This window comes from Coffea arabica, chromosome 3e (assembly GCF_036785885.1).
Source record: "Coffea arabica cultivar ET-39 chromosome 3e, Coffea Arabica ET-39 HiFi, whole genome shotgun sequence".
Classification (NCBI taxonomy): Eukaryota; Viridiplantae; Streptophyta; class Magnoliopsida; order Gentianales; family Rubiaceae; genus Coffea; species Coffea arabica.
Window position 1 is genome coordinate 34,177,178 of NC_092315.1, and position 72,089 is coordinate 34,249,266.

The 72,089-nt window shown below is 36.8% G+C and overlaps 4 protein-coding genes and 1 pseudogene across 19 annotated transcripts; all 5 read right to left on the minus strand.

Moving 5' to 3' along the window:
* Positions 1-7,565: 7,565 nt before the first annotated feature.
* Positions 7,566-10,513, minus strand: LOC113737838 (ABC transporter G family member STR-like). Its single transcript, XM_027264995.2, has 4 exons — positions 10,028-10,513; positions 9,757-9,936; positions 9,416-9,684; positions 7,566-9,314 (listed from the first exon to the last, which is right to left on the minus strand). The coding sequence occupies exons 1-4, from the start codon at positions 10,385-10,387 to the stop codon at positions 7,676-7,678; spliced, it is 2,448 nt and encodes an 815-aa protein (XP_027120796.2). The 5' UTR covers positions 10,388-10,513; the 3' UTR covers positions 7,566-7,675.
* Positions 10,514-14,068: 3,555 nt separating this feature from the next.
* On the minus strand, positions 14,069-14,812 carry LOC140038472 (cyclase-like protein 2). Its single transcript, XM_072083839.1, has 2 exons — positions 14,611-14,812; positions 14,069-14,412 (listed from the first exon to the last, which is right to left on the minus strand). The coding sequence occupies exons 1-2, from the start codon at positions 14,810-14,812 to the stop codon at positions 14,069-14,071; spliced, it is 546 nt and encodes a 181-aa protein (XP_071939940.1).
* A 1,782-nt stretch (positions 14,813-16,594) lies between these two features.
* LOC113737534 (probable bifunctional methylthioribulose-1-phosphate dehydratase/enolase-phosphatase E1) lies at positions 16,595-18,197 on the minus strand (annotated as a pseudogene).
* Positions 18,198-34,132: 15,935 nt separating this feature from the next.
* Positions 34,133-34,840, minus strand: LOC113737536 (E3 ubiquitin-protein ligase MPSR1-like). The gene has a single exon (XM_027264756.1). The coding sequence runs from the start codon at positions 34,838-34,840 to the stop codon at positions 34,133-34,135; it is 708 nt and encodes a 235-aa protein (XP_027120557.1).
* A 2,896-nt stretch (positions 34,841-37,736) lies between these two features.
* LOC113736723 (uncharacterized protein At1g03900) lies at positions 37,737-42,852 on the minus strand. Of its 16 annotated transcripts, XM_072083370.1 has the most exons (7): positions 42,396-42,852; positions 41,814-41,870; positions 41,563-41,613; positions 41,178-41,222; positions 41,021-41,085; positions 39,304-39,591; positions 37,737-38,252 (listed from the first exon to the last, which is right to left on the minus strand). In XM_072083370.1, the coding sequence occupies exons 5-7, from the start codon at positions 41,039-41,041 to the stop codon at positions 38,160-38,162; spliced, it is 402 nt and encodes a 133-aa protein (XP_071939471.1). In that variant the 5' UTR covers positions 41,042-41,085; positions 41,178-41,222; positions 41,563-41,613; positions 41,814-41,870; positions 42,396-42,852; the 3' UTR covers positions 37,737-38,159. The 16 variants fall into 16 exon arrangements, with proteins under 16 accessions (XP_071939471.1, XP_071939470.1, XP_071939472.1 ...); XM_072083369.1 differs by lacking the exon at positions 41,814-41,870; XM_072083371.1 differs by lacking the exon at positions 41,563-41,613.
* Between the last annotated feature and the right edge of the window lie 29,237 nt (positions 42,853-72,089).

Below are 72,089 nucleotides of genomic sequence, written 5' to 3' on the forward strand. Positions count from 1 at the left end.
CCACCAATTGGCTACTTGCCCGGTCCTGAAACAAGATGGAAAGGGAAGCCAACCACTGCCGAGAACCAATGCTGGACCAGCAAAAGGGAGATGGGTCCAAACCTAAAGTGCCAGCTAGGGTGTATTCCTTAGAGCCCCATCAGGTCCCAGAGTCTTCAGAGGTCGTAGAAGGTACGATCCCTATTTTCCACCGCTTTGCCAAAGTTTTAATTGATCCTGATGCCACTCATTCGTTTGTTAACCCTGATTTCATGTGTGGCATCGATATAAAACCTGCTAGTTTACCATATGACCTAGAAGTTAGTACACCTACGGGAAATCAACGTTTGGTGACTAGTATGGTTTATAGGGATTGTGATGTATGGGTAGGTGAAAAGAGATTTTTAGGAGACCTGATAAGCTTGTCCATTAAGGGGTATGACGTGATTCTGGGTATGGACTGGCTAGCCAAATATAACGCCCAACTGGATTGTAAAACGAAAGTGGTAGAATTTCGCATTCCTGGCGAGGCAACCTTAAGGTTGGATATAAGGGGTAGGTTAGCCTCATCTGCTTTAATTTCGGGCATTCGAGCTAGGAAACTGATAAGTAGAGGGGCGCAAGGATTTTTGGCCTTTTTGATTAACACCCCTACAGATAAGTTAAAAGTGGAAGACGTGGCCGTAGTGAGGGAATTTCCGGATGTATTCCCTGATGAGTTAGTAGCTTTACCTCCAGAACGGGAGATAGAATTCCAAATAGATTTGTTACCTGGAACCTCACCTATCTCAAAAACCCCTTACCGAATGGCGCCTGCAGAACTTAAGGAGCTTAAGTTGCAATTACAAGACCTTTTGGAGCGGGGATTCATTCAGGAGAGTGGGTCTCCTTGGGGAGCTCCTGTCCTATTTGTGAAGAAAAAGGACGGAACCTTGAGGATGTGTATTGACTACCGGGGCCTGAACAATGTTACGATCAAGAATAAATATCCACTGCCTTACATTGACGAGTTGTTCGACCAACTGCAAGGAGCAGTGGTCTTCTCAAAGTTGGACCTCCGACAAGGATATTATCAGTTGTTAATTAGGAAGGAGGATATTCCGAAAACTGCTTTCAACTCGAGATATGGGCATTACGAGTTCGCCGTTATGCCCTTTGGACTGACCAATGCTCCCGCCGCCTTTATGGACCTAATGCATAGGGTTTTCAAACCCTATCTAGACCGATTTGTCGTTGTGTTCATTGATGACATTTTGGTCTACTCTAAGACACGCGAGGAGCATGAGGAGCATTTGAGAGTGGTGTTACAGACGTTAAGAGAACATCAGTTGTACGCCAAGTTTAGTAAATGCGAGTTCTGGCTGGAGAAAGTAGCATTCCTAGGGCACGTAATTTCCCACGAAGGTATATCGGTGGACCCGGCAAAGGTAGAGGCCGTGACAAATTGGAAGAGACTAGAAAATCCCACGAAAATTCGTAGCTTTCTAGGGCTAGCTGGGTACTACCGCCGTTTCATTAAAGATTTCTCCAAACTAGCAGGACCTTTAACAGACCTGACGAAAAAGCATGGTCGATTTGTTTGGAACGGCCAATGTGAGACAAGTTTTCAGGAATTAAAGAGAAGATTGACCACGGCTCCGGTACTGGTCTTACCAAATGGAGTGGACGGGTTCGTGGTGTATGCAGATGCGTCGTGAGAAGGCCTGGGGTGCGTTTTGATGCAGAACCGTAATGTGATTTCTTTTGCCTCAAGAAAGTTGAAGATTCACGAGCAGAATTACCCGACCCACGATCTGGAACTAGCCGCAGTGGTTTTTGCACTGAAAAAGTGGAGGCATTACCTCTATGGGGTAACCTTCGAAGTGTACTCGGATCACAAAAGTCTTAGGTACCTCTTCTCCCAGAAGGAATTGAACATGAGGCAGTGACGGTGGATGGAATTTTTGGAAGACTACGACTGCACAATCAACTACCATCCGAGAAAGGCAAATGTGGTAGCCGATGCCTTGAGTCGTAAGGTGCAAGTAGCAGGGTTGATGATTAAAGAGTGGGATTTATTAGAATCCGTATGTGAGTGGAGACCCTGTCTTGGGAGCCATAAGGTGCTATTTAGCAATGTTAGAGTGACCTCCACTCTACTGGAACGCATTAAAGAGGCGCAAAACGAAGATTTGATGGTACGGAAGTGGGGAGAGAAAGTGGAGAAGGGAGAAACAACGGACTTCAATTTTAGTCCTGGGGGCATTTTGAAATATCGAAACCGAATAGTGGTACCGAAGGAGGAATCGTTGAAAACGGAAATTCTGGAGGAAGCCCATCGGTCCAAGTATACAATCCATCCGGGCAGCAGCAAGATGTATCAGGACCTGAAAGGAACCTATTGGTGGGACAATATGAAGAGGGAAATCGCTCAGTACGTGCAAAAATGTCTTGTTTGCCAACAGGTGAAAGCAGAGCATCAAAAACCATCGGGTCTGTTACAACCCTTGGAGATACCCGAGTGGAAGTGGGAAAATATCACAATGGATTTCGTTTCCGGTTTACCGAGGACGCAAAGAGGACACGATGCCGTTTGGGTGATCGTTGATCGCTTAACCAAGTCGGCCCATTTCTTGCCAATAAATATGAAGTATTCCATGGACAAGTTGGCCCGACTGTACATGGACGAAATCGTAAGGCTACACGGCGTACCTGCGAGCATCGTCTCCGATCGGGATCCACGATTCGTATCTCGATTTTGGCAGAAGTTTCAAGAAACCCTGGGGACTAAACTCAATTTGAGCACGACCTATCACCCTCAGACGGATGGACAGTCAGAGCGGACGATTCAAACTCTCGAGGACATGTTACGAACCTGCATTTTGGATTTTGGTGGCAGCTGGGGTCAACACATGACTTTAGTAGAGTTTGCATACAACAACAGCTTCCATTCGTCGATCCAAATGGCTCCGTACGAAGCCCTCTACGGACGCAAGTGCCGGTCGCCAATTTACTGGGACGAAGTTGGCGAAAAGAAAGCACTAGACCCCGCAACTATTCCATGGATGGAAGAGGCTCAAGAGAAGGTCAAGTTGATACGGCAACGACTTCAAACAGCTCAGAGTCGACAAAAGAGCTACGCGGATAACCGAAGAAAGGACTTGGAGTTTGAAATTGGAGACCATGTGTTCCTCAAGATCACACCCTTACGAAGTATCACAGCGGGCAAAGGAAAGAAGCTCCAACCGCGGTACGTCGGACCCTACAAGATCCTCCAGAGGGTAGGAGCGGTCGCGTATCGATTAGAACTGCCATCCAGTCTCTCTCGAATTCACGATGTGTTCCACGTCTCGATGCTAAAGAAGTATCATCCCGACCCATCCCATGTATTACAACCGGAGGAGATTGAAGTAGACGAATCGCTTGCTTACGAAGAGAAACCTGTCCAAGTGCTTGACCGGAAAGTCAAAGAGCTCAGAACCAAGCAGATTCCGTTAGTAAAAGTGCTCTGGAGAAACCATGGGATAGAGGAAGCTACATGGGAAGTGGAATAAGAAATACGAAAGAAATATCCAAACCTTTTGGGGAGTTAAGGTGAGAAATTTCGAGGACGAAATTCTTTTAAGGGGGAGAGAGTGTGAGAACCCGTATTTCCCCTAATATTTTTTCCTAGGGTTTTTCCCTTTAATGGCATGTTTTCTGCATTTTCTGGCTTAGGAAAATTTTCTTGGTGGATTTTATGAGGAATTATAGTTTTTAGATGATTTTTCTAGTATTGGATAGTTTTTGAAAAATTAAGAATATATAATGGACGTGGGACCCACTAGTGCGAAAAGTTCGGAAATATTCGGCCAATAAGGTTAAGTTTCGGATACTGGTTGAACTTTACCGGGTGTTAAGAGATAAGTAGAGGATGTGATGTGATTGATGTGAGAGGAAACAAAAGGATAGAAATGCTTTAAATGAAGTGACAAGTATCACTTGAAGAGTGGATGACAACTATTCACTTTTTTGACTTAATTGACCCATTGATTAAATATCTCAAAATTATCACAAAAATCACCATTTCTTCACCATTGTGGCCGGCCCTCTGTAGCAAGGAAGAAAGAAAAACTCTTCAAAGAAAAACTCTCCATCTAGTGCAAATCATCCAAATCAAGTGCTTAAATTTGTTTCTACTCCATAAAATCCCTCCATTTGGTGCTAGTAAGTGTTTTTGTGGAAGTGTCCAAGGAAGCTAAGGTGTCCTACAACTCTCCCTCTCTTGTGTTCTAGGTAAGTGGTGATTGAACTTCCTCCTACACCTAATGAAGCTTAAGTTGTGCTTAGTGGTAGCTAAAGTGCTGAAATTTGTGGTTTATTTCTTGGTTTGAGATGAATTGGTGAAGTTTTCAATTTATTGATGAATTTTCTGGTTTCATATGAATGTGATGTTGTGGCTATCCTTGATGATGGGAATTGATGTTTAATGACTCTAGTAGGTGTATATGATAGATAATTGTAACCAATTTTGGATTTGGAAGGAATTTGAGAAAGTTAGGGTTTTATATCCCCAATTCTGGCCGGTTCTATATCTCATGGTTAGAGGCCGAATTGGCCTTTGCTTAAAACATGAAAGTTGTAGGTATTGATGTATTTGAGGTGCCTGTAAAATTTCAAGTCATTTGGAGTAGTGTAGAGGGAGAAATGTCGAAATTACTATTGCTGTTCTGGGTTCATCATGATGGCCGAACTGCGCCTGTAATCGGCTGTTTTGACTGGAATTGCTTTGGATTTGGTTGTTGAGGTCTTCTGATGAAATGTATCTTGATGTTTTAGCTACCGCCTGCCTTTGGAATCAATGAATTTGGACTTGTACAGACTGAGTTGGACTAATTACAGCATAGTGTAATTTGTAAACCTGCAATTAAGGTTCTGGTTTGGTATTTTGCATATTTGACCTAGTTGTGCTAGGATTTGGACTGAGTGGCCTTCTACATTGTTGTAGCCCTGTTTTTTAGCTTCGAGATGGTGGGTCTTGTACCCTCATCCAATAAGCGTAGCGCAATTTGTGCCATTACCGCATAATGAGGACAAAACTGTTTTTGTTGTTAGGGCCAAGTTAGTTACATTTCCTGATTTTCTGGTTTGCTATAATGCTTATATATGCATATGAAACCCTATTGGGGTTGTGATTGGCATGGCTTTATGACTCGTTATCGAGTCTCATTGTATTTGTTGTATGTTTTAGGACGTGACGGGAGTTCACGACTTCCTTTTAACGACGGTGCATGAAACATCACCTACTTGAGTGGTGAGTATACTACTCACTTGGATGTTTATAATGTGGCTTTGCTATATGTGATTGTGATGGCTTGAAGGCTTGTTTGGCTATTGGAAATGATTAGGGTGAGGGTGTACTTGACCGCCCTCATTCCTTTTATTCTTGTGAATGACTGTTTACCGTTTCACTGTATTACGGTACTTGCTATATGAGTTATTGGATTCCATTCATGGGAAACTGTTTGGGTGTCGGTTGGACGAGTATCCAACGGCCCTACTGTACTACTGAGCTCGACCCCGTTGGTAGTCAATTGAATCGAGCCAGCGAGGGTTTGGTCGTGAAAATTGACTAGCCACGGGGACTGAAATGGGAATCTTGTGGTAATGAGACCCTTGGTTCCGGTGTACTCGAGTATCACCTAAAGCTACTGCTTGGAGTGCGGGCCCGGTTGGGGTATGTTGGGTGGAAGGAATGGAAGTAAAGTGAGGTCTACGGTCGGGTATTCTTAAACATTGACGGAGGGTCAATGAGGTTGGATCAAGAATGTAAGCGTGGAAATGGGCTCTTGAGAGCCGTCCGTATCCTTTTACTGATTTGTTTTATTCCTTAGTTGTGTACTTGAAATGAAAGGTTATGCTTAAGTGATCTTTGTTGCTTATGTGGTAGTATATCACTGGGCTTAAGCTCATTCCGTTCCATTTGTTTTCCTTACAGGGATATAATTACTTTTGGGATTGGATTGTCGATTGTCAAGTTGAGCTAGTGTAAATGTCTTTTGTTTAGCTCTTTGGATGAAAACCTAATGTGTATTGGGTTCAATGACTTTTGATTGGCAATCCGAACATGTATATCCATGATGAATAGTTTTTGACATGCCAATTTGGTTGTAAATGTTGAATTGCAATGTATTAATGTTTGGTGGGATTTCGGATTCTACTATTCCAGGCACTATTCATCGTTTTCGTTTTTTTATTTTGTTATTTTGGTTCTTGTGGCTTGTTCGAGCGCGCTTTTACTTTCCCGAAACGTTTTAGATCGCGTGTTACCGCTCGTTTGTCCTGGCGAGAGCTGGGCAGGCAGTCCGCTAACCCCTTTGGTTCGCCTTAGGGGAAGGTGGGGCTGTCACATCTTTGAACCTGGTGATTGGGTGTGGTTGCACTTTCACAAGGACAGGTTTCTAGCAAAACGACTAAACAAGTTGTCTTCTCATGGAGATGGTCCTTTTCAAGTGTTGGAAAGGATAAATGACAATGCCTATCGACTTGACCTACCTGGTGAGTACAATGTGAGTACAACTTTTAACGTCTCTGATTTGACTGCTTTCCTTGCAGACAATGATATCAATTTGAGGACAAATCCTTCTCAAGAGGAAGGAATGGTGAAGGATTGTAAGCTGTCCAAGAGATTCAAGTTTCTACATGCGTTGACCCTGTCAAAGTTTCAGTTGGTCCAGTCACTCGTTTGTGTGCTAAGAAGTTTAAACACTCTTTGATGGCTTTAGTTTGTGTCAGTCAAGATCACGTTGGACCCTATAAACACATAGAAGGAGTTGGAACTGAGAAATGGAGGGTAATTACATTGATTCGTGTGGAAGAAGAAGAGCCGTGATGGATCCATGCCTAGATCCGTTCGCGGATCGGGTGGCCAATCTGGTCCAATGTTTCGTTTCATCTTCGTTTTCCTTTTGTCAACATTCCACCACTAAACTACGGGAGAATCTGCCAAGGAAACTGGCCGTGATTTCTCATCGGATCAATTTTTAGTAGTTTTCTTGTTTTCGTTCAATTTACTAGGTTTTGGCTTAACTACTTAATTATTAGTTATTAGCAATAAATGGCAAGCTAATTAGCTAATTGTGCCATTAGAATAGTAGTTTAAGGGTATAAGTGTTGTATTCTATGTCCGATTCGGATTTGGGTTAGTTTAGGTCTTTTGGCTATAAGTAGCCTTACTTATACATTGTGAACAACGATTATTAGAGAGAGAATTCTCCCAACATTAGTTTCTTGAGTGAAACAATTCTTTTGGCTTGTGAAAACTATTTTTGAACATCTTAGAGCTATCCTAAGGTGAATATCGACTTATGAATTGAGTAACACATTTGATTATGGCATCGTTCTACCCTTCTTAATCTTTCTTGAGCGGTCTAAGATTGGTAAAGAACTTCTATCCCAAACATTGAACCTAAATCTAGATCCGAACTTGTGATTCTTGTTCTTGATTCTTCTTGGTGGGTCGAGATTCATATCACTTCCCTTGTATTGTATGTTTCTTATTTGTTTCCTTTCAACTAGGACATCTTAAGAAGATTCATCTCGGAAACAGGGGAACACACACTTGAGAATGTTTTGGAACTAAATAACGGTATCTTTTATTGAACCACTATTAGTCTACGTAAGGATGAATTTAGACATTTAATATGACTATAAAGGTAAATACAACAATCGAGAACTTTCATTTTCTCTCATTCTTGGAGTAAAATCTGAGAACCAAGTAGAAGAAGAAGCGGTAGAGTACTCCCCATGCCAGTAAAATTGCAATGTTGTACCAAATGTTCTCCAGGTCAATACCCATGGTGAACAAGATATCTTCGCCAATTAATGTGCAGTTTTGGGATGCCAACGATGTATTATGCAGCTTGCTGATCTTCACTTCCCCTAAAGGTCCCGGTGACAGCTCAGTAGGTTCCCCAGTATAACAATGTTCATTTCCTTTGAATTCATTTATCAGCAATGCTTCAAAAGGGTACTTGATTGCAGATATGTAATGCAGCCATATCCAGTACTTTGGTATTTGGGATGCCTTCAGGAAGAAACCGCAAGTTAAGAAGAATAAAGCTGTTGTAGCTATCACAATTGCGTATCCAGTGATATAGCTCGGAACTACTGCACTGACTAGCATCACATAAGCATTGGTAGTTATCAGTGAAGCATAAAGAATCAACCAGAAGTTTATGATATTGCTTCTGAGATGAAGCATATACTTAGTAATGACTGCAAAGGTGAAGCCTTGAACAGCAAAGAAGGGAAGATAAACAATGAGGGAGGAGATGACATAGGTAGAAGCACGATAAGCATTGTGGGAAGTCTCTCGGATGAAGATGAATCGCTCTTGGATGAAAGTGGGAACAGCATCATTGGAAGAAAAGAAGACTAATGACACTGCAAAGATGTAGAAATTAAGAAGCCGGTTAATGGTTGTGAAACGGAGATCATGAAGCTTCTTAAAGAGGGTAGATAGAACAAAAGCCATAACTGTCAAAACTATCTCCCTGGAAAGGAAGAGCTCTGGAGTGCGAACAACATTGAGTGCAGTACGCCATGAAAGGACTGCAACCTCACGCAGCCATGGATTCGCGAATTTGTTCCTATGCTCGGGCTCGTCAAGCATTTCCTCTGCAAATTCTTGGAAAGATGGAATATAAGAGTCTTGTGATGGACTCATGACAACAGGAGGCTTGGTTTGCATAGGCGTTTGCTGAGGTGTTGGAAATCGGCTTGAAACTTGGCTTCTTGTACCAGAAAGAGGTGTCTTTGGTGGAGTCCATCCAGGGGTTCGTGCAGGCGTCCATGATGGTGCACGACCGGGGGTCCCCGTGACGCCATGGTAGAGCCAAACTGAGAAATCTTTGTAGAACTGAGAAGCCAAACGTGGGTTATATATACCACTGTGCATATTCATTGGCGTGTGGTTAATCTTTCGTTCAAGGGAGCTACCAAAATCATCTTCGTAATCATCATCGTCATAAGATTGAAAGCTTGCAGGATCTCCTCGAGATGTCAAATTTCCGGAGGAAAACTGGTTGCTACGAAGGCTGATGTGCTTGGGGCCAGGAGTCTTCTTCCCATAGGGAGTAGTAGGTGTTTTCAGAGCTTTTGGTGTCTTTGGAATTGGGGTTCTAGCCACCACATCAGGCTTGATGCCATCCCTTTGATAGAGTACCAGAGGATCAAGACCAACGTTTGACTGATCATACTCTTTGATCACATCTAGGAGGTACTCCAAGCTGTTCTCGCTGTCTGGAACTTGTCTTCCAAATCCAGCAAGATGGGCACCTAAAGTGGTCGGGCTTCCTAAATATATCAGTCTTCCCCTGTTGTACAAACTCCATGGTCAGTTTCTGTTTTTAGCATATTCGAATTTCCATTTATTATGTGTTTTACTTTTGACCATTGATCAGTACTTGTTTATTACCTTCCCAGGACTGTGATGCAGTCCAGAAGCATTTGGATTCTAAAGGAAGGCTGGTGGATGGTCATGAGAACAATACTTCCACCTCGTGCAATGTCTTTGACCTTTTCTACAACACTGAAGGCACTAGTTGAATCCAAACCAGAAGTAGGTTCATCCAGAAACAGAAGTGATGGTTTATGAATTATGTCAATGCCGATGGACACCCTTCGTCGTTCTCCACCTGATACTCCTCTCCTTCCTTCGTCACCAATGTAAGTATGTGCAGTACTCTGCATTGCCCAAAACAGTGGTAAGAATTTCAGAATATTGAAGGTGGGAAGAAGAAGGGTGGTGGTTTATACCGTCAAGCCTAACTGATCAAGGAGGTCATAGACTCTTTTCTTCTTTTCAGACCGAGACATGGAAGGTGGAAGCCTGACTTCAGCTGCAAACATGAATGTCTCAAAGACTGTCAGCATTGGAAAGAGCTGGTCATCTTGCATCACATAAGAAGAAACCATCTTCATATAGCTAGTTGTTACCTGCAGATCAAGTATAATTAAGATCTAATTGCTGGTTTGTACACATGAAACAAATGGGACATACTAGGGTAAGTGAAGATTGCAGACTTACTGGCTTTCCATCAATCCTAACGGATCCTTCAAGACTCCCTTGAGCAATTCGACCAGCCAAAGCATCAAGAATAGTGGACTTTCCAGCACCACTAGGCCCCATAATGGCCATGATTTCACCCCTCATGGCCTGACCAGAGATATCATTAAGAAGATAGGCTTCTTTAGTTATCCAAACACCATCTTTCTTCTGCTTCTTCATGACACTGTACGAGAGGTTGTTGAATTCAAGGCCTTGTCCGGGTATCAACTTCCTTGTTGGTTGCTTGACCACATTCTTGTTGATCAGCTGGGCGCTTTTATCCATGTCCAGCAAGGTTTCTAGGCTTCTGTTCGGGTCCGTTCTTTTGAACTTCGCCATTCTGTCCAATCTGTTGCTCTCCTCTCTTGGCTAGCTTATCAAAGTTCTACCAAGTTTAGAGAGAGCTAAGGTGGAACAACAGTGCTGAGAGTATATATGGTGGGCAGGCAAGAAATGGGGGTGGGACAAAATGGGACAGTTGAAACCAAAGACCTGTTTTGGGTAGTAATGAAGGATTTGAGGAAAGCCATTACACAGATGGGACAGCAATGCGGATCGAAGATGATGCTTTGTTAACTGCTCCCTGTACTTTGGATTTGTCGTTGAAAGCTTTGATCATACCGAAAGCTTCTCGTACAATTCTTGTTTCGTGGTGTAAAGGCAGTTCTCCATAATTCCATCTACATTTGGTTGCTCTAATATATTTGGTAATCAAAATCTGATACAAAACTGTCTAACAATTCTAAGCATTTTGTACAAACAAGCCATAAGTACCATGGATAGAACCAAAGAAAACAAGAGACGTACTCTTTAAGAGAAAAAAGATTTTTGGTGAAAATTTTGTGAGTAAAAGATATTCCCATTGCAATATGAATATAAATGAAATCAATGCGCAAATTTAACTTTTGCAAATTGGGGAAGGAAAAGTAGTAGCAAAAGGGCATCTAGGGACCAAATTTTTATTTTTACTTTTTTATTTTATTTTTGTATTTAGGGAAATTTTAACCTTAAAAAAAGGAAGAGGAATGGAAGGCTTCAGAATCGAATCAAGACCAAATACTCATGAGTTGTCTGATGTCCATATTGTCTGGGTTTTTGGGACAACTATTTTTTTTTTGGTAGGGGTGGGGGAATAACGTTTTTAAAATGTAGACAAATATGTGAACTGTGAGTCTGTGAAGCGCTAATTGTCTTGCAAATTCAACTGCAAATTTAGGACCAGGTTACAACGTTTCTAGCAAGTTATCAAAAATTAATTAATACGATCGATTGGTTCCAAAGTATCAGGGCAGCAAATAATCTAATCCTTGAACAAGCAATTCCTTAGCTATTATAATTGCGCCAAGGGCATCAGCATTCCTTGCTTTTATAATTTAAAATTATCTTGAACAGACTGTGGTCAATCTATTCACCAGAAATACAGTTTCCACTTCCAACCTCCAAGCAACAGTTGACCGTGTATGTTCCCTTTTTTTGGTAACGAAGATAATTTCCTTTAGTTTAAATTACATTTTACCCTCGGGGATTAAAATTTTTGTACACAAGTTTCCTATGATTTCAAAAGTTATATATAATCATTTCAAGATTTGAATTAAGATGTCAACACGACGAAATTTTCTTTCCATAATGGAGCTGACTAAAATGTCAAAAATAATCCTAAATCAAGAGGTAAATTATTTATTAACCACAAGGGTGGTTATCTATAAATTTTAAACACCATAACTGGGTTATGTAAAAAAGTACTAACCATAAGGAGTTAAAGTATAATGCATATTAAATTTGTATATGTTGGCCACTTTAGTTATTTTAGTTTTTAGACAAGGGTAATCTTTACATAAATATTTGCAATTCCAAGGTCTGTGTGTATTTTCAAAAGGACTGATTTAATATATGCTAGTTCCAACCCAAGATGAAGTTTAAATCAAACTAGATAAATGTGAAAAATCCAAATCTGATAAAATAGTTATGAGAAACACAAATTTAACAAAAAAAAATCTCACAAAAAATCTAAGGAGAGAGGAAATTCTCATTAAGGGATCTTAGAGAAGCTAAATTTATCATATAACTAAATAGAAAAAAAAATATAAAGAGCTATGGGGAGAGACCGTATACTTTGTTGGGCATATATGTAATGATTAGATTAAGACTAAGACGTGGTTTCTAATGGGATAATTTGTCGTCATTTGAGACATTTCATTGACGTATTCTTGCTATATACAAGTAAATACTAGTAACTACATAACAATACATCGTGATTTCAGATAATTACAAAAGATCCCATGTTTTATTTGGCTATTAATATGAGAATAATATTGTACAATTTTCAAACTCTGAATTGAGCATATAACAAGTTCATCATGACGGATTTCGTTAGACATAATAATTTCAAAGTAACATCGGAAACAACGTCATCTTATTAGTTCTATGCCAAATGATTTCTGAATGAAATTAATGTTTTTTGATTTGTAAGGTAATGACAGATAGCATTTATGAATTATATTATGTTCAAATCATAATCAAGATAACAAAAACCTAAATGCTTTTGCTAATTGTCGTCTATACATTGCTTCTTTTGTCTTCCTAGAATGGCCGGCTTTGCCTAGAGAACCTCTCCAAAAATTGGCAACACTTTCTTGTAACATTCTTCACGTCTTATTGGCCAAGGATTCTTCCACCTCCACACTTTTTTTCTCACCATATGGACTAAAGCAAAAGCCTAAACCATCAACTTTGGCAAACATTTTAAGAGTTGCATCTTCCCATAAAGCTTCAATCCCTCTATCAACAGCTTCATCAGCTGAAACACAATGCTGTCCGAGATGTTGGCACGGTTCAATCACACTCTGCTTTTAAGTATTTCACTTGATTCAATGGTTTGATTGAGCCGTGCCAATATCGCGTCACTCCTCATTTTTTCTTTTGATTTAATCACAACTAAATTAAACTATTTATGAGGAAAATAGAGTTCCACTGTCGTGCACTTCCTTCAGCCTTAGCATGGGTTGCCTGCATGCCACTTCGTCATCTTAGTGGAATTTTTCAACTCACTTTGCTGTGAAGCAAATTATACTGGACGATTTCCTACTATCTCATTAAGAATTTTGGTTTGGTCAAGCAAATTTTGGTTCTTCAACTCACTTTGAAAAATAAAAAAGGGGCGGGCTTAACAGCACTTTGTCATCTCTTTTAATGAAATTTTTATAGTCTAATTTCTCTATTTTTTGGTGGTGTTTTATTTTATGCAGGCAAGCACAAAACCATTGGCAGTAATTTTCTTGGGTAGAATTGGTAAGAACCAAAAAAAAAAAAAAAAAACACATACGAGTAAATATAGTGAGGAGATTGGGAATGATGTGTTATATAAATCTCTTTTGCTGCTTCTCTACTGCACAAATGGACATACATATAAACTAGCTTGCAACTCCATCCTAAGCAGGAGACTTTTATATGTAAAGATTTTAATCTTCCTTGCGAGGTTATCATACCTTTATCCTATTCAAATTTAGCTATGTCAAAAACCAGGCTCTGTCTCATATATCATTTCTTAGAGCAGCTTTCAGAAAAAACGAAATTATTCCAATCAACAATACGTGATTATAAGAATGGGGAAAAATAAATAAGGGAAAAGAAAAGGTTTTTTAAAATGGATAAGCGCTCAAAATCTAAATAAAAAAAAATCTATACAAAAAACACAAAAGTAATTTATGATAATATCCATTTTTCAAGATTATGTTATATAACTAGCTTATAACCCTGATCATAGGGTAAGAACTTAATTTTAAAGTTCAAAACTATTTTAATTTTGATTTTGAGGAAGTAAACTTACCTGATCCTCCAAATAGACTATCACATTAAACATTAACTCATGTGCAACACTTTTCGCATCCATCAATCATCATTTCCCAACCAGAATAACAATAAAAACAAAAGTAAGACATAGAAAACAAAATGAAGACAAAAGAAACAATCAAAAGTAAAAGAATAAAAACCCGTAAAAGGTAAGGGGACAAAATCACAGTTTCATTGACATGCTGTATCCAAGAGAATGCACCTGACTGGTCCGGCCTCAGCAATTACCTTTAAAGGAAAACAAAGAACATTGTAGTTCCCTGGAACAATATCATCAAGCTTCAAATTTTCAACAGGGATAATCTTGTGGCTGCTCAACAAGGTTGTATGAACCGGGACAACTTCATCATATACTGCAACAGACATGTAATCAATCCCAACAAATGTGATATTAGTATTCTGTACCAACCATTGTGCCCCTGTTGCTGTAAATCTAGTATAACTAGGTACAAAGAAGCCTTTATCCATGAGGCGATTATCAGTGTTTGATGTCTTAAAAATCACTCTTTTTGTCCCTGGAGGAATTTGTGGAGACTACATAACTTCACAAGTTATGTTCTTGTCTTTAGGCGTCTCGACAACCAGGACCGAACCCATGAGGGTTTTGAGGTCGAGGGCATCAACTGTGAATCTTGGCTATCGTAACAAGTCCGGGAAAATGTGTGCAGGGGCATCAACATGAGTTCCAAGATGAGTGCCCACGGTGATGCTACCAGTAAGGATAACTTTCCCTTCATTTTCTATTATCACATCTCTAGCACCTACTGAGCCTCTATCAAAAGTAGGCATATTATTATTTATGGGATGAGTGATATCATATATTTTGCAGCCATCAGATTGTCCATTAGAGGTGGTGCCAAAGGAGGCAATGCAGGCCAGGGACAAAAGAACTAAGCAGGAGATTGATTTCTTCATGAATGTGCACGAAACCTTGGTGAAGGAGTTGGGAGTTTATTCTCCCCGGTATTTGGCAATGTAGACTACAATTCGGAGAGAAACTTGGAGGCAAGCAAGAAGAGATTGGAGGATGACAGGCAAGAAACATTTTGGGCCATTTTTATATTAATAATGGACTCAAAAAGTGGCCTAATTTTTGGTTTGTTTGGTTATAGAGGAAATGCTGCTTTCAAGCACACCAATGGTGCCATCTAGGCCTATTTGTTAGGAGCAAATTGAATATCCCATGCTAGCGGATTTATTTATTGTAGTGCTTCATTCTTCATTTTATATAGGGATGACAATGGGGTGGGTTTCGAGGATTCTGTATAGGGATGGCAACGGGGCGGGTTTGGGGGATCCCTCTCCTGTCCCTTGGCCCATTGCAAAAAAACTCCTCCGCCCCCGCCTCGTCCCTCCCCACTTCCCCCACGAGTGCTCGTGGGTGGTAATTTTATTTTTTTTTCTAGAAGTTTTTATTCAATATATCAAAGTTGAATTCAAAAAATAAAATAAAATACGGAGTTAAAAAAAATGAAACAAGAAATGTGTTGACATAAAACACCAAAAAAATTAAGAAACTCAATTGGATTGTATAGATAACATTTGGAAATACTCATAGAATGCGTAACATGCTTGTGCCAAATATCAACTAGGAATTTGGATAGAAATGAGATAAAAGTTATATTTAGTTATCAAATATTCTAAATTTATTATTATTAGATTATATAATATATTACATTTATTTATATTAATAAATTGAAACGGGGGACGGGGCGGGGGTATTGTCCCCCCGTCCCTGTCCCAGCTCCATTACTCCCCCGTGGGGCGGGCACCTGCGGACACCCGTCCCTATTGCCATCCCTAATTATGTATATTAGATATCAATTAAATTCAATTTCACCATATTTCTTGAAATTGTAAAATTATCTGCCGGAAACAATTAAGATAAAGAAAATTCATTGCTAGTGGTTGTGGATGTTAATCTATTTTAACCACTAGTATAGTGCTAATGTGTAAATTTGATTTACTATCTTGCTTATACAGGTCTATTTCAATCTGCTTAACTGGGAAAGTACGTTGATGGATGGTACACAATATTTGAAGAGTGACAACTCATGTATATAGCTCCTCAGGAACCATCCAAAGTTACCGGCTTTTGGTGGTTTCCTGTGGGTTTAAGTTTAGGATTTACAAAAGTCAAACTGTCGTAATTGACAAAAAAAGACATGACACTGTTGTCGGGGTGTGTGAGAGTTCTTATTTAAGGCTTAGTAGCCACTCTGTCAGGTGTGTAGTCCCACATCGAATATGGGAGGGGGATTTGGGTAGTTCTTAAGCTCCTCAGGAACCATCCAAAGTTACCGGCTTTTGGTGGTTTCCTGTGGGTTTAAGTTTAGGATTTACAAAAGTCAAACTGTCGTAATTGACAAAAAAAAGACAACTCATGTATATGGTCTTATATTGACCTATTACTCCAAATTCTTTTTTACCCTTCTGGTGGTAATGTTCCACCTCTCTAAAGCAGATTCATAAACCCAATTAGAGATTTAGATACCTGATGATCATGGACAAAAGGATGATGACAATTGCGATAGAGTTGGAGAATCAAATGCCCCGCACTCAATTACCTGTATGCCCACAAATTTTTGTACCAGAACACTACCTTCACCATGTCATAGCATACATCACTTCGAAGTCCAAAATACGATTATCAGAAAGGAATTAATGGTGGAAGAAATATGAGACGTGCATCTAAGGTCAATAGGGAAGGCCCAGCTGATGAAACTTAATAGCCGCAGCGAGATAGTGGTAGCATATAGCCTGGCAAAGCGATTAACAATTAGAGAATAGGAAGAAATGGTGTTTAAAGAGACAAATTTCAACAAATTGAGAGTATTCAGTGCCATTAAATGCAAGCCAGAAGTGTAAAAATTATTATTGCAGTAGCACTAATAGAAAATGCAGAACAAGAATTTATCAGAGAATGGGATGAAATGTTGTTCAAAGAAAAAAGTGCAACAAATTACAAAGTCCCAAATGCAGTTAAGTACAAGCCAGAAGTGCGAAATTACTACTACACAATGCTAATGGAAAAAGCAGACATGCAGCCCTCTTGGAAGATGCAGACCCAAAATAGCACGTCTTTTTTGAAGGCGAAATATTGTAGTTCTATACAACTTAGAATCAAAGCCTGGAAGATTGGTGAAAACAGTGAAAGCCAGTCTGTACCTTGACTAGATGGCCTGTTAATTATTTTGTCAAGTATGTCCGTCTAATTGAAGAACACTAAATGAAGAAATAAGCATAGCTTGTTATACAACGCTAACCTGGGCTTTGGCACTAATCCAGCTGTCTCCCCATATGAAGACACCATGCCTGCGAACGAGCACTGCAGTTGACTTTGGATATGCTCTGATCTACATGATCAGAATGTTAAACTGTGTTAAAATTCTTCAATTGCAACCTATGCAAATAAAACTTCTATTGTACCATAAATTTGCCACCGTCCTCTAGATTATCTAAAATATTTTGCTGAACTAGAAATTTGTTGGCAGAGGATACCGCTTTAGTTGGTGACTCCACAAGCTTCCCCTCACTGAGAGCATTCTCAATTATTGGCACAACAAGTTCGTCATGGTAACCATGCCCTTGAATACCCTTTATCATCTCCATGTTTCTGATCTGTATCCCAACAATTCCAGATGTACAATCAACAGAACCAACTTTAAGATAATAAGAAGGCAAGGTCGATGCAGTTGTCTTTCAATTAGAAATGTTTTGGGAGAAAGAAAATTACGCGGAACTCGTTCGACGAAGAATTAATCATCGTTACAAGGCAAGCATCCAATCCATGACTGTGAATCACAGCTCCTGCGTTACACATTTCATAAACCTATAGAACACAAGAAGTCAGGGTAACATACTTGGAAAAATGATGAATCAAGAAGATATCGAGGATAATTAAAATGTATCGGGGTAACAACAAATGACCAAGCTAGAACTGATGTACCTTGAGAAATAGAGGAGCACAGTCGGTACATTTTGGAGGGTTATGAGGATATGTCTTGGTAGGAGGCGGAGACAAAATAGATCCACTAGAAGAAAGACCATACCTGTCCTCTGGCGACATCCTATCCTTCTGTACACCTACGATGCATTATATCGTATTAGCAGAAAACAGGAGGGAGAGAGCAGCAGACAGAGACAGAGGAAGGGAGAGAAAACTTGAAGGTAACATGACTATGAATTGATTCTGTCTGGGGACATTATGCTCATGGACTTTCAGGGTTACACTACCTCCAGTACCTGAAAGCCATCCAAGTTTATAAAATTGCAGAGACAGTCCTGACACTAAAGCCATTTTTTTGCTTCAAAGAGTTGCTTTGAACTCTTAGCCAATATGTAGCTTCAAACACTTCTGCTGGTACTTCAAACACTTCCGCGTGTGGGAAACTACTTGTGCTGGCTTCTCTGCAATGGACATTGATGTTGATTCAGCTTCTCAAGTTTCAATCAGAATGCTACTATATCCACAACGAGCATATTGAATACAATTATGCACTAGATTTACTGCATATTTCATGCCTATTTGGCTTTGAAATCATTTTCGCATTTGCAAGAACCTGAAACAAAATTTTTCACATTTTCACATTTGCAAGAAGCAGAAACAAAACTTTTGTTTCTTTTTTTTCCCATCTATAACAAGTTTGCAGGGGGCGGCGCAATAGCAATCCCAAAAGTTTATATGATTAGACGAATGTTAAAACAACCTAAAATATGCAATTTTGGTCACATTCTCATTGACCCCGTGGCCAATAAAACCAGATAGATTTTCCTACATGGAAGTCATTAATTCAGATCTAAACGGCCTCAGTCTTTCCAAGCTTTATGAACAGCCATATATAATTTGGCTAATTCAAACTTCACAACCATATACTCATTACAGAAAACAAAGATAGTTACATAATTTATCCCACAATGAGTCACTAACTCGCTCCAAGCCTTTCAAAGAAAACTCTATAACATCATCCACTAATTAACTCTTTGTAGAACATTAGCCTGATCTAGTCAAAAGATTTGAACTTTCAATAAGTTGTCAAAAAAAATTTTAGAAAAAAGGACACCTCTGTCAAGAAAGAAGATAGCAGAATTTGTGGAGGTAATAGACAGTAAAATGTGAAATGCGTTGAGATTATATGAAGATTTAAGGGCAAATTACACTTTACCCCCTATGATTTAGTATTTTTTGTACATAACTCCCTAATAGTTTCAAAAACTATACATAACTTCCTTATAATTTGGATTAAAGTGTCAAAGTAACGAAAATGAACATTAGTAGTGGAACCTTTGAAATGTCAAAATTACATTTATTTAAAAATTAAAATGGTTGAAATGACCAAAATATATAAACATAATGTATATGATATACTAACCTCGTATGATTTAATACTTTAATATATAATCCCCTTATGATTTAATGTTTTATCATATAATCCCCTTATAGTTTTCAAAATATAGACATAACCTCCCTATGGTTAATAACTAATTTTCAACTTTATTTAGGAGTATTTTGATATTTTAGTTGAATCCTTTACGGATTGCAAATTCCGTTTTTTTGACAATTTAATCCAAATCATGAGGGGGTTATATATAATTTTTAAAATTATAGAGGGTTATGTATAAAAATACTAAACCACGGAGGAAAAAGTGTAATTTACCCAAGATTTAAACACGTAATGCGCAAGACTGAAAAAATATGTTGAGGGAAACCAGAAGATGGGACAGCTGTGACTTCTAGATAACCAAGCAAGAATTTTTTTTGTGCACATCAAGGATGGCCATTATTGTTCCAAGAAATGTCTGCATGCAATGACCAAATACATAATCAAGATACAATAAAGCTCCAATTTCCTTGTACATTCAATATTCAATGTTCCTTCAAGATTAGATTTTGACCTTATAAACAGTTGTTCTAATCTTTGAGGTTTTTTATGCGAATTTAAAAAGACAAGATAACACTTTTCCTTCTTTCTTCTTCTTCTTCATTTTTTTTTTGGGTGGGGGACGGTTGGAATTTGCAATGGCTATCTCTTTGTGTATGCATGCACCAGATTGACCAAAGTCGTCTAAATTACAGTAACCCATAATTCACTCCTACCAATTAACTAAGCATGCAAATCGACAACTGGTCATTCTGTCGTCAATTCACACGTAAAAATCTAGCATTTTTCTTCAAGTATGTAGCAAATGTTAAAATTAATAAACATGCTTATGTTCTCCATATTAATTGATAGCTTCATCTAGCAGGAATTTTTACAACTTACATCATAATATAGACCAAGTGCCATGCCAAAAAAAGGAACATTGGCAAATTAGCTTCTGGAATCATTGTCTAACAAAATTTTATGTCCTCTTGAAAGAATTCTGCAAATTCGCGTAATATTTACAGCTTATTAAATTTGATATCAAAGATTCTGAAATTCTGATTTATAGAAGGTTTAGAAGATGATGAATTCAATAAAGTAATTCTCATTTACACAGAAAATATTTATAATTGATTCACTTTTTAAGCAAAATGAGGAATGATTGCCACTGCAAGCAATGGAATGGGAAATATGCTGAATCAATCAAGTAATTACCCACCAGTTAGGAGTAATATTAAAGTTTAAAAATCTAACAGAATCTTTTTGTATCCCTTTTTGAGGAAAACATGGAAACCTGACACTAAATTAAATTTACCAAATCGGATGAATCCTCTCTTATAAAAATTCGCCACGAAAAAGCCTTCATATTTCTATACAACCCTCGTTAAGTCGTTAATTATTCCGTTGAATCGATTTTGCAGAAGAAGGAGAAGATGAGTCTGCAGATAACTTCAAGCGAAACGCTGGAGCCAACTCCAAGACAAAGGCATTATAGGGCTTTAATTTGGCAACTCATAACTTTATTGGGTGCTGCAATAATGGCAGCAGTAGAAATATGGTTCTTGATTGAAATTGCTGCTCACGAGTCTTATAGAACAACTTTGTACGTCGTTCTTGTTACTCTTTTTGGTGCTGCAACCCTAGTGTATATTGCAGTCTGGCTGAAGAAGTTTGCTCGTTTCATATCTAAGGGCCATGAGGAAGCTTGAAGGATATGATCAATGATCATAATATGTCGGATTAATGATTTATCAATGATGTTGTCTGACCAATTTCGAAACAACTTTGTAGTTTTCTAATAAATTTATTGTGTTTTCTTTTGCTTTTTGTTTTCTATGTAACAATGTTGTTATTGGTTTATGCTCAAGTTCAACCAAGATGAATTTTTTGTGCTTTCGAAGAATTTCTCTTTAGTTTTTTTCTCTTTTAAATGTCAGTTATGCTATTATATCCAAGTATTTTACTATTATTGGCCAATCCAATAACAGCTCTAAATTCTATATATCCGCTTGAGAAAGGATCGGATTCTCAAGTTTGAATAGTTTTAAATTCCCGTAAGAATAGCTCCCCCATTTCGTCAAAACCCAAAATAATGTATAGTATTATAGCAAACAAAACTAGATTTCCAGCCTTCCCCTTTTATTTCTCCTAGCTCAGTATTCGTCGACTAATTTCTTGACTTCCTCCAACTCACTCTCCCCAGTATCGTCTCTTTTCCCACTCATCCAAAACAAATGGCCCTCTCCAGCCATAAATATCCATCAATATTCATGGAGTGATTCTGTTTCGTCAACTAGTCATGCTATTTAACTCATCATTTGCACGCTTTGCGCACACCGATATACTCTTAAGAATTTTGCTAATCATCTTACAAGCACATTTGGTCAAAAGTGTGAGGGTTTTATAGGTGGAGATCATAGAAAATGCAAGAATATTGACAGGGAAGAAATGGTGATCATGGAGTCTGATAACAGTCGAAAAGGTTTAGCACAAGTTCAACAGTTTATTTGCTATGCTGCAACGAGGAGGGACAGCATTCCATGTAACCGTAGAGGGCATTCCTATTACAATTGTGATTATCATGGACCAGCTAGTCCATACACCAGGGGTTGTACTGATATTACAAGATGTCCAAGAAACACTGAATGATCATAATGCTGATGATCATAATACTAGCTATCTTTTGATATGTTTTGATGATCTATTTCTGAATTTGTTATTTATTATATTTTTCCTTTTTTTTGGCTAGATGAAATTTTGATTAAAGATACGAAAAAATGATTGGTCAAGGTAAGAGGGATTTCTATAGCTTATTAATTAGCAATGATTTTAGAAACTTTCACTGAGATTTATGACAATTTTATTTAATTACTCTCTTATTTCAAATATTGCGTTTACCTCCCCGCTGCTACCAAATGAACACACTCGCCCCTATCTAAAACTCAATTCACAAACCAAATAAGATGACCTAATACAATTAAAGAAAAAGGAAATGGAAACGGGTCACCTTGTTTTTCCTTTTTTTTTTTTTTTGTGGTACGTTGTTATAGTGATCTTTGATGTACTTTAATTTAAGCCACTTTACATCCTTGTGTAATTTTTTTGTCTGGTTAACATAAAGGCTAATTTTCAGCCTAAAAAAGTCCATGTTAATACTTTATTTATTTATTACTTTTTTTTTGGTTTGCTTGTATTTTATTATTGTGGTGGTAGTAAACATGGCATAGTGGTGCAGCGTGGTGTTGGTGGTCGTATTGGTTCTATTTCCTTTCTTTCTTTTCTTTTTCACCCAAACAAAAAAGGTAGTTTGGGAATTCCATTTGAAAGTTGTGCTATTTATGAGGTTTTGTTACCTAAACGATAAAAACTGGGGAAGGAAGTGTAGCATTCAAAATAAGAGGACTGTTAGGCGAAATAGTCATAAATACCAGAAAAGTTATTCCAATGCTTTCTGTTTATGGTTATTTTGGCCATTTCCTTATTAAATCTCCACATTTCTTCTTGATTTCTGCATTTTGGATTAATCAGAATTCTGAAACTTTTCAAGTCGAAGGTGGAGATAACGAACGAGTTTGTATCTCTACAAATTGCACAATATGTTTTCTCTCGTTTTACGTCAGTAAATATGTCAGGTAAATTACATTTTACCCCCTTGTGGTTTACCTTTTTTTTTACATAACCCTCTTATGGTTTCAAAAATTATACATAACCCTTCATAGTTTGGATTAAAGTGTCAAAGTAACGGAAATAGTCACTCGTAATGGAACTTCTAAAAATGTTGAAATTACCCTTATAAATACATGATACATTAACCCCGTATGATTTTTATAGTTTACCATATAACTCCCTTATGGTTTAATACTTTACCATATAACCTCCTTATGATTTTCAAAATATACACATAACCCCCCTTGGTTAATACATAAATTTTAATTTTACATAAAGGTAATTTTGACATTTTAGGTGACGCCGTTATGAATAATCATTCCCGTCACTTTGACACTTTAATCCAAACTATAAGGGGATTATGTATAGCTTTTGAAATCATAGGGGGGTTATGTGAAAAATGCTAAACCACATGGGGGTAAAGTGAAATTTGCCCAAATATGTCTCTTTGTTGCAGATCCATGTTTAATAACACCAACCACATGATTGTAATTGTTTTTCTGGATATGAAGTGAATGCTCATATTTGGATAAGAACATATTGAATATGCTCAATCTCGTCATATAAAAGGAGTATATAGTGGATTCCATCCTTAATTATCCAAAAAGAATACAAAACTCTCTCAAGTTCTATAAAGCTTCTTTATACATAATCTGAACGAGCGAAGTTGACTTCAAACCTGTTTAAGAAATGATTTGGTTTCAAGAAGGATTTGGAAAGAAGGGAAGTGATATTTGTGCTCCCCAATAAGTCTCTAATACTCTTTGAAAACTATTTTAGTGAATAAATTGGAGTGTAGAAAACTAAATAAGAAGTGTGAATGTCAGTTTTTGGAAAGAAATAGCTGTCAAACTTTAAAACTAATTCAATTTGGCAATCAAAAGACCTTATATTGCTTACATGCTTTGACTTTTTTTTTCAACAGAAATGAAAAAGAAGAAGCAGAAGATGTTATATTTTTTTTTAAAACACAACTCGTATTTCTTACTTAAGAAGAAAATAATTGATTGTAGCACATGAGGTGTGAAACTTCATCCATGCTCACTCATAGCCCAACATAACAGGAGGATACATTTTTTGTTTTATTGATATAAAAGATCTATTGTAACCGGAGTAATTCATACATGTGTATTAGTAATAGTAGACTTTGTTTTTAAATCTTGTACACATATCTTTTATTTATTCGTTGCACTTTTATTTATTTATTTATTTTACTGAAAAGTTAGATTTGATTTTATTCCTGGTGAAGTTCAATATTTTCTAATTTTTTCAAGTATTTATAAATTTGAAGATATATTTTCAGCCATTGCATCTGGATTCTCCACACAATTCCAAAATCAATTACCTTCATACAACCCCCCAAAAAGAAATCCACTCATTAATAGTCAATATCATCTTTTTCCCTTTGTTACAATCACTTGATCATCGTTATGAGATTTCATTAATTTTCAGAACCGATCAATAACCAAAAATTATCATTGACTTATATTAATTACATGAGGTAGTTGCAACTAGGGCTGCAAACGAGCCGAGGCGAGTCGAGCTTTGAGCTAATCGAGCCGAGCCGAGCCTCGACTAAATTTTACCAAGCTCGAGCTCGAGCTCGAGCTCGACGAGCCGGCAAATTTCGAGCTCGAGCTCGACTCGAATCAAGTCGAGCCGAGCTCGAGCTCGAAAAAAAATAAAAAATAAATATTTTATTTAAAAAATAAATAAATAAAATAATATTTTTTTCTTAATAAATAATAAAATATTAAGGACATATACGTAATTTTACTATGAAAATAAAAAATAAAAAATATATATATAATATACGTAATTTTATTATTAAATAAAAATAAAAATAATATATATATATATATATATATATACCCAAGCTCGCGAGCCGGCTCGCGAGCTAACGAGCTTAATATTCTGAGCTCGAGCTCGAGCTCGAGTTTCACTCGAGCTGGCTCGAGCTCGACTCGAGTTCGATTAACATCGAGCTCGACTCGAGCTTGACTCGAGCCGCTCGTGAGCGGCTCGATTCGTTTGCAGCCCTAGTTGCAACCAACTGATGAATTTCTTTTGTCCACACGTGAAACAAAATCTTCATCCCAATCCTCAATTAAAACAAACGTTCATTACTTCATTGCATACACGGCAAATTCAATAGAAATAGCCTAAAAACAACTTAAAATGGACAATAATCCTAATAAATTACAAATAATCTACTTTTCTGCAATACAAGATGCAGATGATCTACGCGAAATCAGTAACCAAAAGCAAATATGACCAAGAAGAGGCTTATTCCCAACAAAGAACCAATTGAGCCACCAAAAGTAGTTGATGCGGCAGATGGAGACGGTGCAGGAGCAAAGGGCTGAACGATCACTGGCGAAGGGGGACTCGCGGCTGCAGGAGGAGGAGTGTTAGGCTTAACTGGTGAAGAAGTCAGGGCGAAAATTGGAGCTGGAGATGGAGAGGTGACGGGCGCAGGGTATACATATCAATTTTGCCTCATTCTAATCAAGTTTTACATTTATAAACTCCTAAACACCCCACACGCGATTTATCGCAAGTATACGAATCGTGAGCGAGTATAGGGTATTAAGGGTCGATCCCACAAGGAAGATTGCAATTACCGGTACTACTAAAGCTTCTCTATTATTTAGACTATCAATGAATTATAACAAATTTTACCTACTCAAATTATACAAAATAGCAAATAAAAGCTCCTTAGGTTGTGGTATCCCTAACTACTCATGCAAGTGCTATATTTGGATCATTAATTACTACATTTAGGCTAATTATGGTGTAATTTCCTTATGCATTTGAATCCTACTTTCGTAGTGAATCAACTATACTCATAACTAATCCATACCTATTTTCATGGTTATGAAATTAGCTACAAGTTCATTTCTTCAATGAAATTACATGAAATGAATCACTAAAAACCACATAAGTGCACCTCTACTTTCGTGAGTGTACTCCCTATGTTTAGCACTTCTTGAACTAGTGTTAAATCTCAATTTTCATTGCAGAAACAACACCTTAGATAATCACAATTAATGGTACCAGATTAATCATGATTTCAAGAGCTGAAGTGCTAAATAACTTGCTCAAATCATAGCAGTCAAATAACCAAATAATAAACACTAACAATTATAGAAAGTTCAACCAAACCCAAGGTATAAACTTTAGAAACACATATTGAACACAAAATCCAGAACTTGTATATTAACTAAATTTGGAATCAAATACAAAAGATAAAGAGTTTGGAAGGAATACAACCCTTGTCACATGAGCTTTCTTCCTTGCCTTCTTCATCCTCCATCTTCATCCTAATCTAGATAATAAACAAGAATGGAAAGCTACACTACTCTATACTAAGCTAAACTAACACTAGAGAGATGAAAGAGCTACATTTCTGCAGCTTCCAGCTTCTCCCGTATGTCTCTCTATATTTCTCTATGAACTCCCCATCTCCTATTTTTGCAATGCATTTTGCTATTTAATGATGAAAGGTGGTCAAGAAATGAGGATTACATCTCCCTTTTACAGCTGGGAATGTTTCTCACATGTATAGCATCCAATGTGAGTTGGTGGAGGTGAAATTGAGTTTTACGCGTACAGAGCAGCCTTTTCTGACCTGTGATCCGAGCTGCTACAGTACCTCGGATCCGTATGGATCCGAGCTCGGATCCACTAACCCAGAAACAACCGAGGGTTCGGATGAATAGTGGATCCGAGTGTGGATCACTTGCTCTGTTTTTGGTCCAACTTCAACCGATCTTTTCTTGATGATAAAAGCTGATTTAGCTCTTGACCAAAACATAAAACTTGTAGCCCTTTGAGTTAGCTTTCCAATGCATCAAGAATCACCTCATTTGGATCTGTGTAGGCTGAGAAATGACTGAAATACCCTTACCTGCTCATTGCCCTGTTCCAGTTTCGACCAGTAGAAATTTGCTATTGTAATTCGGCATTTTGACCTGGAAAACCTTCAAACTGGATTTAGATGTCTTCACCAAAGTTGTAGATCTATATCTTATCTTCAAATTGGTTCAAGAATCATCTTAATCTGATCATTGTAGCTCAAGTTATAGCCGAAATACGAAAATGTGTCAAAACTGTCAAAATACACAAAATCCAAGTAAAAAGTGATAAAAACCTCATTTAATCACTTAAAAGCATTTTTCACCAATTATAACCAAAATGATTCATATTCTTCCAATAATATAACCAAAGTGACTAAAAATAATATAAAATGTCATACAATTATTACGTAAATTAGTCACTTATCAAATTCCCCCACACTTAAATCATTGCTTGTCCTCAAGCAATTCACACATAATCAAATGCAATGATTCAAGAGGTGAAATAATATATGCACTTTGTCCAATTTAATTCCTCAAGACTTGGAAAATAATCATTATACAATTATTCAATTTACACTAAATACTCATAATATCAAGTAAAGGAAAGATAATTATACCCTAAATTCAACAAGTTAAACTTAATCTCTTACCCTAACTTAATTTTACAAATAAGCAAATCACATAGTCAATTTATAGCTTTCCTCCTCCTATAATCATCTTTTTCTCAAAATTCTATAACTAAGAGGGATTTATTTACACAAATTTTACTTAAATAGTGAGAATGCCTTTTTACGCGAAAATCGACACTTTTAGATGAAGATCCCCGGTTACTCAACATTTCACTTATTCAAGTTGCTATGCATACTCTTAATTCAAGTACCTTTTTACGCGAATGTCGACATTTGTTGATGCCAACTCCCGGTTACTCGGTACATGAATCATTGGAGTAGAACAATTTTTATTTACTTTCTCTTTTTTCTTTTTTTTTTCTTTTTTCTCTTTTTTTTTCTTTATTTTTCCCTCATAGAAAAAAAAATATTTATAGAAATAATCAAAGGAGGAGTATAACCTTTATCGACTATATCAATCACTTACTTGCAAAATTAAGTAAAGAGAAGAAATCTCATTAAACATGTAAAATTATAGGCATAATTTTCCTCATTTTACCAAATATACTTTCTAAAATGTAAAAATTCTAATTGCGTAATAACCATTTCCAAGTTAAATGAGGGCTAAACCTTCCAAAATACATATAACATTTCAACAATTGGAAGAATAAGGTTGGAACAATTAGCCCTTTTTGAATGAAAATGCAAGAATTTGAAGAACTTTTGGGCCATAGTGAAATATTGGAAAAGATTTTAGAAAAAATTTCACAGAGTTTCTCCTTATAAATGGATGAAAACTCCCTGCCAACAAACCCAATTTCAAGCAAATTATCCACATGGCAAACATTTCAAACACAATTCCAACATTTCTAAGCATTTAAATCCACAAAATATCATCACATAGGCTTAAAATGCAAGTTCAATAATTTCCTCCCCCACACTTAAACTTCACATTGTCCTCAATGTGAGAAAAGGAAAATAAATAAAGAGTAAAAGAAAATACTGCTCAATTGAACTTGCGTAATCAGAATCCATGGCCAAGTGACGAATTTCCAACCGTATTTGAGAAAGAATGGAGAGTTCACTTATTGCACCTTGAAAAAAAAACAAAAATACAATTCTTAAGAATAAAAGCTTGCAACCAACAAGAAGAAAAGTGGAGTTGAAGGAGGAAAAAGAGGGAAGAATGAAGAAAAGTGGTCCGAGGCTTCGTTTGGAAAGGATCCGAGGTCGTTTTTGAAAGGATCCGAGGTCGGATCATGATAAGTGAGCTCGGATCAAGAAGCTCAAATTTTTTCTGATTGCAGAAGTGGATCCGAGGCCTCGTATCCATATGGATCCGAGCTCGGATCAAGAAGTTCGAAGTTTTTCTCTGATTGCAGAAGTGGATCCGAGGCCTTGGATCCATATGATCCGAGGCCTTGGATCCATATGGATCCGAGGCCTTGGATCCATTGAATCTGCACTTATTGCAGAATTTTTGCAATTTTCAGTTTGACCTCAATTCTTCAAAATACACCCTAGATCATTTCTATGTCAAAATAAATCATTCACGCACATGTAAAATGATCTAAACATGCATTCTAAACCTCTTTAATGCATCAAAATTCACAATTACTGAATTTGAGGTATTGAGATCTTTGATCAAACTTCGCCTTTTTCACCTCATTTGGTCACTTTTGCATCTTTTTCCAAAACCTACAAATGAAAAATAACAAAATAACTCAAACTTATACTTTAAACATAAAATCACTCCAAAGTAACACCAACTTAAACAAGCATTGGGTTGCCTCCCAATAAGCGCTTCTTTAAAGTCAATAGCTTGACTATATCACCTCATTTTTCAAGGAGGCTTAGTTAACGAATAATCCACCATTTTAGGCCTTGGTGGATCATTGTAAGGTGACTTAATAGAAAAAGCCACATGAACTAATGATCTGAGAGATGGAAGTGACTTACATATTCCAAGTGTTCCATAGATATTATCTTGAATATGCACCACTTGAGAACTTACCAAAGGAAATGTCATGAGAGTATCTTGGGCAGGAATACCTTTAGAACCTATACTTTCAATGCACTCCTCAAGAGGGGTGAAAAATGAGTCATTAAAACTCACCTCTTGAGGCTCAAAGTTAGTTCCAAAGATATTATCATGTGAAATGGACATTTGCTCATTGAAACACAATTGAGATTCATCATTTTCATCAAAATGCAACTCATTTTCACATACAACATTCCCATCATTCATGCTAGGATCATTTTGCACATTATTAGAGGAAATAACTTCACACAATGCATTCAATTGCTCATGTATTCGACCAAAGTGAGAAGCTAATTCATCTATTCTTTCCTCAATCCTATCAAAACGATCGGAAGTTGCATTTGCTAGCTTTTCTATTGCTAAATCAAATTGATTAGAAAAATTTTCTACAGCTAGCTCCCAAGATGCATTAGAATCATTAGCTAATGGTTCACTTTCTAACTCCCAAGGTAGAGGTGTATTAGCTAACTTCTCTATTGCCAACTCCCAAGATGGTTTTGATTCATATTGGACACTTTCAGGTTGGTGATCATAAAAATATGAATTATCACTATAAGTACATTGATTATTCCAACCATAAGCAGGAGAATTGCTCCAATTAGCACTATATTGATCAAAACAAGGATTGTAATGCTCTAATTCATCATAATAATCCACATTTTGTGCTTGCATACATGTATTAGTAGCATGATAACCTCCACACAAGTCACAAATCACATGATAAGAATTAAAAGCATTAACATTCCTTCTCTGCTCAATTTCATGCATCATGGTGTCCATTTGAACTTGTAACTTAATTACATCAAATTTTGCCTTTAAGCACCTTAAACCATCTTCAAAAGACATACATTCAGTAAATTCTTGGTTACCTCTATTAAAGGAGCTTTGCACTTGGTAACCATCCATTACCAATCTTCCATTTCTCAAGCATTGTCCTCCAAATTGACCTACCCTTCTCATTACCTAAAATTGCTTTTAAACAACTTAAGAGCAAAATTAGTAAGAAGAATAGGTGATAAAACACATACACATAAAAAATTCTAAAATGACAGAAAATAACATTCACACAATAACTAATAAAATGTCTAAACTAATAAAGTTACTCTTCACACCGATATTGCCAAATCTTCCCCGGCAACGGCGCCAAAAACTTGACGGGCGCAGGGTATACATATCAATTTTGCCTCATTCTAATCAAGTTTTACATTTATAAACTCCTAAACACCCCACACGCGATTTATCGTAAGTATACGAATCGTGAGCGAGTATAGGGTATTAAGGGTCGATCCCACAAGGAAGATTGCAATTACCGGTACTACTAAAGCTTCTCTATTATTTAGACTATCAATGAATTATAACAAATTTTACCTACTCAAATTATACAAAATAGCAAATAAAAGCTCCTTAGGTTGTGGTATCCCTAACTACTCATGCAAGTGCTATATTTGGATCATTAATTACTACATTTAGGCTAATTATGGTGTAATTTCCTTATGCATTTGAATCCTACTTTCGTAGTGAATCAACTATACTCATAACTAATCCATACCTATTTTCATGGTTATGAAATTAGCTACAAGTTCATTTCTTCAATGAAATTACATGAAATGAATCACTAAAAACCACATAAGTGCACCTCTACTTTCGTGAGTGTACTCCCTATGTTTAGCACTTCTTGAACTAGTGTTAAATCTCAATTTTCATTACAGAAACAACACCTTAGATAATCACAATTAATGGTACCAGATTAATCATGATTTCAAGAGCTGAAGTGCTAAATAACTTGCTCAAATCATAGCAGTCAAATAACCAAATAATAAACACTAACAATTATAGAAAGTTCAACCAAACCCAAGGTATAAACTTTAGAAACACATATTGAACACAAAATCCAGAACTTGTATATTAACTAAATTTGGAATCAAATACAAAAGATAAAGAGTTTGGAAGGAATACAACCCTTGTCACATGAGCTTTCTTCCTTGCCTTCTTCATCCTCCATCTTCATCCTAATCTAGATAATAAACAAGAATGGAAAGCTACACTACTCTATACTAAGCTAAACTAACACTAGAGAGATGAAAGAGCTACATTTCTGCAGCTTCCAGCTTCTCCCGTATGTCTCTCTATATTTCTCTATGAACTCCCCATCTCCTATTTTTGCAATGCATTTTGCTATTTAATGATGAAAGGTGGTCAAGAAATGAGGATTACATCTCCCTTTTACAGCTGGGAATGTTTCTCACATGTATAGCATCCAATGTGAGTTGGTGGAGGTGAAATTGAGTTTTACGCGTACAGAGCAGCCTTTTCTGACCTGTGATCCGAGCTGCTACAGTACCTCGGATCCGTATGGATCCGAGCTCGGATCCACTAACCCAGAAACAACCGAGGGTTCGGATGAATAGTGGATCCGAGTGTGGATCACTTGCTCTGTTTTTGGTCCAACTTCAACCGATCTTTTCTTGATGATAAAAGCTGATTTAGCTCTTGACCAAAACATAAAACTTGTAGCCCTTTGAGTTAGCTTTCCAATGCATCAAGAATCACCTCATTTGGATCTGTGTAGGCTGAGAAATGACTGAAATACCCTTACCTGCTCATTGCCCTGTTCCAGTTTCGACCAGTAGAAATTTGCTATTGTAATTCGGCATTTTGACCTGGAAAACCTTCAAACTGGATTTAGATGTCTTCACCAAAGTTGTAGATCTATATCTTATCTTCAAATTGGTTCAAGAATCATCTTAATCTGATCATTGTAGCTCAAGTTATAGCCGAAATACGAAAATGTGTCAAAACTGTCAAAATACACAAAATCCAAGTAAAAAGTGATAAAAACCTCATTTAATCACTTAAAAGCATTTTTCACCAATTATAACCAAAATGATTCATATTCTTCCAATAATATAACCAAAGTGACTAAAAATAATATAAAATGTCATACAATTATTACGTAAATTAGTCACTTATCAAGAGGGAGAATGAGAAGGAGAAGGAGAGGGAGGATTGGCCGCAACTGGTGATGGAGCATTGGTAGGATTACCTCTTGGATGCAAAACGACAATGATAAGCCTCTGACCCTTCTGGCAATTATCTGCATAACCACTAATGAAAAAGAATGGACCGGACCTGTTAAACTTGAACACTGATTCCCCATCTTTGAGAGCTAAAAAGGGGTTTTCCTTGTTACAGTTGTAGTAATCATCTTTATCTACTTCCAGAACATCATCATAGCCTTTCTTGTATCTAAAAACTGCAAGAAAAAAGAAAACATTATTAAAGGGCTAAAATTTTTGATGAAAAACCAAAAGATTTTGCATGCAGAATATGTAGATGGCCAATGATTAATCATGAACAAGCAAAAAGGGTTTTAATACTGAGGGTGTCATTAATCTGAAATCGATTTCTTCCAGCCCACTGATTGTAATCTTCTTTGGGTTTTAAGAACCAACCATCCCTGCCACCAACATAGAAGGTGTAAGATTGAGATATGGAGAGAAAAAATCCTAGAAAAGTCACCAAGAAAATGGTGAAGGCTATTCGTTGACCAAATTCCATAAGTTTTAGAGGGATAGATTTATTGGAAATTTGAGAAATATCTAAGTTTCTTTTAGTAGTGATCTATGGAATATGATCAAGTTGGCAATGGAAACGAGTATTTTGCACTAGCCAAAAAAGAGAGAGAGAAAGATGGCTAAAGACTGAAGACTGGAGAGAAAAACTGAGAAATTTTAGGATGAATTTAGGGAGCAAGAAATGAGAAAAGTGGGGTATTTATTATCAACTTGAATGAGATTACCGTTGTATTATCAATTATGTGATGAAAATAAAATATGTGTGAGTCTTCAATGCAAAATTTGGCATTACTATGAGTAAGCAATTTTTGGCAAGTGATTACATTTGGCATAATCTGAGAGATTTAACGGTCATAGGTAATTCAAAGCAAAGCTCGATTTTGAACCAATTTTTGAATGTTTTTCCAAGAAAGATAGAGAAATAAATTAGAACCAAAGCTGGACTTTTAATTGTACTTCACCTTTTCAGAGTCCAAGTGGTGTGATGGCCCACTTTACATATTTTGAGGATTAATTTCAATTTCGTGGCCCATATTACTGTCTTAGAAGCACAAGCAAAAATGACAAAATGATTCAAATTAAAGTCCACAATATAATTTCTTGATCATTGCTGGAACCTCAAATAGTTTTACCTTAGCCAACATGAAACGTGTCTGAAGAATATGAGCAAATAATAGGAAAAGCAAGTTTCAAAAAAAAAAAAAAAAGGAATAGCCCTTAGGTTGTAAGAATAAAGGAATTAGAATTTCAAATATCATAGTATGATGTTATTGTCCAAACTAGAGTGACCACCCTTCACAGGTTCTTTTTGGGTTAGGTTTGCAACGCAACTATGATAGAATATGATTGTAATCAATTATCGGATTAGGCCATAAGTTTTGTTATAATAATTACAAAGATGAACACTCGAAAAGATATTAGTTTTTTTATTACCTTCCATTACTCCTGAACAATAGAAAGATAGTCCCAAACTATACATATATAGGCAGGAAGTTAGGGTTTACAGTAGAAAAGGTAATAAAAGGAAAAAGCAAAATATACATGAGTTGGACTTTTTACATAGACAAAAACACAAATAAATTTAGACTATGCCTTCCAATTGACCCTCACTAATAAACTGACCTAGTAGGGCAATTGATATCGACAAAGTGGACAAACATTACTTACTCCAAGCCAATTCACTATGCAACTCCCATGATAAACATGCAAACATGGCATTCTTGTAGCTTCACAACCGTCTTCAAGTTTCTCCATACATATCATACAGTGGCTAGCTCCAATTTCACAATCTTCAACCTTGACTTTCTCTAAAGCTTCAACTGCTTCTTTGCTCGCAGGGCTTATTCTCAACTCAGCTTCCCTTGATTCTCTCATTGCCAAAAGATGTTCTTCTCGTGTATTATCCACAACCACTCCAATCGAGACAATCATCGGTAACACTTTTCGTGTTCTATTTTCGACTTTGCTAGCAATTTCATCTGCACATCCTGAGATTTTTTGTATCATAAAAGGTTGTTTATGTGTTGGAACTCCTAATCTTGATAGCATCCTATGGATGGTGTCCCAAGTCAAGTTGTTACATGATAATTTTTCACAACGTTCCCAAAATTGATGACAAAAATTTATGCTTTGCAGGTTACCAGATAGATAATCAGGCTTATCGTCTTCCTCTTGTTCTTCTTCCTCCATTGCCATCACATATGTGAACTCAATTTTGAATTGAATGTAGAATTGATCGTAAGGTTTCAATTCAACTCGAGGGATGTCTAAGTAGCTACCTTCCCATGCATGACAAAAATCGTCAACTGGGGTCTCTTGATCACACTCCATAGTTGATTAGTTTTTGAGAAGAATAAGGAAAGAGAGAACTTAACGAAGAGAAATAAGGTTATTGAGTAGCTTCGGCGTTTGAGGGTTTTAGTTATATTTATCTATGTTTTAAACCGGTTTTCAAATTCTACAAGGACCAGGACTCTTACTTCCGGTAAAATAGGAACAAGATATTGTTTTTGAATCTTATCTTGAATTTTATTAGGATAGTAATTAGTTTAAGAGTCGATCAAATCTTGGATGAATTTACAAATTGGGATATTTAACATATATGAACATATGATATCCCCTTACGGAGTTAGATTTCAAAGATGCTATGGTATCATTCCTCACCACATTAACCAGCGTTCATTCAACCCAAGAGAAAAGTAGCAAAATATCTTTCTGCTTCTCAGCCACTTAAAAGTTAAAATCTTAGGAATTGTCTAGGATGATCTATGTAGTCTATTACTTTGAAAATTTCCATAAAATTTGCAAACATGTATGATTGGCAATTTTTTTTATTTTTTATTTTTTCATATCATTGGAAGTGGTTGTTTTGATTTTTAGGGGAGTAATAGAATTTTGGACCCAAAGATTAAAGTTCTTATGCTCCAAAGCACCTTCCAAGTCTTCCTATACTTCCCTCCAAGATGAAAATCAATACTCTTTGTACAGGGGTATAATCGAATCGAATTGAGTTTTTTACCGTTTAATTAAGATTTAATATTTGGTGGGTTCAAATTCGATCGAGAGCTCGAAAATTTATTTAATTCTTCAATATTTAATATTAAATCATGGCTAATACATTCTATATAATAAAATAATAAATATATAATTTCATATAAAATATTAACAAATATTTTGAATATAACATATTAAAAATTATTCTAATCGAATTAAGCCTTAATGAGTCGAATATCTACAAGTTCGAATTCTATTCGATACTATAAATGAATCCTAATTCTTACTCAATACTATAAATGAATTCTAATTCTTACTCGAATTAGAACTTGAATACATTAAAAATCAAATTTGAATCAAATCCTTAGTGAATCGGTTTGTTAAAAGCACGGTTTGTTTATAGCGAATCGAATTATAAGGGACACAAAATCTATGTAGTCCAATCAGAAAATCAATTTCTTCAGAAACCTTTTCATTTTTTTTTCCTCAGGAAATTGAGGGAGCCCAAAACAGAAGACTCTAAAATCTCTCAGTTTTAAGAAAAAATAAAAAGAAAAGAAATTAAAATTCCAAACTCCAAAATAGGCGCCAGGCGGTTTGTCAGTTACCGGAAACAAGTTATATATTTTGAAAACACCCCAGAAACATTTGAAAGTTTTCACAAAAACAGAAACATTCAAAACAGAAACAAAAAAAAAAAACTCCAGAATTTTAACCAAAATTGTTGCAGAAACATTCAAGATTTTGATCTCAATCTCCAATTTTCCATGTCTTTGAGCACTTTCAAGGAGACCCTTAAGCCCTGCAAAAACAACCCATCTGCATCATCCTCTTCTTCTTCATCTTTTTCTTCAATTTCCCACAATTTTGACTTCCATAAATCCTAGGAACCCCCCCAAATCTTCACTTTCTCACCAGCTTTTGCGCCTTCAACACCAAGAGTCCACCTGAGACCCTTTTGGGACCTGAAGCTTAAGATAATGATGATGATGAAGAAGTGGAGAAGGGAGAAAAGCAAGATAGGATTTTTAGGCCAAAGATGGAGTCTTTTCATACTGGCATTTTCCTTTTCGATTTCTATGATTTCAATTTTTCTATAACTTGTATAGAGAGCGATGAGGGTCAAAACCTGGTATGTAGCCCAGGGTAAAGGTTTCTCTCGTTCTTCGAGTAGAACTATCAAGATGACACCGTGCTTGCGCACGGTGAGAAATTAAAGTGATGCCCAGTATGAGCTGATTTGCATGTAATGTATGGTTGTATTTGTTATTTTGTTTAATGAATGAAATTAAGACATTATTAATAAAAAATGAATAGGTGAAGTAGCTGCATAAGGAAAGATATTGAAATGTATGTGTATAGTTTGTGCTATGAATGAGAAGGAAGTTAGTAAATTCAATGAGGAAAAAGACATGTAGATTTATTTTTCTTTTATAAAATGTAATAGATGAAAAAAAATTTGATGGAAACATATTTTGGCGGATGCATATTTGTTTAATTGATTGCCATATACATTAACATTTTGTTTGTCCCAAAAAGCATATAGTTTTGATTTCGCTCTAAAACGTCAGAATTATGCTTACTAGCATGACTATAGGAGATAGTGTCTCAACCGATGGGATTTTTGAAGCAGGAAAAGTGGTTGTAAGTCTCTGTATATATACCAAAACGTATCAAGTGGCCAAAAAAAAAAAAAATAAAGTATGAACTGGCACGGGCAAGATCAGATGTACTTTCTTGACATTACATCTGCCAATACAAGCTTTCTTTCCTACGTGAAATTGATAATACAAAGTCAAATTATACTCCAGTTTAGTATGACATTCACAACTTGTAAATAATGCCTGAACTAAACAATTACAATCCTAGAATGCCACATGTCCAAGTTAAACTCTTTTTCACCTCAACACAGTCTAATTAGAGAAGGGAAAGGTGTACTCGCCCACCAAACTCCATTAACCTTCTTTGCATGGAAGATGCTCTTTCGTTTAAAAAAAAAAAAGCTCTAACATGTAAAAATAGTAATTCTGTTTAGATAGGAAATTATTTTAAAATATTAGTTAGAATAATATTGGAAATATTATTTGTAAGAATAATTTTTTATGATATGATATACATAAAATAGAAAAGATGATTGAAAAAATTTATAAACCGATTATAAAATAAATTGTGATACAAATAAATACTTGCTTACAAATAATGTCAATCCAAACACATCCAAAGCATTAAAACATTCATAAATTACGTGCCATTCATGTTTGGACAAATCTGTACATACAACATGTATACTAATCCATCCCGTCCTTAGAGGCCCTTCCACACAAAACTATACTAAGCCTTACCCACTACCCCCAAAGGTGTGTTCTTTGGGAAAGAACTGCAATCCTATAAAAGCAATTCAACCCCTCGATCACGACTTGGAGAAAAACAAACATTGGGGCAGAAACCCAGGAAAGAGAATTATCTTGTGTTATACATATATAAATTTGAGATCAGCAGTCCAAGTATGTCAAAAGAACGATATCAACACATTTCGAGAATAATTATTCCTCCAAAGATGGAGTACATATTGAAATTCCTTCAGTTATGAATTTTCTTTTCAATTTTTCTCATCTTGTTAAATACAACAGGAGACAAAGATCCGAACCACCAACAGTCAAATGCTAACATGATAAAAAAGCAGCCCATCCAGCTGCAGTGGTCCAGTGGACTTCTTAGAACCTGTTCCAGTGGTTGTAGGAGGATTCTTCTGCAGAATGCCAACAACAAAACCGCTATTAAATTTCATCACAAGTAGACCACAAGCTGACTACGAGATACAAGTATTGTATCTCTACATAAACCATTTAAAACGACCAAGCCCATTTACACAGGTTGGAGAGAGAATAGCACATCCATGTAAAGTCAGAACAATTCCAGATAAAAGATATTTGGTAAAACAGCAGCTAATATTTTATGTCTACATACATGACATAAAAAGGTAGCACCAATGAGAAAGATTCATATTTATCAAGCAAGATATTGATGATTCCTATATTTATGAATCTCTATCAAGCGAGATAAGTTTGTCTTTCTAAATGCCACTGAAGTAAAGGTAATTTACAAAAGGTTGCTAGAAATTTTTGTTATAGATTTTGCTTCCAAATGTTTCTAAATATGAATTATATTCCCTATCAAAACATTATGCAAAGAAGTCAGTTACATGACCACCTGAAAAGGATGACCCTACCTTACCTCCACTTCCCCAAAATCACAAGATCAGGTAATACCAGTTGTATCACTAAAATTCTTAATTTGGAGAGCTACACCTAAGTACTATATCTACACTGCAGATCAGAGAATATTACAAGAAAACTAACAGTGGGCAAAATGCTTTTTGATAACTGAAATTATCCAGTTAAGATAACTTAGTAATAATGTTTTATATGACCAGCCAATTCATGGACCTAAATGAAGGTTAAATAAAAAGGTTGAACACCTCATACAAAAAGCTGGACAAAGCAGAAATTTTTGAAAGCCTCAAGTTTAAACTACCAACCCCATCCTGGAACACAAGAAGAATTGTCCTTTAAATCGACTCAGATAAGTCCTTTATTCCAATCACGTGATGATCAATGATCCTTCTTGATCGGAGTTTCTGAAAGTTGGCAGGTCTCAATTTTCTTGATTGTAGTCTGCTACAATTAAGTGCTCTATCTACCTCTAATAACAAAGTCTCTTGGTATACAAAATTCTGCTGTTCAAATTGCATAGAAGGATAAATAAAGTTCCAAAAACATAACAGAAAGGAGAATGGGAACCTCCAGTTGTGACAGATTTGCCAGTGGATCAGCAGAATGTCTACCAACTTCCTTAGGCCCCTTAAGAGTAGTATTATGCCTTCCCAAAGTCATCCTAGCAGCTGCTGAATCATTGGGAGGGGGTCGGAGAGGAGACTGAATCCTCACTCCTCCACTGGGGGGTGGTGCTATGCTTAGAGTTTTGGCCTTTACAGTTCCAGGATGTCCACTTAACAATCCTGCAGCTGAAAGCATGCCTGTTCCACTAGAAGGTTTGTTCTTCACATTAATTCGGATAGTTTCACCTTCCTGAAAGATAAAAAGAAAAATGTTAGTCCATAAGAAAAAAGATAACATCAACACAATAACTAAAACTTCACCAGTAATATCAGAATGTAATAAATGAAGAGAAAGCAAAACTTGCACATAAAATCTGAGGTTGCTAGATAAACCTAACAAAGAAAGACAATGAATTCCAAAGGAACACATAATGAATCAATTTCAAGAGCCAATTATGACTATTCCTCTTCATCATTTTCATCTTAATTGGACAAGTAAGCATAGGATGAGAATGCAGCACAAATTCTACCATGGACAAAAAATAATGAGTCTAACTATTACTCAACAGATTTCAATAACCTATCCAATCCCAAAATCAGTAAACAGTGCAGTAAAAAATCCTAACATAGACAAACAGATACCAGCTTAACTATTAGTCTTGAAGAAGTCAACAATCTAGTGGCCACTCTCAAAATTCTTTTAACAACATTGATGGTAGAAAAACAGACAACAAATTCTTAACAATAATCAAACAATCTTTAGATGGCAAGTAAAAATTATTGAGGTAATACTCTGAACATAGCTTTTCTGTCGAGCAATAACTGGACTCTGTACTTGAATCTAGCTTCTTAACTTACAAGTCACAACTAATTCGAAAAGGCCATTTGCACATTCAACAGAATTGAAATAGAAAAGTAGTCATGCATGCACCAATTGCCTCATGCCAAAGTACTCTTAACACTTACAATTCCAATGACCTATGAGCAGAATAGAGCTATTAAACCTATTTAAGCAAGCTTGTAACTTACAAATCCCAAACACAGATTGAAAACTGCATATTCAGCAGGCACATCACTAAGCAAAGAAACTAAGATCATGCATGCAATTAGTTTCAGCACTAAACAATAAGTGACATTCTACAATCCAAAGCAAAACTCAAATACTAATACCACCCAAAAAATAAACCAGAGAGAGAGAGAGGAAAAATTATCAAAGTCTTGGGACCTTAGTAATCATTAAAACACATGGGACTTTAAGCACTATGGAGATGACCAATTATGTAAATATCATATTCCTAAATTTCCACCCACATAAAACATTAAACATCAAAGAAGTAAAACATTAACCGAGCAAATTAACCAGGAATTTGAACAGAGTAAAACTAAATTTTAACAAAAAGCAAAAAGAGAGATATATTCCATCAGGCATGATATGACAAGACCCCATTCCAAAAAAGGAAAAAGAAAAGCTCTAGAAAATGGTTTTTTGAGTAGTGAAGGAAAAAAAGAAAAGAAGAAAAAAAATTAGAAGACATTAATTCTTTCGAATACTTGCCATTATCATGAGGCTAGCGATTGTACAACCAAAAAACCTCGAAAAAAAAAGAAAGAAAATTTGAATAATAACTACCAGATAAAGTCAAAAGAACAAAAACTGAGCTACAAAGAAATTGACATACGAAGAAAGGAAAAATCCACATACAGATTTTCTTGGCAATTATTGCCCCTTTTCATCTCAGTGTAGCTGTTAGTAGAAAAAAAATGAATTTCATGAATAGCTGAGAAAGGGCAAAAATGGAAATTGGGCACAACATTGAAAAAAAGGGAAAATTTCACCTTCGATGCCTCCTTTTCAACTTCATTTGCTTCTTATTTTCATCCCTGCAAAAAAGTGTAGAATACTTCAAGAATAACTTAATATGGAAAATTCCCAACAAGATCAAGTTCTATATCTTTCTGCTACATTGCACAAAAGCCAAAATAAACAGCCTAAAAAGCACAACATGAAATTCTTCACCAAAAATCCCTCTAATTTTAAAAATAAGCTAACTATTTTCTTCAACAGTAATGTATAAGAATTACTTTACAATTCCATAAAAACTTACCATTCATCCCTGAGGAATGTTAGTGATCCATAAGAAAATTATCAAATATGCTCCTACAACACTGGAAAAACAAACTAATAATAAATCTAAAAGGAAAAAAAGAGAAAAAAGAGTACCAAGAAAATAGGGGCTGCAATAGTGAGACATTTGCATCTTTGTTATCCTAACTGAAAGAAAAATATTCGTTAAAAGGTAAAGTAGTACCGTTTAAACTTGAATTCCACCATTAAAGTTTATAGAAATTCATGTAAGAAGATATTATCTGAAATTTCTTAGTAATGGTGCTACAAACCAAGACGATATTAGGAAAAAAAGACGTACAAAACACATTGAAATAGATTAAGTAATTAGGGCATAAAAAGCTTACCTTTTGATATATGGAAGGAAAACAAAAATTAACAGAACTTTTTCCTTTCTCCTTTACCTACCAACAATAAAATTATTTGTTCACCTTGATTTTCACCATTGAATATGAATATGAATATTAAAAGTAGCAGAAAACTCACAAGAGAAGAAACTCTCTACTTTTTTTCTTTTTTTCTTTCAGACTTACTAAAATTTTTCATTAATGGTTGGACATGCTCTAAGCCAAGGGGAAAGTAGAAGGGGGAAAAAAAAGATAAAACATACACAATAAAATAAGAAATGAAGGCATTCAAAGCTTAAATTTCAATAAATACAATAACTAAACACATATTTCTGGGAAAAAATCCAACAGAACCCATAAAAAAAAAACAAAATCAGTCAACGAAATTATTTTTTTAGGGTAAAATTTCTAGTAGATATAGATATGACAGGTACCTATGTCAGATTATACCACATCTTAGCAAAGGAATGAAGGTTCATGCTCTGTGGTTAGAAAGACCAAAGCATAAGAAGAAAGGAAAAAATTACTAAAACAAATCGAAAAAAGGTACATTAAACATAGGCAAAAGGGGTAAAAGTTTACCACGATTATATTTGGTCAAAATGATGCAGATGGTTGAGATGAATCAAACATCCTCCCCCTTCATCCTTGTTCCCCCTTTCTTGTTTTTGGACGACGAAGAGAGAGTTTGGCAGGGATCGGCCATTAATTGGGAAGTGAGGAGAAAAATGTGAGACAAAGGAATCATCTGCATTTTTCTGTTTTGGACCTTTTGGTCCGGTGGGTAAAGGAAGAAAGAAGAAACGAAAAGGTAGGCTTTCAAAGAAGGAAAAAATGGAGAAGTGGAGTTGGTTGGGTGTAATTTTTTATTTCTGAATGATGATGATCAGGGTGATGAAAAAGAAAGAAAGTGAAAACAGAGGAAGAAAGGGAGTAATGGAGGCGGTAATGAAGAAGAAATGGAGAGGGGAAAGTGGAGAGTGGGAGAAAGCTTGTGACGGTGATCTGCTAATAGTTATCTGAGCCACCGAGCCCCTCAAAAAAGTTGGAAAAGTGGGTTGCTTGGAAAGGAACAAAAAAAAAACACACCAAACGAGACGAAAAGGGACAAAAGAAAATAGTAGAAGAGCAAAATGAAAATGTCAGAAAGAAAACTCATTCTCAGAGGGCTTGGGGGGTCTTTATCTCTTAGCAGCGGGGCACCCCTGTGGGGTTTTCTATCCCACATCGATAATGGGGGGGGTTGGGGTTTAGGTTTATAAGTCCCTCACAGGACTCCACAAGTTACCGGCTTTTGAAGTTACTGTGGGGAGTTAGGTTTATTTGCCAAAAATTCTTACTTTCGTAAGAAAATGTCAGAAAGAAAGAAGAGCAAAATGAAAGAAAGCATTTGCACGTGATTTACACATGGAGGACGAAAGACCATCAAATTTCACCACTCATTCCCACTTTATATATAAGTTCTTTATAGTACAATACTACAAAGTTAATAATGGTTTATGGCTGTGTTTGGATATCAAATTTTTTCAAAAAAAAATTTTGCATGCATGATAAACACATTTTTTTTTAATTCATTTTTTTATCTCACATCTATCATATCACAAAAAGTGTTACAGTAATTATTTCAAATAATTATTTAAAATAATACTTCAAAACAAAGCCTTCTTCATTTTTTTTTTTAAGATAATCAACGAAGACTTCTAAATGTGCATTAGAAGAAGTAAATGTACCCTACAGATTTACCCTATTGACTCGTGGAAATTGCAAAAGTACCATTCCTTCATTTTCCCTTTTTTTTGGGAAAGATGTGGATAAACCCCAAATGTGATGTTTTGTACTGGAGCCAAATGCAATATTATGTTTCAACTCTTATTAATTGGAATTTATTAATTACATTAATGATGGATTTATTATTTCCGGATAAGGAGCAGAAGTGGACCTTTACACGACTAGTTTAGGATGACAACAAATTTGTTTGCCAGGTGAGAGAAAAGTCTTATTGTTAGACAAGTAGTTCGTGGAAAATGGGTATTGATACCAAATAAAAAAGAAAATAAATTACAGACATAATTCTACTAACCATCAATTTTTGCCAAATGATATCACCACAGCTCATGTGACAGGATGATCTTGTAGAAATAGTTGAAGACTATGTGAAGGAAAATCCTATGGCTGACGTATCTAAAGCAGGCAGGTCTTCTTCTTTTTAGCTTGTCAATAAAGATTATAGTCTGCTTTGAGCTTGGTAGCGAGTTTAATGTTTCTTTCAAATGTAATAGTTCTGAAAAATTTTAATTTGTTTCTCTCATGATTCTAATTGTTGAAAACATGTTCAAAGGATGTTTGGTCTAGATTTTTCTTTTTTAATTAAAGTTTTTAAAAGTTCTAGACATGAGAGTGCCAAAGCTTGGATAAAATCTGTGAAGATCTCAAGTGTTTTGTAGACATGTTTGTTGCTCAGGAAGAACAACTTTTGTAGACCATGGCTGATCTATTTCATCATACAAATTATAGACACGAGACATTAAGAGACTCCATGTATGAATAAGCAAGCTTCTTGGATGACAGCGAATAATCATCTTTTCATGGAGAACAGAAAAGCTTAATTAGATGCCAGTTATTCATATCAAAAGATTAATTTTGTCTTGAAAAAACTAATTTCCTTTGTCTAGTCAAATTGCAGGGTGATCTGGTCAATGTTTCAATATTTTGTTTGGTCAGACATTGTTTAGAAAAAGTTGCGAGATTTTGGCCATAGCAAACCATATAAAATGTCATGGAGGGAGTGATGGATAATTTCTTCATCATCATACCAGTTTAACGGAATGAGGTCCCAGGTCCAAATTACTTTTAGGAGCTTTGGTACAGATGCTGATTAGCAGCATTTTCAATGCCAATTCTGCTATAGAACCGTGTAGATTTGCCTTTCCTTCTTTTGAATGTTGTCGCTATTTTAACCTTCATAATTAGTTTTCATCCCAAAGCGTTTCCCATTCATGAAAAGTTTTTGCCGTCTTTTAAGTTAGTTAACTTTTGGTAAACAAAAATTGTATTGCAACCTATGTTTTCAGAATCGGACCGGATATCGACTCGGCTGAGGTCAGGGGTCAGGGGTCAATGGGTTCGACCGGGGGTCGATAGGGGTCGAACCGAATGACGTCATAAATAAAAATTATTTAAAAATTAAATTATTGTATATAAAATATCCAATAACATATTGATATTAATAAAGGTATATTTATATATATTTGATGTTTCAAATATATTTAACAAGAAAATACAAAGAAATTAGAACAATCAAGTAACAATTTATATTATTTAATAAACATTAACAAGTTTAGAATTAAAATTATGGATTTAATTGAAAAATAACATCAAATTTTAGGACAATATTTATAAAGTATGAAATATTTGAGGTATATTAATAAGTTTTCACAATTTAGGGGGTCAAAACATAATATTAAAAAAGTTTGAACCTTTTTTACTAAATCTCCTGTTGGACCGGTTTTTCCGGTTCTGTACCGGTCAAACCCGGAGTTGACCGGGTTTTGAATCTCCCGGTTCTGATGACCAACTCGGACCGAACATTTGGCCGGTTCCCGGTTCAACCGGTCGGACCGGCTGGTCCGGTCCGAGTTTGAAAACATAGATTGCAACTGGCATTATAACGTCGACAAATTTTTGTTAATCCTTGAATATTTTCATGTGAAACAAAAGCTGATTTTCCCAGTTCATCAAAGGCTGAAACTACCAGAACTGGAAATTAAATGATGAATATGCTCGTATATTCTCCAGAATTGTTGAACTTGAAAAAGAAGAAGAAGAAACAGAGAAGGATGATGAAAATAAAGAGGATGAGGATGATCTAGATCACACTACAGATAAAAGGGATGATGAAGCGGGGGTATTAAGCGATTACACTTTAATTTGTTTATATTAGGATTGAACATATAATGGCAGAGGAAACTGCACCAAGTTTCATTTACTTGCCAGTTGCCAGGAAAGTACATGATTAAGTAGTGTACGCAATTAAAATTTCAAGTCTGCAAAACGACAAGAAAAAAGAAATTAAAATTTCAAGTCTGCAAAACGACAAGAAAAAAGAAATACATGACAAATATGTAATATATAAATTTAGAAAAATATGTGGGTACAATCTCTGGGATTTTCTCGAACTTATAGAGAGCTTCCTTCGATTCTTCTCCTCGAATGCCAATCCAAGGGTTTCGCAGCTTGTTCTTGGATCAACCACCGACTCCTTCAAATCTTGATATGGAAGATTTGAAGAACTTGAAAATATTTGAAGGCTCAAGCCTTGATATATGGAAGACTTGAAGAGCTTGAAGACCCAGACCTTCGTAGCTTGGAGCTTCAATACTTGTGCGTATGAGATGCCTCTTGGTGTGTCCCCTGACCTGGTAGAGAGACTCTTATTTATAGTTGTAGTATGAGGTAGAGGTTAAAACATGTATACCACTCTACTTGTCTTGCAAGACGTGTAGTCATATTAGGACTGTGCCAGTTAAATATTATCTCTTCATTTTATATTTATTAATAAAGAGATAAGTAATTCCTCGATTGACCAAACTCGTGGGGACACGTGACGTGGCGTCGTTGTCTGGACAAGCTATTGCAGTATATAAGAAATATATATGGATTAAACAACTCTAAATATTATCTCTTTAATAAGAAATAAGTATTTAGGTATCTATCCAAAATTCTGCCAAGTCATATAGACATGTGACATGATATGATTTGGTTGGTAGAGATATCCTTGCAATTTGAATTGATTTGGAACACCTCAACTTGACACGTGGCGAAATATAGTTGGCCATTTAATAACCAATTTTTCCTAGTGTACATGACATATGGCAATATCCAATTGGATAAAAATAAGCTATAAAAATAATTTATAGACCAATGGTAATTTTTAGAATTTAATTAAAATTCTATTGTCTACAAATGCCCCCTCGAAACTTGTTCGTGATTGCTGAAGACCGAAGCAAGATTTGAACGGACAAGTTTCGATATTTTTTTTTCCTTCAATTGGATCTGAATGCCATTGGAATTCTAAAGAAAATGGACTAAAACTTGAAGTTTTACAAATCACCTGACCGTGGCTTTCGAATGGATATAGGATGGCCATGCTAAGGACTTCCCAATTCATCACTGCCACACATTAAATGTATGCATAGCTTGGTGGGGCCAATGGTTTAAATTTCCAAGACCAAAACCTTTCCATGCAATATCTATACCATGGCTATATTACAAGTCCAATGAAGTAGCTATGATTCTCTCGTGGCTATATTCCAAGGCCAATGACTTCAATTTCCAATATGAGTCTCTCGTGGCCCACAAGTCTTTTCCTACATCAGCTATGATTGCTCAATTCCAAGCCAAATTGGAATTCTTCGCCATATCAAACTACTTAGCCGGCTATTACTAAGTAGTCCATGAGACCTTTGACAAATCGATTTCGGATCAATAAAGTCATTCCAACAGGGAATCAACTTTCTTCCAAATTCGTATGGAAGAGGACTTTCTTTTTGGCTCGGATCCACATCAAACTTTCCCCCATAAATAGACGTGTCTAGGTCACAAACTCTTGAACGAGTTTATTTCTTTCTTCAGCTACATCATCAAGCGGCCGTTGCCGCAAGGGACAATCATCATCCGCTGGTTGTACTCCAATAAATACTTTCTTTTCGCTTGCCAGGTACTTCAAGCCCTTTTTTTGTTTTTGTTTTTACTCGCAACATTTAATTGTTTCAAGAAGTTTTGGTCAAGGCTTTTACATGCTTCATCATTAGAAGCTTTGAATATGATCAGTTCTTGGAAATTGTTTGTCTACTCAACATGTGCTTTAGACTTGTATCCCCGACATGTTACAAGACAGCCTAGCCTTTGGATTTATCTACTAAAATAACGCCAAGCATGATATTTGAGCTATTCCTCATGGCTGAAAATTTAATCTCAATTTTCGTACCAGTCTTTTGGGTCCCAAATATTCCTATCATACATGATTTCAATCTAAACTTTGTTAACTTGCTTCTTCGTATATAACCAAAATCGTGCTTGAAGTGGGGTTTGAAACAATTTCGGGGACTTGAGAAAAGGGCAACCAATTAGGTAATTTAATTACCAAAATTTTGTAAGAATTTCCCTTCGTCATCTAACATCTTCTTTTACAAAATTTCAGCAAGCATGCAAATTAATGACTACACCATGCCATTGCCACATATTTCACTGACCGATGAGAGGGGAAGACCTCAATCGAAAAGTTTGTCATTACATATGAATAAGCCAGCAATCGATGCCTTTGCTGTGCCCTTTATACCCCTTGAAGGATACTTTCATCTTGAAGATTGGACTAGTAAGTGGACTAAAGAAGTTGTAGCACCATCGACTTTCTCCACTACGTCGAGGGAAGAAGGAGTGGTCGTATTAAACTCATCACTTCATAATGGAGATCTAGAAATAGCTAAATTCACGCTTCCGTTCGTAGGATTTAATATTGACAAAACTACATGAAAGATTCCTTTGTCTTTCTTTGGCGAGGTGTGCTTCACTTCTCATTATTGGGAATAGGTTGAGGACATCCTTGGAAGGCATAAAGAGGTGCTCACGCGTGCTGGCATATTTGAAGCCGTCTACGCGTTGAGATTCTCCTACGACCACTGTAAAAATATCTTGCGAGTTTTCTTCAAATATTGGTGTCCCTTGACAAATACACTCCATACGTCCATTGGGGAGTTGTCGATCACAGTTTGGGACCTTTATCGACTTGATGGTCTTTTGATCGATGGCTCGTTCTTTGATGAAGTTGTTCTTTCAGGGCAGGAACTTCTCACTCGTGACAAAAAAGGGAAGCCACTTCTCCCCGAGAGTTGCAGGTATCTCTTTTCGGCTTATTACCACCTTTGGACGAATGACCAAGGAGTATGGATGAAAGACTGGATCCGCTTCTGGTTCAAAGGAGAAGCTAGATATAGGGCTTCTCCGAACAGGGCGAATAGAAGGAAGACTATATCTAAGCCAAAAATAACCTACAACCCTTCTGGAAGCATAGAGCCGCATGACCTTGCTGATACAAAGGACTTCAATGTCCCTTTTGACGCATTGGATGTCCCAAGATTTTTAAGAAAGGAAACCTATATTGCGGCATTCATAGCATGTTGGATTTGCAAGTTTCTTCTGCCAAGCAAAAAGTTTGATCGCATTCGTCCAAGTGTCTTCAAGGTTGCATGCCTAATGGCCACAGGAAAGAAATTTTGCCTCGCGATTCCCGTTCTTGCGAGCATATATCATGGGTTGAGGGAGATCGTCTACGCCTCTAACCTTGGAGAATGTGGAGTAACTTTTCCAATCCATTACGTCTATGCTTGGATTGGCCAATACTTTGACGTATATTATGAGAATAATCAAGTGAGTAGCCACCACGTGTGCATGACGAGATTTAGCAGTGAGAAAATGACAATATTTTATGGTAAATCAGAAGCCGAGAAAATCTTCAAAGAAGTGAATGTTAGACCCCGGTTAGTTCTTAAGTGTGAAATGGGGTTATATTAATTATTGTGCGATAAAATTTGGTTTTAGGGTTAATGAGAAAATCCTAATTTGGGTTAAGATTAAAACCCTAGCTTTTGTATTAAGCACAAGATCGAGTTGTAGTTAAGTTAGCTATTCTAGTGTGTGTTTTGGAGTAAGTAAATATAGGATTCGATTTCTTTTATATGGGGTAAGGAAGTTTAAAAGTTAGAAAAACCTCCAACTAGTAAACCCTCTAGTGTTCCCATAGATTAGAAAGCTTAAGTTGGGTTTAAAACCCTAATTTTACCAATGTTATAAAGGTTGTTGTTTAGTGGGTTCTATTATGGATAAAGTATGATTAAATATAGGTGGTTAAGATAGGAGTGTGATTAGTGAAGTGATTAAGTGTGATCAAGTGCTTTAGACTAGATTAAGTTATCATTTATGGAGTTAATTGAAAGATTATCAATGTTTGAGGGAAAAGGAGTGAGAAAGAGAAAGTAAAGGTTGTAAGAGCTAGGAGGCAATAACCAAGCTTTTATTTGATTGGTGGAAGTGATAAATATCTTCTATGGTCTTTGACTTATTTATTACCTTAGACTTGCAAGATAATCATAAGAAATCAACAAAACAAAAACTAAAGAGAAAGAGAGAGAGGCCGAGAGAGAGAGCAAGAGAGGGGGAGAGATTTCCTTCAAAATTCTTCAACTTCTAGCTTCCATCTTGCTTTTGGAGCTTAAGGGAACAACTTGGGTACTTGATTGTTGAAGTTTGATCAACTACAAAGCTTATTTGAAAGGTAAATCATCTCTCTTGAAGGTTTAAGTTGGGTGATTAATTTTTGGAAACCATGGAAGTGATGTATTTTGTTGTGATTATGGACTTGTATGGTGGATGTGATGTTTATATTGAAGTTTCATGGTTTATTTTGTTGAGATATAGTTGCCTAAATTTCGGTCAAGACTATGAAAGGTTAGAGTTTTGCTTCATGGTTCATTAAATTGATTGGGTTAGTTGTTGGCTTGTAAATGGAATTTTTGATGTATTACTTGTTCTTGTATGGTTAGCTTTTAGCAAAATCAGATTTGACCATGAAACCCTAGGCTTCCTTAGGTTAGTTTAGCTTGGCTAATGTTTAGTTAGTTAGGGTTTGGTTAGTAGGTTGTTAGATTAAGTTTATTGATGCAAATAAAGTTAGGTTAGGGATTATGGTTAGTTTTTGGCAATTTTGTAGTGACTTAGAGTGAAAGTTTCGGACCATTTGTAGGTCATTTAGAAGTTAGTATATGTGTGTTTATTTGGTATGAAAGTGGTTGGAAGACTTGCATGGAAACCTTGGAAACGGACCATGCGTTTGCGACGTTCGAAACCAGCAAAACTGGAAACAGGGCAGTCCACAAATCCGAACTTTGGTTCTGTTTTTCTTTATGCTGCATGAGGATTCAGAGGTTTCTTAAAACATGAAAGTTGTATCTTCTTAAGTCTTTAATGTGCCTACAAAATTTCAGGTCAAACGGATCAGTGTAGCCCGAGTTATAGCCAAAACACTTGCACCTGTTTTGAACACTGGATTGTGTTACGCTTTTGGATTTAGCCTCTGACCATGCTCGGTTCGCCTGGATAACGTGCGAACTGGGTGTTGACACCTTCATAAGAAATGTAGATCTTGGTTTTAGCTTCGAAACAATATAAATTAAGTCCAAATCCGAGTTTCTTAGCTCCAGTTATAACCAAAACAAGATCGGTTGTCAGAACTGCCTTTGAATTTGGACAGTTCTGACAGGAACTTTGGACCCATTTTTCACCCTTCTCTGTATTGATTCAGGTTTTGGCCAAAACATAAAATTTTTAGCATTATGACATAGATTTCGAACGCCTTTGGAATTTCTTGATTTGGATTTGCGAGCTGTGAGTTATGGTCCGGCAAACATACCCTGTCCGTCACCCTAAAGTGCAAACTTCTGGTACTGTTTTCCATGATTTCGACCTACTTCCATTCAGATCGAGATTAAGGTGTCTTCATAAAAATTGTATCCCTTCCTCTTAGCTTCACAACGGTATCTCATACACTTTAATCCGATATTCCTAGCCCAACTTATGATCAAAACAGTTTGGGAAAGCAACTATGCCCATTTCCATTTGCCGATTCCGCACATGCATGTGCCAATTTTGCTGTTTTGCTTGTTTTAGGCATGTTAGTAGCCGTTTGTGATATAATGTGATGCAATCTTCTATTTCAGACGATGGTGAGCTAGACGGAGCCGGTGGGGCCTACTAGCTATCTTTCGCGACGCGATTTTCGTACTTTTGCTATCTTTGTTCTTTGAATAAGTATTCGGGCCGTTTTTGTATATAACTTGCTTATGTGTTTTGAGGTAAATGAAAGGGTACCTAGGCGAGAGTGTATTTCATCGCACTCGACTTAAACCCTAATTTACATGCATATTTATACATGACATGTCTAAATGAATTATTTTGGGTTTGAACCCCTTGAGCTTATAGCTCGGGGGTGACGTTTGTGAGTTGGAGTCGATCTTCCGACCTAGATGGACTATTCGAGCCAGCCGGGGTTTGGTCGAAACCAGTCCAACCTAGTTTGAGGTCACCAAGTTTGTGAATCCGGTTCATCGAGAATGTGAACCAAGTTTGTGAACCGAGCTTGTGAACCAAGCTCAATTTCATTCGCTCGAGCAATTTTGTGAGGTGACTGGCCAGTGAGGGTGATAAGGTGTTAGGTGGGTGTACAAGTGGAGTTCTACGGACCTTAAGTGTGGTTGACGGAGGGTCGGCAGGAGGTTTCACATGGCAAATGACGTGGCTTTGGAGCCAACCTGTATCCTTCATTTGTATTGTTACTTTTGCACTTGACTTGACATTTTTGTGAAATAGTTGTTTATCTTAATGTGAAATTTACGCTTTTACCCCCGTTTACTTACTAAGCATTTAACTTACCCCTTTTCCTTTGTTTTCCTTAACAGGGGACGACGCGGGGGAACCCTTTTGCACTATCACTAGTGTAGTTAGGTTAGGTTTGTAATGGTTGGACAACTAAGATATTTCTTTTATTTTGGTGATCTGTATAAAGAACCCGTCTTCGGGTCTATTTTTGCTCTTGGTTAGTAGCATAGAATTCTGTAGTAGTCTCGATAACTCCTTTTGAGGACGTAAATAGAGATCTTTTGAGGATGTATATAGTGTAAATAGTACTTATTTTGGTTTATTTAGTTATTATTATTTCGTATTTTCGAGTCCTGGCGCGAGCTAGGCAGGCATCTCGCCGATACCCTCGGGTTCGCCCTTGGGAGAAGTGGGGCGTCACAGTGAATCCTTTGATACTTTCCAAATTGTGCTGGACTGAAAATGAAGAAAAAGTATTGATCGATGATGGATCCTTATCATCAAGGCTCACGATCTACTTTATTAGTCAACGTTCTTGCCACTTAACTCTACATAAGGACAATATTTTCATTATTGAAAAATATAATCCTTGTAGGTTTAGCAGACAATTCGGCTTCTGTCAGGATATTCCAAATAACTTAAAAGAGATCACTCACACTTATGCTTTGGATGAGACTATTCAATTATGGAATTCCTCAGTTTGCATGCAGACGCAATCTCAGATGACTATACCTACGCATAGAAAGCATCCATTGATCACCAAAGACTATGATGCCTGGTGGTCAACACGGTCAAATAGCGTCTCTTCAACTTCCTTTAAATTCACGGTTAAGATCCCCCAGCAGTCATCGAAGAAGGGCAAGATTACTTCTATCAATGAGCCGATACATCATAATAGAGCTATAGAGACTGTAACAGGTTTTACTGAATCTACCTTTCAGGAAGGCAAAATGATAGGCACTCGCCTGAAAAGTGTTGTCACAAAAAATAAGCTTTTAAAGAATTCTCAATGGGCTTTGAAAGAGACGAATCTAGCGACTCCAATAAAGAAGGCGCCATCCACCATTCCAAAATCTTTAACCATGACTTCCATAGGAGAAAACGTTGAAATTGAAATGTTAGATGATTACGATTCTATCAAGACTATTGAAAAGGAAGGAGTTCAAGTCCAGGGCACCGAATCTACCCAAGGAGAAATCCATTCATTGGCAAGCGGCAGTAATAGTCAAGATCGCCATTGGAATCGATCGAAGAAGAGGACATTTTCTGATTTGGAGGAGGTTTCCTTTACACTACCGTCGGTTGGAGTGTTACCACTTAAGGTAATCATCTCTCCATTTTTTTTTTCTTTTTTTTTGTAACCTTTTTTTTTCTTTTTTTCCTCTTTTTTATAAAAATCTTGTAACTTTTTCCCTTTTTTTCTTTTTTTCATCCCCCATTTCTTGAATTCCGTCAAGAAAATGTTGGTACCAATTCACCAATTGAACTTGAAACTGATGATACAATTTCAAACAAAATAAGTGACGAAATCGTTATCAGCATTCCAAAATAACTTGCCCCCAATAGAGGTACCTTATCAATGCATAAGAAGGAGTTGACTAGTTCGCACGAGATCCGAAAAGGACCTAAGGTATCATTGGTCTCAGAATTTCATGGTTAAAAATTGATCCAGGCGCATTGAAGGAAGTACTTGCAGAGTTTGTGGATGGATTTTCGCGGATAGATTATTGATACTTCCATTGAGCAAATCTCTTCTTTAAAAGAATGTACAGAGGAAATTATTGCAGAAATCACAAGGACGGATACCGCCAATGATCTCCCTTTAAAAGACTACTTGATAGAATTATTTGCCAAATCAGAGACGTACGATATTTTGGCATCTTCATCATGAAAAAAGATGAGTAGAGAAATACATGCAAAACTCCGTTCCAAAAGTGACCGCCTAACTCGGAAGACCCAAGGCAAATGAAGAACTAACTTGTCATTTGCAAAATTTGGAAGAAAAGTTGCAATCTATTGAATATAGGAAGAAAGTTCTGCAACAGGAACTTATTGATTGGAGAAACAAGGCATGGAAATCAGTTCAACCATCAATCAAAAGCATGAAACCTTTAAAGAGATCCAGACTGAGATAAATCGAGCACATAATGAGCTCTCTTCTATTGAAAATGCTAGCATCTTGACTGATGACGCAGTGAAGGTGTCGCGCCCCACTTTTTCGATTGCGAGTGTGTGTGATGTGTGTGTGAAGTGTGGTGTGAACGTGTGCAAAATGAAAAGTAAAAAGGCCATGGGACTTTGGAAAGCGACGATTTGGCCAAATGAAATTTTAAAAAGGGTTTTTTAAATATGAAAATGGAGTCGCCACTTGGTATAGATTTGGGGTGTACCAAGTCACCCAAAAAGTGTTTTTAAAGACAAAGTAGTGAAAACCCTTTTTAAAACGACTCCTAGTCCACGTAAGCCAAAGAAAAAGGTTCGGGGGTCACGTTTGACAAAGGGGAAGGCAAGGATAGAATCCAAGGCACCCCTTTGACCTAGCCAAGGCTAGTTGCGCGACTCAAACCAATTTTTCCTAATTTTTCTACCCAAGGTATGTATCGCGTATTGGATATGTCTATATGAATGCAAAAACCTAGACCTAGGGGGATTGGGGGAAATTTCTCTTCAAAGGTTGAGTGGTGCCAATCACATTAACTGTGAAGCCCAATAATGATCCTTTTGGAGAGGTCACACCTAGACCTAAATGACGTGAAAAATGAGTGGAATGCATGCCATGTGAAAGTGTGAGTTTGTGTGAAGTGAGGAAAATGATAAAAGTAATAAGATAAGAGTGAAGGTGTGCAAATGTAGATGAAAGTACTCGTGTGCGAGTGAAGATAAAATGCTCGTGTGCAAGTGAAGATAAAAGGGTTCGTGTGCAAGTGGAGACAAAAAAGTGTTCGTGTGCGAGTGAAGGTAATAAAAAGGTGCATGTGTGCAAATGAGACAAAAGTGAAAGTGTAATGATAGAGTGGATTGAGAATGCATGAGCCTAGGGAATTCATGCATATTGGGTACGGGGAGACCTAAATCGTGACTTGATTTTTCCTTTGATAGAGGGAATATAAGCGTGCTAAGGTTTAGAAAAAGCCACACTCGTCTATATCCCATATTTAAGGGGACTCTCACGCAAATGTACCCTAACTAGCATGAGATGCAAAAAATCCTAAAATGAGGGAAAAGGGGCTCGAGGAGCATGCCAAATGATAAAACTAAGAAAAATGCATGACATGTAGTGAACATGCAAATATGCACTAACAAAAAGGGATGGCCTAATGAGCCACAACTAGCATTGGACTAGTGTGGTGACGTACATTCATCCATTCCATTCATTCATGGTTATGAAAGCAAGTAGACATGCCAAAACGCTCGTAAACACGTAGCACGTAGCACTTAGCATGCTCGACTAGATGCAAGAGCCTACTAAAGCAATTAAACATGTAGCAACAAAAACAAGCAACCAAGGGGAAGGGGAAATGGACCAGATGCTCTCCGAGCGCTATCTATTACAAGCCAAGAGGTGTACACATACCCCATAAAAGCATAAAAGGGAAAGGGTGAATGGACCAGATGCTCTCCGAGCACTATCTATTACAAGCCAAGAGGTGTACACATACCCCATAAAAGCATAAAGGGGAAAGGGAAATGGACCAGATGCTCTCCGAGCCCTATCTATTACAAGCCAAGAGGTGTACACATACCCCATAAAACTTAAATAAAAGTAAAAGCAAGTAAATGCATGCAAGGAGGTAAGGAAAGCGGAGTAGGCATGCATATTCACATAACACGTAGGAGCACGTAGGGTCAAATGAAGTGCAAATGAAGGATAGAGTGTACCTCCCTTGAAGCGACGCCCTAACGTAGTGAAATTACTAATTTACCCTCCAAAATAATAAACAGGTCAAGGTACCACTTAAATTATCGAATAATCACACGAAACAACCATTAAACACAAACAAATGGAAATTGAGCATGAAACGAAAATTAAATATGGAATAGACCATGCATGTGCAAGCAAAACTCGGTCTCAAATAAAAAGCCTCAAGAATCTAAAATGGAGTGCTAAATTGAAATGCTGAGAGTGGAATCTATCGCCATCAAGTGCAAAAAATCACGAAAGGAAGAAATGGAAAATTATTAAAGTTTTAGAAACAAGATTAGCTAAGCAAAATTTAAATCAAATAAAATCAAGACCACCAATGCTTCCAAGCTACCAAACTTTCATGATTTGATCCTAGAATTCTATTAACATTGTCCACAATTCACATGAAAAAACATATCAAGGCATAATCACACAAAAGAGATCCAATTGCGAAAATTAATCAACCATGCAAGCCCAATCAAAATGTTCAAGGAATTTTAAAAGGTCAAATAGCAAAGAAAAAGTCAAGCCATGGTTCCAATTGCAACTATCCTAGGATCTAATTGCAAGAAATTTGAATGTAATTGGGCCTTAGTAGATCAAGAGGGGATTTGGGGGATCAAAGATCAATTTGTAGAAATTACTTCATGCATAAGCATGCAATCACGTAGCTTTCTTCTTTAGACAATGCTTCTGCAATCACTTTCACAAACTTGTGAAGCTTTTGGTAAGAAAACTCTAAACGAAATCCATCAAAACATTTCCTACATTCCATTGTTCATTCACAAATTTTCAACTCAATCATTTTTGTTCAGTTTTCATGAACCCCTTGGATAGAAATCAAACCAAGAAATCAAAAAACAAACAGCAAGAATGCAGCAAAGATAGTTGCAAAAACATATGCTCCAACCAGCCCATGAACCGAATGAAACCTTCTCCATTTCTGGTTGCTAAATTTCTGCCAAAGCTTCTCACCAATTACCCAAACAACTCAGACAAACTCCCAGCTCAATATTGATTAGCTTCCATAAGACCGACATCTCATACAGCAGTTAATCATGCTAAACAAAAGAGTCAAAACAGAGAAAAGCCACAATCTCCAATTTGTTGCTGCAACTCTGCAGCTCATATCATGAATTTCCAACAAACTTTCAGATTCAAGATACATCAGAAATGATACATATTCATGCTAAAATCCGACCCAAGCAAACCAGAAACAATCGCAAACATTCCTGCATTTCCTAATTGGATCATTGCCGCAGCTTTATCATTTCAGCTAGGATGCCTAACTTGAATGTTTTACTACTGGAAATCGACATCCAACTACACAAATAACAAGGTGATCAAGCTACTGCAATTTCATCATCCAAAAGCAAGAGAAAGGCTGCGGCAAATGGGCCGACAACCGTCATTGCAGCAGACTCCCTTTCATGCGCAAAAACAATCACACCTCATTTGAATTCAGCCAGCAAAAAAAATCCTCAAGCTATCTTCAAACTTTGCAAACGTAGGGAATTGAGATTTCAACATGAGCATCCGAATATGAAACACACACAAACTGGAAACTTTAACAACCATCCGACATGTGATTTCAAACGCAGAATCGAACGAATCAGCCAAGGAAATGTTATTTTTCTTTTCAAAGTTAACACCTTTACCACTAAACTACAACTTGAGGATGAAATTAACAACAACAAACAGATTTGGAAACCTATCGAACTTGTCATGCAAAAATAATCAACGAAAGGCAGCGACTTTAAGCTATGAAGATAAAAAAAAAAAAAAAAAAAGGGTTACCGCAAAGCTTCTGTTTCGGCAAAGGTTGGCAGCGGGTATGGAAAAAACTCCAGCAACTCCCGAAGCTCTCCTCACTTCCCTCCTTGGTCTCTTTTGCTTCCCAGATTCCCCCTCCAAACCTCTCCTTTGTTTTTCCCTCTGCTCAGTTTTTCTTCCGCCGTTCACTTCCCTCTTACTCTCGCTCGAACCCCCAGCCGCCCTTCCTTCTTCCTCTGGTTTCTCTTTCTTGTACGAAGCTTGATTGATAAAAAAAAATGGAGTCTTTATCCTCCTTCTCCCCGTCAAGCTTAGTTTCTTTCTCACAGCCCCTCAACTCCAGCTCTCTATCCGTATCCTCTCTCTCTCTGTTTCGTTCTTTTGTTCATCCACAGCCGCCCCCCAGAAGCAATCTTCTGACCTTTCCCTTTATCTAGTTCTTGCTCCCGACTCACTCTCTCAGTTTTTCTTAGCCGTTAACTTCCTTCTCATCCCCAAAACCCTTGCTCAATTTTCTTTCAGCCCGTCGATGCTCTCTTCTATATCCCCTCCTTTCTTTTTGCTCCCTCAAGCTTTTCTCCTGTCTCTCCTATTAGCTTTCCCTCTACAGCCGTTCACCCCCTCCCTCTAGTTTTTCTTTGCTCAGCCTCCCAGAGCTCTCCAAAACTCTCTCGGCTCCCTTTCTTTCTTTCTCTTTTCCTTGTCTTTCTATCCCTCGTTGGTTCCCCCCTTTGCGGCTGTCTTGCGGCTTTCCTTTTATATCTAGGAACCACAACCCTAAACCTTCAGCCAGCTCTTCTATATTTACAGCCCAAGGGGCTGCCCGAAGTCCTCCCTTGCAAACTGCAAAAACGCAGCTTGCAAGTCGCGTTTCTCTTTTTTTTATTTTTTTTTATTTTAACTTTCAACTTAATAAATACAGAAATGATAAAATATAAATAATAATAACAAATTAACAAAAACCAAGTAATAATAATAATAATAATAAAACAAAAATAACTTTAAACAAAAAACTAAACAAAAATGGCCATTTTTAATTTTTTTTCAATTTTTTTACTTTTCATCCTTTTCTTTTCTCAAAATAACTTAATAAAAATAACTAAAGTGCCCAAAGATTGAATTTAAAGAAATAAACATATTTTTGTGAACAAATTTTCCTTTTTCCTTTTTTTTTCCTTTTCCTCATTTTTCTTTCAAGAAAGCATTGAATAAAAACAAAATGACTAAAACATATTTTTGATGTTTTCCTTTTCTTTTTTCTAAAAACTCTATGCTAATTTTAAAATTAAAAGCTAAAACTAAAAACCAAAAGTAAAAGCAAACAAGAATAAATAGCAAATGAAATAGATCAACTAAAAGGGCGAAAATGAGTAAAACTAAAATAACATAACAACTAATAGTGCAAAACACACAATGCAAGCAATCTAAAATGAAAATCATGAAATAGACGCTACATAAAATTATTCAAAATTTTGGTGTCTACAGAAGGAACTTGAAGACATGAAGTTTGCACTTGAATCATGTAAAATAGCTGTAGTGGACTACAAATTTGACATTTAGACTTTTCACCATGTTTTTTTTTTTCTGAATTTTTTTCTGAATTTTTTTTCATGTAATGAAATTTTCTATAAATGGTAAAATGCTTTTTGTTCCTTATCTTCAAGTTTTTTTTTAAGATAAAAGAACTCAAATGTAGCATTTTATTTTTTAAGAAAGAGAAGATTTTTTTTCAAGAAGAAGAAGAAAAAAAAAAGAAAAAGGGAAAGGATTTGGTTTGGAGTGGTGTAACTGAATTTAGAAGTTGCCTTCCAAACTGCCTACGTATCCCAAAAAGGGAATCAAGTCACACGTAGTTCCTGCCATTCACATTTTAAGCTCATGCAGGTCAGGAGTATCTATTTGTTTACCACCTTAGACTTGGTGGAGTGTTTCAGCAGTTTAACCATATACTGTACTATTGGTGGTTGCCATCCACAGTTTTAGCTCATGCGGGCCAGGAGCAACATGCGGTTCTGATTATGCATAGTACCTTTTTAGATATTTGCCGTTGATGGGGTCGACCCTTAATCTATCATCAGCAACTAATTTATATGAACCATTTGTATATATACTTTTCGGACAACATATGGACCATCCCACTTAGGAGTAAACTTCATTTGTCCACCATGAGTGAGGATGATCGGTCTTCGAACAATGAGTACTAACTCTTCAATTTGGAAAGAGCGAGGTCGAACATGCTTATTGAATGCTTTTGAAAGGCAAGCTTGATAGCACTCAATCCGTTGTTGAGTTTCAATCTCTTTTCGTCGAGTGTTTCTAACTCCTCAAGATGAAAACGAACATTATCTTTTTCACTGAGCCCTTCTTGAATCGCAATTTTTAGCGAAGGTATTTGACACTCAAGTGGAAGAATAGTTTCAACATCGTAAATAAGCGCGTATGGGGTTGCTTGCGTGGGAATTTGAAAAGTAGTTCTGTATGCCCAAAGAGTTTCTCCAATTCGAATATGCCAATCCTTTTTCGATTTATCCATGATTTTCTTCAACAGATTACATAATGTCTTGTTGAATGCTTCAACGAATCCATTTGCAGCAGTATAGTACATGGAAGAGTTGTATTGTTTGAAATGAAACTTTTTGCAAAACTTATTCATTGCTATATTGCAAAAAGGTTTACCATTATCGGTGATTATATAACGTGGGACTCCATACCGATCAATGATGTGCAAATGAATGAAATCTACTACATTCTCCTTTTTGACCTCTCTTAAAGGAACTGTTTCAACCCACTTTGAGAAGTAATCTGTGGCTGCCAAAATAAAAATGTGCCTACCAGAAGATTTTGGAAGTGGTCCAACTATATCCAAATCCCAAGCATCAAATAGCCAAGAAGTCACAGTTGGGTGCAATGGTTCAGGAGGTTGATGAATGAAATTACCATGAAATTGACAAGGCTGACATCTTCTAGCAAAATCAATGCAGTCTTTTACCATCGTTGGCTAGTAATATTCCATTCGTTTGATGCGAAAGTGTAATTTAGGGCCAGATTGATGAGCACCACATATCCCAGAGTGAGTTTCCTCCATTGCTTGCATAGTTTCGTCCTCTCCTAGACAACGTAGGAATATTCCATCAAACGATCTTCGATAAAGCATCCCTTTATAATAAATGAAACGTGGCGCTCATGGGCGTATATCAACTCTTTTCTTCGGATCTTCTGGTAACCTTCCATGATTAAGGTAATCAATGATGAGATGACGCTAATCCTCCTTTTCAATCTCATGGACAAAAATATGATAAGCATTTTCTTCTCCACCATTATCTTCTTCATCGAACATCGGAGGTATGACCCAATTTTGATATATTAAAATTTGATTTTAATGAGAAGGTAGAGTGATCATGGACGCCAATCTTGCCAAAGAGTCAGCTTGTTGGTTGAATTTTCGAGAGATATGTTCTATAGTGACATTGTCTAAATATCTCATGAGTTGTCTTGCATACTTATAATATGGAATCAATTCAGGTTTCTTGACATCATAAATATCCAAAAGTTGATTTACCACTAATTTGGAATCACCATAGATCCTAAGATGCAACTGCTTCATGTCTACAGCCGTTTCAAAACCGAAAATTAACGCCTGATATTCGACCACATTATTTGAACACCGACGTGTTAAAGTGAAAGAATACGGTAATTTGTCTGCTTAAGGGGTATAAAAGACGACTCCCGTACCATCTCCATCCCGGTGAACAGGCCCATCAAAATACATTAACCATGGAGATTCGACCCTAAATACTTTCTCATCGGGGAGTTCATCAGTCAACTCTCACTCGGCAGGCATGGGATGATCAACTAGAAAGTCTGCCAATACCTGTCCTTTGACAGCCTTCGCAATTACATAAATAATTTCGAATTGTTGAAATTGGAGGTACCATCTCGCAAGTCAGTCAGACAGTACAGGTTTTGCCATGACATATTTGATGGGATTAGATTTGGATATGAGTCGGACAGTATGTGCTTGAAAATAATGCTTCAACTTCTGAATGGCAAATATAAGAGCCAAACACAAGTTCTCGATGGGTGAATAATTCAATTCGTTAGATGTCATCATCTGACTCAAGTAATACAGCGTATTCTCCTTACTTTCATGATTTTCCTGAATAAGTAAGACCCCAACCGATCGACCGCTCTTTTACGAAAATATAGAGGATCAATGGTTTGCCTGGAGTTGGCGCAGCTAACACAGGGTGTGACAGCCCCACCTCCCCCTGAGGCGAACCAGAGGGTTCGGCGGGCCGCCTGCCCAGCTCTCGCCGGGACTCAGTCGTTCACTACAGTCCTCAATTAAATACAAGATACAATCTCAAATATAAATCAAATATCCCAAAACTTTACATATCAAAAGCGAAGCGTCCACGCTTCCACTGCGCCACTCTGATCCTTGATACCAACTATTATACAGGAGGAAGTCCAAAGCTAGACTATTACACATCCAATCAATTCTAAACATTCAATACAATCCCAATATGAACGATTACACAAAAGGAAATCCAAGTTCAATCCATACATGATATAATCCATGATAAACACTACAAGCCACTCCTTCGCCTTGAGCCCTGTGGAGGGGAATAAAACATTTTGGGGTGAGTTAGAAGCTCAGCGAGTAACCAGTAAAATCAATTATCAAATCAGTTTCACAATCGTTCATTTCAATAATGTCATTTCAATATGGAGTATCAATAATTCAAGAAACATTTACAATGGAAAGCGATAGTAACATTCATGAAAAGGATACGTTCGTTCTCCTGTCATTTCATTTCATTTGGTTTCATTCGTGCATTCATTCACCCCGTCTCTGGCTTTTGCCCAGGCTCCACCAACCTACAAGGTAATACTCGAGTATACCGAAACGTTCACCCAAGTTCCTAGTCGCCCGACCGAGTCCGCTTCTGGCTCGAGACGACCGGTAACAAGGGGCAATGGCCAGTTCAGCCCAAAAGGCTTACATTCATGCGCAAGTAGCATTCAATCATTAATCATTGAAAATTTCATATTTATTTAGGTCGAGTGCGATGAAGTACACACTCGCCCAGAAAACTCGTTTTAACAATCATTGAAAGCACTTAATACATTATCAATCCATAATAAAAAGCCAATTAGTCAAGAAAATATATCAAACAAGGAACGCTCTCATATAAGCACGCATGATATGCAAGAAAACAGTTCAAAAGTAACTTTGGAAACAGTTCAGAAGTAACTTTGGAAACAGTTCAAAAGTAAATAATGCAAGAAACGTTTCACAAGTACTTTGGAAATAGTTTAGGGTCACTCACCTCCATGGCTCAGAAACCATCCATCATATATCATTACCTTGCTCAAATCCGAGTCTTAGATCACAAACTCAATGCAATCAAGTCCTTTAAAAGTTCGGACAGCACTTCCCCTAAATTTCTTTACTTTTCCAGCCATCAAGGCTTCATTATTTCCTCAGTCAGTCCCAAAGGTTCACACACACAACAAGTTCATCCAATAGCCATTCAGCAAGCTCCAAGTAGTACTAGTACAAGTCAAGCTAGGAAAAAGTCCGGAAATGAAAGTTAAGCTCAAAACCAGAAAAATAGTTTTGACGTCCTTTTGCGGTAATGGCACCAAAGGTACTACGAGTATCGGATGGAGGTACAAGACCCACTGTTTCGAAGCTAAGAACCAGGGCTACAACAATGTAGAAGGTCACTCAGTCCAAATCCCAGCACAACTAAGTCAAATATGCCAAATAACAAACCAGAACCGTAATTGCAGGTTTACAAATTACACTATGCTGTAATCAGTACAACTCAGTCTATACAGGTCCGAATGCAGAAATTCCAAAGGCATATGGTATCTAGGGCATCAAGCTACATTTCATCAGAAGACCTCAACAACCAAATCCAAAGAAATTCCAGTCAAAATAACTCATTTCAGACGCAGTTCTAACATCCTGATGAACCCAGAACAGCAATAGTAATTTCGGCTTATCTCATTCTACGCTACTCCAATTGACCTGAAATTTTACAGGCACCCGTAAAACGTCAATACCTACAACTTTCATGTTTTGAGCCAAGGCCAATTCGACCTCTATCTAGGACCAAAAATTTCGGACAGAATGAAGAACCAAGAACCCTAATTTTCCAGATTTCTTCCAAAACAGAATTTACTTGCAATCTTCCACTTTTTCCACCTTCTAGAATCATTAAACATCATTTCCAATCATCATACATAACCACATAATAAAAATCATATGAGAACAGAAAAATCCTAATTAAATATAAAACTTCACTAATTTCAACCAAAATCATGAAATCATCCATAAAATCACTTATTCAACCACCACCAATCACTAATTGAACATTATCAAGATCAAAGGAAAGGTTCCTAGTCACTTACCATGCAAACCCAAGGAAAGACCCAACTTAGCACCTTTGCTTCTCAAACCACTTCACCACACACCTTAATACCACCAAGAGAAAGGTTTTTATGGAGCAAATCACGGTTTTAACGATTGGTTTGTGAGATTGGGCAAGAAATAGAAGGAAGAAATTGGAAGCTTTTCTCTCTTTTTGTCTCCAAGAGGTTCGGCCAAGGAGCTTATGAAGAAGATGAATTTTGGGTCAAGTTTTTAATCAATTAGTAAAGGTAGTAAAATGGTCAAAGTCCACCCTTGAGTAAGAAAGTGACACTTGTCACCTTTAGGTTTAAAACTTATATTTTTGTCTCTCCAATACAAATATCTTAACACATTGTACAATAATATCACTTAATACAAAAATCCAACAAGTTGTCAAAAATATATTGCGTTTACCGCACTTGCGGGTCCCACGTCCAAAATACGCTTTTAATTTCTCAAAAACTAACCGATACTAGAAAAATCATTTTAAAACTATTTTTGCTCATAAACTTTATCTGGGAAATTTTTCTAATAAAGAAAATGAAGAAAAGGCGGGCGATTAAATAAAATAAACCCTAGAAAATTAGAAAATTTTCGGGTTCTCAAACTCATTTTTTTTTTCGGGGCGTCACACAGGGGGATTCATGAGGTACGTTTTAATACTTGTAAAAGCATTTCTACACGCTTCATCCCACTCAAAGGGTACCCCTTTTTTATCAATCGACTGAAGGGTTGGCATCGTCCGGCCAAATTAGAGATAAACCTTCGGATGTAAGCCAATTTTCCTTGAAGGCTCTTCAATTTATGGATATTTCGCTGTTCAGGCATGTTCGTAATGGCATCAATTTTAGATTGATCAACCTTTATTCCCCGTTGATGAACGATAAAACCGAGAAACTTGCCATAAGTGACTCCGAATGCATACTTCAAAGGGTTCATCTTCAGTTGATATCTTTGAAGGCGTTGAAAAACTCTTCGAAGGTCTTGAATATGATCTTCCCGCTTCTTTGATTTCACCACAAGATCGTCAATATAGCACTCCATATTTCTATGGAGCATATCATCAAAAATTCTTTGCATTACCCTTTGATATGTCGCTCCAACATTTTTCAAGCCAAACGGTATCACTTTATAGCAATAAATTTTCTTGGGAGTGCGAAAAGCACTGAGCTTCTCATCTTCGGCTGCCATGCGTATTTGATTGTAGTCAGAAGATCTTTCAAGAAAAGATAGTGTTTCATGTCCTGTTGTAGCATCTACTGTCAATTCTGTGATATGGAGTGAAAAATCGTCTTTCGGGCAAGTTTCATTGAAGTCTCGAAAATCAACACAAATTCAAATTTGCCCATTCTTCTTCTTCACATGGACGATACTTGAAATTTATGTTGGATATTTCACTTCTCGTATGAATCCAGTGTCAATTAATCTATTTATCTCATTTTCTATCAAAAAAATTAATTCGGGTCGAAAGCGTTTTTGAGTTTGCTTGACAGGTTTTGTTTCTCGCTTAACAGACAAATTATGAACAACGATCTTTGGATCCAAACCAGACATTTCTGAGTAATTTCAGGCAAAGACATCTTTGAATGCGAGCAGCAAATCAACATACTCTTTCTTTTCTTCAGGAGTCATATAAGAACTTATGTAAATTAGGTGAGGGTCGTCGCTTGTGCCAAAGTAAATCTCTTTTAACATATCGACTGTATTTTTTACTTCTTGTTCAAATTCAGAGGAAGCGTCATCCGCATCTTCTTCTTCTTCTTCAGGATCACTGATTGTAATATGATGGCAAGAAGCAATACTTTCTTGACCCTATTCTTCAAAGACGGTTTCGATCCTTACGTTAAACAAGTTTCCATAATGGATAAAGAAATTAGAAACTCGTTTTCTCGGACCATTCTTCTTCATTGGAGTAAGATTTTCTTCCTTAACAACTTGGTACTCTTGTTTTTTGCTGCCTAATCTCTCATAGATGGGCGATTTTAAATTCTTCAATTGTGGGCCAAATCTATCAAATACAGAAGTACGTTTTGACTTATTTCCCAATCTATCGAAAACAGACCTCTTTCGACTTGTGACCTCCATTTCTTCGTTGACATAGTTACAATTTGCCCTTTTGATCATTATACGAACAGGAGAAGGCGGTTGATAACCAAGACCTATCGATGAACTTTCAACATTATAGTCTCTTTCTTTCAATATTTTCTGCGTAGGTGTCAATCCATGAGTCTTCTCGCCAGTCAATTTAGGAGGTAGTTTGCCCAAAGTATTTTTCTCATTTGGGTTATAACCCGCCTTAGCAAGAAGTCTATATGCGTTTGGATCAAAAATCTTTCTGAGTCCGATTAGTTGGTAGTGAGTAATATTCCACTGCAGGTTCTTTTTTGGGACGGACAAACCCTTACAAGTTCACTTTCTCACTTTTAACAGACTCTATTTTGGTGAGCGAAATATTTAATGCGTCATTTCTGATTAAAGAAGACTGACCTTCTTCTCTCTTTGATTTTGGAATATAACGCAAAATAGGCACTTTGAAATCTGAAATTTCTTCCATTGCTGATTCTTTTCTTTTTGCTTCTTTTTGAAGATAAAATTTGGCGTCGGTAAAGTGAGTCTCAGCCTCAGTGAAAGGTTTATCATATGTAGTAACTTTCTTAACAATACCGTCTCGACATTATTTGAAACATTTGATGAAGAGTAGATGGTATAATTTCATTTTCATGAATCTAGGGTCTTCCCAAGAACATGTTAGAAGAGGTTTTGGCGTCAATAATATGAAATAACGCACTTGAAGACAACTTACCAATGAACAATTCAAGTCTTATGAGGTCAATTGCTCTTTGCTCCCCTTGATTAAATTCTTGGATCATGAGGCGGCTCTGGGAGAGCTCATCGCTTAAAATTTCTAGTTCTTTCATAGCACGTATGAACATGATATTGACAGCAAATCCCCCGTCAACGAGTATCCGATTTATCTTCTGTTCTCGGGCATCTGCATTAACAAACAAAGGTCGATTGTGGGTTTTGAAATCAACTGTTAAATCGTCATCATCAAAAATGATAGTCGTTGCACAATCTACCGGTGATTTATCATTGATTTTGAGTTTTTTCTCAAATTCAGTGCTAATTTGTACGACTTGAGAATTTTCAACTTCGACGATATTACAAGAAGTAGAATTATCATCATCGTCACTTAAATACCCCTTGGGCATAAATTCTCTCAGTGTCACAGGTTGTCAAACCTCTCGAAGGAGTTGAAGATTTGAGGGAATTGGTGTCGTGACCACTCCCTTTTGTTTCTTTATTGCACTTCGTTGTTTCGTTGTCACTTTAACTTTTGTCGAACGAATGTTTTTTGAAAAGATATACTTCTTTATCTTTGGCTTACGAGCCCCTTTCGAGTGACTAAAATCCATACTTCATTATAATTTTCAATAATATTTTCAATTGAAGATTTTTCAAACTCCCTTTTTACAGACAAAGCACTGCTTGATGTGGATAGAACTTCTATCGGACAACACACAGATCCAAATATTATTGTTGTTTGGTTTGCCGATACTTTATCCTCCTTGAGAAGAATTTTTTCTTGACGGGCTAATTCCATAATTTTGTTTTTAAAGACAAAGCATTTAGTGAGAGGGTGGCCAATCAGACGATGATAACAACAATAATTTGGATCATTGATTTGACCGGCTTTCTCTGGGAGTTTTATGTCGGAAAGTTCAAGGAGTTTGTCCTTGAAAAGGTCATCAAACATCCCCTGTAAACCAGATTCAAGGAAGGGGTAGTCCTTTTCTTGCATTTTTTTTAGAGTGGGCCTTCTTATCGACTTATTTTGGAAGGAGCCTAACTTTTCGGTGACCTTTCAACTCACCTTGGTAACAATCTTCATGAGAGCCGTGTTTATTGCTATGGACTCTTTATTACTGAGTCTTGAAGGAAGCTTGCCTCCTTTTTTATTTTCTTGTCTTTCATTATTTTGACGAGGCGGTTGCACTCGCGGAGCTTGAATAGGCAGTCCATCAGTTGTATTGGCCGTGATACTTAATTGCATATCATGAGCACGAGTGGCTAATTCTTCAAATGTGTTTGGACGTATACCTTGTAGAATGTAACTTAACTTCCAATGTATTCCTCGGACATACATTTCTATGGCAGAGGGTTCAAACAGTCTATCTTTCCAGTTAAGACTCAGACTTCTCCATCTATCGATATAGTTGACCACAGGTTCATCCTTCCATTAACGAGTATTAGTCAATTCCAATATACTAACGGTTCTTCTAGTGCTGTAGAAGCGATTCAAGAACTCTTGCTCCAACTATTCCCAACTGTCGGTAGACCCCGGTGTGAGATCGGTGTACCAATCAAATGCATTGCCCTTCAAGGACCGAATAAACTGTTTGACTAGCAAGTCACCATAGGTTCCAGCATTATTGCAGGTCTCGAAGAACTGGGCCACATGTTGTTTTGGACTGCCTTTTCCATCGAACTGTTGAAACTTAGGCGGTTAATATCCAACAGGCATTGTTAGGCTGCCAATTCTAGTAGTGTAAGGCTTGGAGTAAGTGAAGCTTGATTTTGAGCCACCCTCCTTTTTGTCTTTAATCACGTCTTCTACAAGTTCCTTCAGTTGTTCTACGGAGATAGTTCCCACGGCGGTCACATAAATTTCCTTCATCTTGTCCTTGCCTTTAGGTGAGGGAATTTCACGCTCTTGGTGCTCCTTAGAGTTCATGTGGCTTCCTTCAGAAGCGTGATTTTTCTGGGTGAGCAGTTGAGCGATAAGAACATCTTGGTCCTTGATGTATTTCATCATGGTCTCCATCATTTTGGACATGTTCGAAACTTGTTCTTCAAGACTAAAAGTGTTTGTCATCATAGCAGGCATTGCAGCAGAAGAAATAGTAGAATCTTCAATAGAAAACCCTGATTAAAGAGTTTCATGTGAAGAGATTGATCCAAAGCTTGATGAATCATCATCATGCTTAGAAAATTTGGATCTGGATCCACATTCGACCATGCAAGAGCCTTCTTAATCGAGGCAGGAACGTCTTTGATCCCCACCGTGGAAGAATAGCTCATTGGTGATGTTGAACCATAGACCGGAGTTGAAGCCGATGGAGCTTCCATACTACTTTGGGTGGAAGTTCTCGTCATACTCCTTGTCACAGGACCAATAGCACTGGTATTGGTGGCAACATGTGCAGTTTCCTGTACAGGTTTAGCGTTAGTAGCCTTGGATCGTGCAATTATGGTCTTGTTGCTCTTTGGTGCCATTGGTGATATATATAGTTGAATATTCGAAAATAAGAGATGGAAGGCAGAGATGGTCCCACCGGACGTGCCAAAAATTTATACGCGATTAAAATTTCAAGTCTGCAAAGCAACAAGAAAAAAGAAATACACGGCATATATGTAATATATAAATTTAGGAAAATATATGGGTACAATCTCTGAGATTTTCTCGAACTTATAGAGAGTTTCTTTCGATTCTTCTCCTCGAACACCAATCCAAGGGCTTCGCAGCTTGTTCTTGGATCAACCACTGACTCCTTCAAATCTTGATATGGAAGATTTGAAGAATTTGAAAATATTTGAAAGCTCAAGCCTTGATATATGGAAGACTTGAAGAGCTTGAAGACCCAGACCTTCGTAACTTGGAGTTTCAATACTTGTGCGTATGAGATACCTCTTGGTGTGTCCCTTGACCTGGTAGAGAGACTCCTATTTATAGTTGTAGTATGAGGTAGAGGTTGAAAACATGTATACCATTCTACTTGTCTTGCAAGACGTGCAGTCATATTAGAACTGTACCAGTTAAATATTATCTCTTCATTTTATATTTATTAATAAAGAAATAAGTAATTTCTCAATTGGCCAAACTCGTGGGGATACGTGATGTGGCGCCGTTTGACTGGACAAGCTATTGCAGTATATAAGAAATATATATGGATTAAACAACTCTAAATATTATCTCTTTAATAAGAAATAAGTATATAGGTATCTATCCAAAATTCTGTCAAGTCATATAGACATGTGACATGATATGATTTGGTTGATAGAGATATCCTTGCAATTGAATTGATTTGGAACACCTCAACTTGACACGTGGCGAAATATAATTTTTCATTTAATAACCAATTTTTTCAAGTGTACATGACATGTGGCAATATCCAATTGGATAAAAATAAGCCATAAAATAATTTATAGATCAATGGTAATTTTTAGAATTTAATTAAAATTTCATTGTCTACAAGTAGTTTCCTGTAGTGAAGTCACTTCACAGATCATTCTAGGAAGACCATCCAAAGCATTAGTTGGAAGGAACCATGTCCTCTCTCTCTCTCTCTCTCTCTCTCTCTCTTTCAAGCATGGTTCAAAGACTCGGCTAGTTGTCACCGTCTCGGGCCCTCCCGATACGATATCAGGACGATACGATTCGGAGATATTTTGATACGAACTCGACCCAGCAAGAACCTGTCTTGAAGAACCAAGTCGATCAGGCAGCGGAAGGATCTATCTTGATCAGGTTATGGAACAATAACTACCTTGCTAGACCTAAAAAGAACCCGTCTCTAGAAACCTAGTGGATTGGTTATTGGTTAAGGAACAATAACTACCTTGCTAGACCTAAAGAGAACCCGTCTCTAGAAACCTAGTAGATTGGCTATTGGCTTGAAAGAACAAGATGATGTAATCATCTTGCCTTGAACACCACAAGTATCCAAGCTAAATACTTGATACAGTTCAAGAAGAAACTCAAGTTCCATCAAGGAACTCCATAAAAGGAGACAACTCTCTTTTTATTAATTCATCTTCAATATCATGTCCTCAATAGTTAAATAAAGTTGGCTATTTATAACCTTACAAGACTCAAAACCCTAATCTAAATTGGAAATAATACGAACTTCCTTATTTGACTTGACACAACTTCTTAAATAAATTTGGAAACAATTAACTACTTTCCTAAAACTATAATTCAATTAGAATAAGAAACTAACTGACTCAATTGGCTTAACTATGGTCAACATGACCTTAGCCTTTATTTCCCTTAATAACTCAAGACTAACTAACAAGTATTGCTGGAAACTTACTTAAATAAATAACAAGAAATAAGCATGACAAATCTTCAATGATTCTTGAACCCGATTTCACCATCAACCATCAATTGAATTTCCTTGAATTTGAAGGGAATCCAAATCTTCATGTTCTCATCATATTTGACTCGCCGAGACGTCACCGTGAAGGGTTGAAACGATCGAGTCACACCGAATTACTCCGAGTCACCTCGAGTTGACTCGAATTTTTATTATTTTTACTAATTTTTTAATTATTTTCTTTATCACTTTTTTTACAATTTTTAGAATATTAAATATTTCAAAATTTTGGATCTCATTGAGACCGCGACCGATGTGGAACGATCCAGCCCGCAACCTCAACCGCGACCGCAACTTTGAACCATGCTCTCAAGCCCACAAGTAGACAAACATGTCTATTTTTTATTTTCGTCATTGCAATGTTCTTGCTGGACAAAATTTAATGGGATGTGTGAGTTTTTGTTTTTGACAATTTGCAACTGTGATATACAAGTGTATGGTTCAAAGGTGATATCTGTGCATCAAGGTGTGTTTTGTGCATATGTGTTGTTTGAATTACAAGATTATCAAAGGGTATGTCTCTTGAGTATGGGTCTGGGTTTACACTTAACTATGTTTTACTAAATAATTTAATTCACTTTGCATTATTC

Bases quoted from the DNA above. Each gene is read 5' to 3' on its own strand.
- LOC113737838 (XM_027264995.2), bottom strand. From the start codon at position 10,387: ATGGCGAAGTTCAAAAGAACGGACCCGAACAGAAGCCTAGAAACCTTG. The intron at 9,685-9,756 runs GTATAAACCACC...TGGGCAATGCAG, and splicing joins TTGATCAGTTAGGCTTGACG to AGTACTGCACATACTTACAT. The intron at 9,315-9,415 runs GTAATAAACAAG...TTTGTACAACAG, and splicing joins TGCATCACAGTCCTGGGAAG to GGGAAGACTGATATATTTAG.
- LOC140038472 (XM_072083839.1), bottom strand. From the start codon at position 14,812: ATGAAGAAATCAATCTCCTGCTTAGTTCTTTTGTCCCTGGCCTGCATT. The intron at 14,413-14,610 runs GTAGCATCACCG...AAATTCCTCCAG, and splicing joins AGGGAAAGTTATCCTTACTG to GGACAAAAAGAGTGATTTTT.
- LOC113737536 (XM_027264756.1), bottom strand. From the start codon at position 34,840: ATGGAGTGTGATCAAGAGACCCCAGTTGACGATTTTTGTCATGCATGG.
- LOC113736723 (XM_072083368.1), bottom strand. From the start codon at position 41,041: ATGTGGATTTTTCCTTTCTTC. The intron at 39,592-41,020 runs GTATGTCAATTT...TTTATCTTTCAG, and splicing joins TGTGGATTTTTCCTTTCTTC to GAAGGTGAAACTATCCGAAT. The intron at 38,253-39,303 runs GTTCCCATTCTC...GGCATTCTGCAG, and splicing joins CAAATCTGTCACAACTGGAG to AAGAATCCTCCTACAACCAC.